We start from the raw sequence: 71,302 nt of genomic DNA on the forward strand, positions 1-71,302 counted from the left end.
ACTCCAATATTCCTGCACCTTGGTGACTGACTCCCTCAAGCACACAGGCAGGGAGGAGAGGCTAAATGGGCTGTGGGTGCCCTGCCTCCTAACCCTCTCCCTCCAGGGCACCTTCTAAGCCCTATCAAGCCCTTATCACCCTCTGCCATCTCTCCAGTTGCAAGACTGACCCTGACCAATCTTTTTTAATGGGATAGTGCTTTGTGCCAGTATCAGCCTATCAATAAGCAATGTTGTGGCTGGACCAGCCCTTGTGATTCTTAATGTGATTGCAAGACATCCTCAGCAATAACCATAGGAACAGAAAAAGACAAGGTTTATTACCTACAGGTCCTGGAAATGACATGACACACCTAGAGCCACACAGTGAGGTTGCAACGAGAGAGAGAGAGCTGGGGTTCTGCTTTTAGCCAGGTTGCAAAACTAAGATTTTGCAGGTTTACTCTTTATTGGCGAATTTTTAAAATCAGAGTGGGAATTAAGGCACAGGAAGAGAAGGTGGGAGTCATTTATCTAAATCAACTAAACCCATGTATAGTATCATGTTGTCTGGCATACAGTGACAGTTTTATCTCTTCTCTTCCTATTTGGATGCCTTTTATTTCTTTTGTTTGTCTATTTGCTGTGGCTAGGACTTCCAAAACTATATTGAATAGCAGTGATGAGAGTGGGCATCCGTGTCTTGTTCCAGATTTGAGTGAGAAGGCTTTCAATTTTTCTCCATTGAGTATTATATTTACTGTGGACAAGGGCTTAATCTCTAGAATATACAAGCAACTTATACAACTCAACAGCAAAAAAGCCAACCACCCAAAGGAAAAATGGGCAAAAGACCTGAATAGATCATTCTCCAAGAAAGATATACAGACGGCCAACAAGCACATGAAAAAAATGCTCAACATCCCTGATTATTAGAGAAATGCAAATCAAAACTACCATGAGATACCACCTCATACCAGCTAGAATGGACACCATTAATAAGTCCACAAATAACAAAGTGCTGGAGGGGGTGTGGAGAAGAGAGAACCCTCTTGCACTGTTGGTGGGAATGTAAGCTGGTACAGCCACTATGGAGAACAGTATGGAGGTACCTTAGAAATCTATACATAGAACTACCATATGACCCAACAGTCCCACTCTTGGGCATATATCCAGACAAAGCTTTCCTTAAAAAAGACACATTCACACACATGTTCATTGCAGCTCTATTCACGATAGCCAAGAGCTGGAAACAACCCAAATACCTATTGACAGACGATTGGATTAGAAGATTTGGCATATATACACAATGGAATACTACTCAGCCATAAAAAAGAATGACATAATGCCATTTGCAGCAACATGGATGGAACTCGAGACTCTCATACTGAGTGAAATGTCAGAAAGAGAAAGATAAATACCATATGATATCACTTATAACTGGAATCTAATATACAGCACAAATGAATGTTTCCACAGAAAAGAAAATTATAGCCTTGGAGAATAGACTTGTGGCTGCTGGGGGCGGGGGAGGAAGGGAGTGAAAGGGATCGGGAGCTTGGGGTTAATGGATGCAAACTATTGCTCTTGGAATGGATTTACAATGAGATCTTGCTGTGTAGCATTGAGAACTATGTCTAGATACTTATATCACAACACAACAATGGGAGGAAAAAGTATGTATACATGTATGTGTAACTTGGTCCCCATGCTGTACAACAGGGAAAAAAAATAAATTCAATCAATCAATCAATCAACTAAATCCTTAAGCAAAGAAAATATCACAGTGGGGGGCCCTGGCTCCTTATCTAGACCTTTGGCTGACAAATTCAACCTAGTCTTCTTTGAAGTGGAAGCTCTGGTGATCATGGGAGCTAGTCAGGCACTTGCATTACAAAAAAGAAAAATCAACTACCTGGGCTTACATTTCAAATAGTTCTAGAGAAATACTCCAGTAAGAATAATATGTAATCAGTTCTATTGTTGTAACTACAATTTTATAAGACATTTCTTTGGTTTGACATATTTTTCAAAATTGCCAAACTTCACATACATGTTTATTTCTTTTCCCTAATATTATCAGTAATTAAAACATTAGAATTCTACCTATATTATCATTTGTATTTTTAAATTTTGAAAAATCACAATTTTAAAATTTCTAGCAAATTGTATGTATTGACATAAACTTAAAAAATTGTAATTTAAAAAAAAATTGCATTTGAGGTTTTTCTTTTTTTTCTTTTTCTTTTTAGGGCTGCACACCTGAGCTGGGCTAGGGGTCAAATCAGGGTTGTAGCCAGGCCCACAGCAACACCAGATCCCAAGCCACATCTGTGACCTACATGGCAGCTTGTGGCAACACCAAATCCTTAACCCAATGAGTAAGGTCAGGGATTGGAACCTGCATTCTCACCAAGAGACACTATGTCAGGCTTTTAATCCCCTGAGCCACAACAGAAACTCCTGAAGTTATCATTTACATTCTTTTTTTATTTGCTTTATTAACTAATGCTAAGTAAATATTTCTGAACAACTAATGTTCACAGTAAGTACATGAGGATGGGAGAGTTCCTGGAAAGAGAACCAATCACTGCTGGACATGAAAAGCATCATCTGTTTCCAGGCAGTCAGTTTTGTAATCTGATTCAGATGAATTAAGAGCTTCGATTCAATTCAACAAGCATTCATTGATCATATACTATAATCCTAACACACCATCCTCATCAAATAACCTATTCAGTTTAGCTGACGAGCTCCCCCAAGCTATGGTGAGAGTGGATCTGGATGTGGAGGCAATCTTTCAGGTTTTTCAGTGAAAAATTGCTAAGGAATAGTTTCGCTAAGAGAGAAAGTAATGTGTTCATACACATAGGAGTTGTGGAGGCACAGATATAGACTGAAAAACAGAATAATTACCTTTGCAAGGCCCATCCGTGTCATTACCTTTATCCGTCCACAGGCCTTTGCCTCAGAGCGTGCTTGGTGACCTGACAAAGATCACTTAAAATTCTCCAAGTTTCTATATTTTTCTCTGGAAACCTCCAAAACATTATTTGTAAGAACAAATCATAGCACCTAGTCCATACAGCCATTCAAAAGCTCTGAGTTCAAATCTCCTTTGAGAACAGTGTGCTGTGCCTTCAATGGGGGTAAAGTCAAATTTAGTAGGTGGATGGGTGGAATTCATCTCTTACATGGAAGAACTCCAATCCCCATATTCAAACTTACTTCTATAAACGTAAAAGTCGGAGGACATTTGTGGTAAATTAAAACAAACCACAGATTCTGTGCCGCTCCATCCCATTAAGAAACGCAGTCTGTTAACACCAGCTCTTGACTTGAGCCAGTGCTGTGACTTGCACTGGCCAGTAAAATGTAGAGGAAGTAAGGTTTTAAGTCTAAATTTGGGCAGAAGCCCTGCCATCTCTCTCTTGTGCAAGGGAGCCTTCCAGCACCCAGTGAGGAAGCCTCAGCCAACCTATTGGATGGTGAACCCAAATGAAGAAAACCCCAGCTGTCCCAGATAAACCAAAGGACACCACAAACACGCGAGCATCTGAACACAGCCAACCTGGCCCAGATGCAACTGCCCAAAGAGTCCTAACACAACCTGTTGTCTTAGAGCAGCCTGAGAAAATACTAAAACCTTGTTTAAAGTTAGTATAGTTTGGAGTCGTTTGCTACACTAAAATGTGACTGATAATAACCCTCTTCAAAAAAATTCTATTTCATAGAGCCCTCGTATTCTTCTGTGACTCCTATGCTCCCACATACCTAGACTGCCATGGGGAGAAGGTTGGAACAGTGAGAGAAAAGCCATAGGCTGTCCCTCACCTGGGCATGGTTGGTATTTGTAATTATATAGTTGCTTTCGTATGTGAATACTTGCTATGTGCCAAGTACTGGGCTATATTTAAAACTTATCATTTATATTTATTTATTTATTTTTGTCCATATTAATTATCATGTAATAGTTTTCATCCCATTTCTATAGTGAAGTACCATAAGGCTCACGTATTTTGAATCCCTTGCCCAAGATGATTCAGCTGATAAAACTGAAAGCATTGTTGAACATTTACTCATTTGATTACAAAGTCCACCTTCTTGGAGTTCCCATCATGGCCCAGCGGTTAACAAACCTGACTAGCATCCGTGAGGACTTGGGTTCGATCCCTGGCCTCGCTCAGTGGGTTAAGGATCTGGCATTGCCATGAGCTGTGGCGTAGGTAACAGACAGGCTCAGAGCCCGCGTTACTGTGGCTGTGGCATAAGCTGGCGGCTGTAGCTTCAATTTGACCCCTAGGCTGGGTACTTCCAAATGCCATGGGTACAGCCCTAAAAAAAAAAAGAAGAAAAAAAAGTAACATAAGTTCTATGTAAATAATTTCCTAGAGGACACCAAAAGATGTAAGGTATAATGACATAGTCCATTCCACTTATGTTGACAATTTTAGGCATTAAATCAATTGCTGGAAATTAATGATTTTTAAGAAGATCATTGGACAGGCTAATATTTTAATCTGCAAATTTCATTTCACCATTAATTTATGAAAAGGATCTTTTTCTTTCAGACAAGGTTACAAATTAGCTTTTGTCGAAGTGGTACACCATTCCTCTACCTGAGTTTAATTCCCTCATAATTTTACCTTATGTTAAAATTATTACCTGAAAACAGAAGCGACCAGAACAAGGTCCATTGTGTGACAGAAGAAAAAGGAGAGACGTAGAGTCAGATTAAAGCCAGAGAGCTCGTCTTACATCTCTACGTTGGTGACACTGTCCCACTTGGACTTATCCTTCATCCCACAGGATGTGAGGTCTGAGACTGGCCCTCCAGCTTCCCATCCAAGATGCAGTTCTGGTCCTGCGTGTTTGACACCCCGCCTTCCGAATTTGAGTTAATATTTTAACTATATTAATCAATTTGTTTTACCTATATACTAATAGGTGAAATTCTGAAGCATCATCAAGAAAGATTTTTGTCCCATTTACCTTTCTACAAGATACAAAGCAGGTAAGTTCTGACCCAGGAAAAAAAGCACAGAAACATGCAACACATAAAACTGTTACAGTGTCTGGGCTTGTGTTCGATGATTTTGAGGAGGATTTAAGAAAGAGAGAATTTATTCTTAAATAGACTCTGTCAGGAATTGGGTAGTGGGGTAATTCTATAATCAAACATCTTAATAAATCTTACCTAGAAGGAAGGAAAATGACACAGAGGTTAAGCTATAATTATAAAGAAGTAGAGGTCACTCATATTATCCAGGAGGGAAGTATGCTTGATCTTTTCATGGTTTGGATATCGTTTTGTCTGTGTTGAAACGTGATTACGGAATGACCTTGTTTTCTGTTTTAATCCATCATGGTCACAGAACAGCTGTCTAATGCTCCTTATGGCATTGCTTATGTTCAGCAAGAAAATAACAAAACCTAGTTGTGAGTACAGGAAGTTCCCAGATGCCCTGGCTTTTTCTATCTCACCCTTTTTTTACAGTCTTTGTCACTGTGAGGTAAGACAGTGTTCAGAAACTGGGGGCCATCTAATAGGGACAGGAGGATTGATTCTAAGTGGAATCCCCATGAACATGTGGCTTCCACAGCACTGAGAAAGTTGATTTTTCTGGGGAAAAAAAAAAAAAGTTTCCCTCTAAAAACTGCTTTCGAGCTGTTCCCATCATGGCTCAATGATTAACAAACCCAACCAGTATCCATGAGGACACGGGTTCCATCCCTGGCCTTGCTCAGTGGGTTAAGGATCAGGCGTTGCCATGAACTGTGTTGCCAGACTCAGCTCACATCCTGTGTTGTTGCAGCTATGGTGTAGGCCAGCAGCTACAGCTCTGATTCGACGCATAGCCTGGGAACCTCCATATGCATCCCTAAAAAGACAAAAGACAAAACATTTTTAAAAATTTTTTAAGTAAAATAAAAACTGCTTTTAACTTCAGCTCAATCCCTGATCCCTCATAATTATCTGGAATTTTCATGCAGCGGGATAAATAATATTAAAATACCTAGTAGGTAAGTGGAAGTAAAACAATTTTCTAAGTCACAACAATTCCTTGGATTATGTCTTGAGCACTTGACATTCTTAAATTTAAAAATTTTTTTAATTGAAGTATAGTTGATTTACAGTGTTCTGTTAAGACATTCCATTTTCTTTTTTTTTTTTTTTTTTTTTTTTGTCTTTTGTCTTTTGTCTCCCTAGGGCTGCATCCTCGGCATATGGAGGCTCCCAGGCCAAGGGTCAAATCAGAGCTGTAGCCACCGGCCTACACCACAGCCACAGCAAGGCAGGATCCAAGCCGCCTCTGAAACCTACACCACAGCTCATGGCAACGCCGGATCCTTAACCCACTGAGTGAGGCCAGGGATCGAACCCACAACCTCATGTTTACTAGTCAGGTTCATTAACCATTGATGGGAACTCCTGTTAAGACATTCTTAAAATCAAAAAAAAAATGTTTAAGTCATAGAGCAAGCTACAGTCAGAGCTTTTTAATATAATCAATGTCCCCCAAATTCCTTTTACTTTAGATTAAAACACAGAGAAGGAAGAATACTCAAGCCAGGGAGAAAAATTCAGATGAAAGACGATGCAGTTATGTTAGGCAGCACTACATGATATTTCAAGTCCTTTTATTGCCCTGGCTGCAAATATTGGAGCTTGTGGGAGAAAGAAAACTTACTCAACTGGATTTATAAAAGGAGAAAAAGAAAAGATATTCCTTGGCTACCACCAACAGAAATTCCCTAGGTAGATGAGTCAACTCAATATTTAAAGAATTCCATGTGCATTAGAGAAGCAAAAAGAAACGCAGCAAACCCACATGTGGAGGCCAGGCAAAGGGGCTTGGGGGGGTAGTGCCTGCCAGAGGGGGGTCACCTCAGGAGTCTTCCCGGAAGCTGTAACTCAGGAAATATGGTTGGACAAATTATTAGTGTTGGTCTCATCTTATCCATGAGAGCTCAGAAATTCCCGCCCCGCTTGTCCGTGGCAGGCATACACACCTCCGAGATGATTCTCATTTCATCCCCTCCCTCCTTTCACTGAGAGTCCCCTCAGCTCTAGTCTGAGAGGAGGCGGCCTCAGAACCGGGGGATTTCCCAACCCCTTCCAGGCCTCTTCAAACAAAGTCTTCAACTGGCAACAGAGGTGTCATCATAGGGGAAGTTTCTGATTGGCCAAAACCTGACCTGGCAGCTGGGCTTTGGGTGTCTTTAGAGTTCTTTCTCAGCTCCATCCTCATCATTGCTCTACAACTCCGAAGAGCAACAGCTGAGACCACCTTGAGAAGAGCATGGTCCCAGGCCGAGTTCTGATGTGGGGGGCCCTCGCCCTGACCGCCTTGATGAGCGCCTGTGGAGGTGAAGACATTGCGGGTGAGTGCAAAGCCGAGGGACGTGGGGACTAGAGTGGGGGGAACAGGAGGCGGGGTGGGGGGCAGATAGAGTCTGGCATAAAAGTCGTAGAGACGTCCCAAAGCCTTCTCAATAGTAAGTAATAATAGTAAGTTATTTCCGGCAGGAAACCAGAGTCCCAACCCACTCTCTCTGCTACCTCTGCCATTGCAGAGTTCGCCAAGGATATTATTGTACTTCTGATACTGGAGCCTGCGACGATGTCCTGAGGGGGTTCTAGGGCATTCATCCATGATCGCTCCAAAGATTAGAGGTGTCTCCCAAGTCAATGTGATGTTGCCAAAACTTCATGAACCATTGCTCTCAAATTTCTCTGAACAACTTTTGAAGCTTTTTATATATTTTTTCTGCAGTTTTTCTTGAGGGAAATAGTTCCATGAATTATGTATACTATGTAGATATAAAGAAGGGTGTCCTTTTCTCAGTCTCAGTTTTTTGTTTGTTTGTCTTTTTGCCATTTCTTGGGCCACTCCCGAGGTATATGGAGGTTCCCAGGCTAGGGGTCGAATCAGAGCTGTAGCCACTGGCCTACACCAGAGCCACAGCAACGCAGGATCCGAGCCGCGTCTGCAACCTACACCACAACTCACAGCAGCGCCGGATCCTTAACCCACTGAGCAAGGCCAAGGATGGAACCTGCAACCTCATAGTTCCTAGTCGGATTCGTTAACCAGAGCCACGACGCGAACTCCATCAGTCTCAGATTTACATATATTTTCATTCCGGAACCTGGCACAGGTGGGGAGGGATAAGCAAGCCTTTATACCCGTCATTTTACCACATGGTCCTCACTTAATGTGTTACCTCGTATGTGGCACCTCACAAATAATCAAATAAAAGAGGTATGTAGAAATGCTTTCTGAGTCATGAAGACACATAAATTGCAATGATTATTCTTATTTTTAATTGTTATCCCAGGTTTAATTTTATAAATTTTTTTCAATGACAAAGCAGAGAGCATCTTCATTGTTATTTTAAAATGAGAACTTTATGATGAAAAATTTGGTGAATAAAATTACATCATTCTCTGAAATTTTGCCATTTGCAACAGCAGGGATGGACTTGGAAGGTGTTACGCTCAGTGAAATAAGTCAGACAGAGATAGACAAATACTGTGATATCTCTTGTATGTAGGATCTAAAAACTACAACAAACTAGTGACTATAACAAAAACGAAACAGACTCAAATATAGAGAATGAACCAGTGATTACCAGTGGTGGGGGGGGACAATATAAGAGCAGAGGATTAAGAGGTACAAACTATTATGTATAACATCAGCTACAAGGATATATTGTACAACATAGGAAATATAACCAATATTTTATAGTAATTATAAGTGGAGTATAAACTTTAAAAACTTTTAGGGCGGACATGCTATAAAATTTGGTTGTGATGATCGTTGTGCAACTATAAATGTAATAAAATTCACAGTGAATCACTATATTGTACACCAGCAGTGTATAATATTGTACATCAGCTGTACTTCAATTAAAAAATTAATTTTTAGGGATTCCCATTGTGGCTCAGTGGTTAATGAACCTGACTAGGAACCATGAGGTTGTGGGTTCAATCCCTGGCCTTGTTCAGTGGGTTAAGGATCTGGCGTTGCCGTGAGCTGTGGTGTAGCTCTCAGATGTGGTTCAGATCCTGCGTTGCTGTGGCTCTGGCGTAGGCTGGTGGCCACAGCTCCGATTCGACCCCTAGCCTGGGAGCCTCCATATGCCACGGCAGCGGCCCTAGAAATGGCAAAAAGATGAAAAAAATAATCAATTTTTTAAAAATTATATCTTTCTCAAATTGCCAGCCCAAATTCCCTTTCAGTTAATCTAATGAAGACTGGTAAGAGGGTAACTGATTAAGCACAGGGTGTTTGTGTAATCTCTTAGAATCTTTGGCCTTTGCTGTCCACCTCTTTCTTCTCTCTCTTCATACCTTCCTTTATCCTCCTTTCCTTCCAGGATCCATCCCTGGCTCATATCTCTGTTATTTTACAGACAAGAAGCATGGGTTTGTAAAAACCAAAGTGGAAAAGCCAAATGGTTCAGAGGGGACGTGAAATGAAGGTTACTCTAATCTCCAACGACTTTCTTAGCCATGGCTGCTCCCATTCTAATTTTGTTTGGTAGTAGTAAAAGTTTCACCTGCTTATCCAGAGCCCTTCTGAAATTTCCTTCTTCAGTGTCACACCAGAGTGCCCTGGTCATGCTTGACTTACATGTTAAGTACTATAGGGACAGCGCCAGGGATCTGCAATGCTTGCAGGGTCCAATAAAAAATGTTTTTTCTTTTTTAAAATTAGAAGAAAAAAGAACCATTTAGGGTAGGGGAAAATGTTATAATTTTTAATCCTACCTGAATTATATTGTCTTTGCATCAATATGGTCAAATACAATTTTTAATATTTTTATAAAAGAAGGGACTCACAAAAGCAACAATGCTTAGGGCTCACAAATCATAATGCCTCTCTGGTCACCACTGATTCTGACTTTCATATAGTTCTGCTGCCTCTGCATCTGTGATTCTTAAGACAGCAATTCCCATTCAGTACACATTTTTGAACACACAGCAAGCTAAATTTAGGAGAGGGAGTGGGATGGACTGGGAATTTGGGGTTAATTCCAAAGGCAAACTATTGCCTTATCCAGAGCCCTTCCAAGGAGTGGATAAGCCATGAGATCCTGCTGGGATAGTACTGGGAACTATATCTAGTCACTTATGATGGAGCATGATAATGTGAGAAAAAAAATGTGTATATGTGTGTGTGACTGGGTCACCATGCTGCACGGTAGAAAATTGACAGAACACTGTAAACCAGGCATGATGGAAAAAATAAAAATAAAAATACTAATATATAAAACAAATAAAATAAATAAATAAAATAAATTTAGGAGATTCAAAGGTAAAATACACAGTTTCTGACCCCTAGAGGGGGCACAGTTTAGTGGCAGAAAGAAAATGGTGCAGGAAAGCAAAAGGACCCTTGCTGAGCAGGACTAAAACTGTACAAGGGAATTTAGTTCCACTTGACCCAACAGCGTGATGTTCTTTATCAACAGTTGGCAGCCCAGGGCAAGTACCAGATGAAAAGAATAATTGCAGATATTCGTGTCTGAAAAAGGAAATCCAGACGATTCATTGTAGGAGTTCCCGTTGTGGTTCAGTGGGTTAAGAAGCCAACATAGAGTCCATGAGGATGAGGGTTCAACCCCTGGCCTCCCTCAGTGGGTGAAGGATCTGGTGTTGCCACGAGCTTCGGCATAAATTGCAGATGCTGCTGGGACCCAGTGTTGCTGTGGCTGTGGTGTAGGCTGGCAGCCACTGCTCCAACTCAACCCCTAACCCAGGGAACTTCAACATGCTGCAGGTGTAGCCCCAAAAAGAAAAAAAAAAAAGAAGAAGAAGAAGAAGGCTGATTGCAAAGATAAGGAGGCTTCGCTTCAGGGCCTTTTAACTGACTGAACAACTGCCAGCACTAAGGGGGGAGGAAGCAGGTGATGGGGATTTTATCTAGAGACTGTGCCACAGATGAAGCCCTTGATATTTGAAAGTCAAGTTCTCTTGTCACTTTGTTTAATGAGGTTCTTTTCTCTCCCTTTGTTGTCCACCTTCATGCTGACCCTGACCTAGCCGACCATGTTGCCTCCTATGGCTTAAATGTCTACCAGTCTTACGGTCCCAGCGGCTATTATACCCATGAATTTGATGGCGACGAGGAATTCTACGTGGACCTGGGGAAGAAGGAGACTGTCTGGCAGCTGCCTCTGTTTAGCAAATTTAGAAGTTTTGACCCACAGGGTGCACTGAGGAACATAGCTACGGCAAAACATAATTTGAACATCCTGATTAAACGTTCCAACAACACCGCGGCTGTCAATCGTATGTGTTCATCATTCTGCCTTTCTTTACCCGTTCACATCAGGCCCCTCTCCCTTCTTCCCTAGGGATAGAGACCCCTCACCCCTTTATAAAACTCTCTCCTTTCCAAGGAGCCTCCAGATTTTCCCATGGAGATTGCTGGACCTTCATCCTCTCCCATCTTACCCATCACGTATCTCCATATAATGCAAAGATCTCTTCTCCCACAACTCCCATATCACAATTTTTGAATCTTTCAAGGAGAGGTCCCATAGACCTCTTACCCAACAGCCAGGTCCTCAAAAAGAAGGGGACAGGGACAAAGCAGAGGCCCTGAGCAGAAGGGAAACAAGAGCTCTTGAACCATCAGACTGGGGAAACTTGGTGGGAGGGCTCCTCCAGGACACAATGCAGAACTCAGGGCAGAACCGTTCCCATAAATTTTCACATCAGTGCTGTTTTCTCACCACAGAGGTTCCTGAGGTGACTGTGTTTCCCAAGTCTCCAGTGATGCTGGGTCAGCCCAACACCCTCATCTGTCATGTGGACAACATCTTTCCTCCTGTGATCAACATCACGTGGTTGAAGAACGGGCACTCTGTCACAGAAGGTTTTTCTGAGACCAGCTTCCTCTCCAAAAATGATCATTCCTTCCTCAAGATCAGTTATCTCACCTTCCTCCCTTCTGATGATGATTTTTATGACTGCAAAGTGGAGCACTGGGGCCTGGATAAGCCACTTCTGAAACACTGGGGTATGGACGAGTTCCACCCCTTTTGGAACCTGTTTCTCTGTCAAGTCCAGAACACCCTGTCTGTTATCCCCTATCCTCAGGGCTCTAAACTTCACACTTCAAGACTTTCTAATGTTCGAACTCATTCTCCTTCCTAAGCCCTTTGCCCCAAGTCTGCAGGACCAACCCTTCCTCACCCCATCCCACTTACGTACACAGAAACGCTCTGTGTTCTGACTTCTACAACCTCACTTTTGCAGAACCTGAGATTCCAGCCCCCATGTCAGAGCTGACAGAGACAGTGGTCTGCGCCCTGGGATTGATCGTGGGCCTTGTGGGCATCGTGGTGGGCACTGTCTTCATCATTCAAGGCCTACGCTCAGGTGGTCCCTCTAGACACCAAGGGTCCTTGTGAGTCACACTCCAGAAGGGAAGGTAAGGATTCAGATTTGTCAGAACCAGAGACACAGTACAGGAGGAAGGAAAGTGGGAGGAGGCTGTACACACAAATGTTGAGAAGTTGTAGGAGAATTGGGAAACAGCATGATGGTGGCACAGAAGCCCCCAAGGACCCTCCGATCTCATGTCTATCCTATTGCAGGTGCACTGCCCGCCTACAAGAGCTGAAGAGTGGATGTGCTCAACGACCTAGAACTATTTTCTGGCCAAATTCATCATATACCTTCTCTCTTCCTACATTCTTCTTCTCACCTCTTCTCTGGAACTTAAGGTGCTGTGTCATCTCAGAATTCATATGCCCTTGGAATCCTCTTCCTGACCTTCTAGGTTTTTTTTCTTTTCTCAGTTGTTACCTGTTATGGGATCTCTGAGATATCCCACTCGGCTACCTGATCCCTCAGTGACCCTAAACTAATATGTACATGGAAACAATAAATCACTTCATGAGGTTTTTGTACTGAATTCTTTCCTGTCTTTCATCTCAAGGCTGACTAGGACCATGGTCTCTTGCACTTCAGGCCCATTTAATCTCATTTCCCAGGTTATGCTTCATGCCCAGTAACACAGGAGAAGCATGTATAGACTGACAATAAATATTTTGCTGTCTTAGCCAAGGATTGCATTTCTCTCTTCCTCTTGTTCCCATTCTTGGTCACTGTCACCCACCCCCACCCCACCCCTAGTTCAGGTATCAGTGAATGTAATATATACCCTCTGCCTTTGGTGTAGATTTGTTAGAACAAAAATACAAAACCCAAGAAGTAAATCCATTCATTTTAACATCACTTTTTAAATTATGACAGGGAAATAAGAGAAAGGAATTTTGAATTTCAAAAATACCAAAAGTCAAAATTGGCTTCTAAAAGATTTAACTTTTAAAGAATGAACAGTGATAAGAGAAACTTTCCCCCCTCTTCCCTTGAAGAGATAAGAATTACCCAGGCAGAAAAAAAAAAAAAAAAAAAAAAAGGAAAAAAGGAAAGGGGAGTTCCCATCATAGCACAGCGGAAGCAATCCGACTAGGAACCATGAGGTTTTGGGTTCAATCCCTGGCCTCGCTCAGTGGGTTAAGGATCCGGCGTTGCAATGGGCTGTGGTGTAGGTCGCAGACGTGACTCAGATCTGGCATTGCTGTGGCTGTGTTGTAGGCTGACAGCAACAGCTCCGATTCGACTCCTAGCCTGGGAACCTCCGTATGCCGCAGGTGCAGCCCTAAAAAGACAAAAGAAAAAAAGAATTATCCAGGCAAGAAAAGAAATGAAAGTTAGTTAAGAAAACATTAGAATAAGACAATAAGGTAGGTATCTGAGAAGAACCAAATACTTTGTCTTTGCTAAGTGTTAGTAACAAAAGGATGGTATAAACCACAGGCATATTCAGGAGTTCCCATCGTGGCGCAGTGGTTAACGAATCCGACTAGGAACCATGAGGTTGCGGGTTCGGTCCCTGCCCTTGCTCAGTGGGTTAACGATCCGGCGTTGCTTTGAGCTATGGTGTAGGTCACAGATGCAGCTCGGATTCTGCGTTGCTGTGGCTCTGGTGTAGGCCGGCGGCTACAGCTCCAACTGGACTCCTAGCCTGGGAACTTCCATATGCCACGGGAGCGGCCCAAGAAAAGGCCAAAAAAAAAAGCCATATTCAGGGTCCCTGGGACACAGGTGTAGTTTGCCCCATGTCCTACCTGCATTCCTGCTAGATAACCGCATAGATTTCCCTGACATGCCATGTCAGGGACAGTAGAGTGAATATGGCTGCAGGATGTTTCCAGGCAGATAAGGCTAAGCCTGGCTCACTGAGTCCCTGTTCATCCCTATGTTCTCTGAGGTACAGCAGAAAACCTCAGTGTCCCCAGCTCCTGCCCCTCACCCCTTCTGGCTAAGGAAAGCACAAGCCTATGGGAAAGATCCCAGGAGAGATAACACAATTGAGATAATGTAGCAGTTGCTATGGGTGCCATATCCTACTCAAGACTCACTGCCTCCTAGCGGAAGGAAACCTTTGCAGAGAAAATGGATCAGCAGGTGGGATTCTTTGGCTCTCCTGAGTGTGTCCAATCGCCCTTGAAAGTAGAGTGTATGTGACTTGACTAGGAGTCCTTTTGCCCTTTTGCCCCAGTCTTTTCACTCCACAGTTACTGAGTTCATACCTTGCATCTCAGATGGTATTACGGAACAGCTATAAAATGTACAAGACTGTCCCTACCCATGCCATCTGCAACAGTGAGTTTTAAAATGTAATTGGGAAGTAAAGACACAATATGAGCACAATAGCTGGTACAGCATAGTTTGGTGCAAAGAAACCTAAATTCAAACCCAGGGCTCCGCACTTTATACCTAGTATTTTAAACTTTATAACACTGGGTAAAGTATCTGACATTTTTTAATCTTATTTTTCCCAGCCTTTTTTTGGGAACAATAACACAGATTTTGAATAATCTTGTTATGTAGGAAGTGCCTTACATACAATATATGGATTATATTACATGAAAAGAGTGAGTTATACTATATGAAAAGCACTTTTGTTTTTCTGAACCCTTTATTTTATATATGTATAATTTTTATTTTTTTCATTATAGCTGGTTCACGGTGCTCTGCCAATTTTCTACTGTACAGCATGGTGACCCAGTTATACATATATGTATACATTCTTTTTTCTCACATTATCGTGCTCCATCATAAGTGACCAGACATAGTTTCCAGTGCTACACAGCAGGATCTCATTGCTTATCCATTCCAAAGGCAATAGTCTGCATCTATTAACCCCAAATTCCCAGGCCACCCCACTCCCTCCTCCCCCTTGGCAACCAGGAGTCTGTTCTCCAAGTCCTTGATTTTCTTTTCTGTAAGGAAAGGTCATTTGTGCCGCTGAACACTTTATTGACTTAGGTGATTCAAACGTGATGCTATAGATAAATTTCTTTTCATATGTTATTGGGGGATTTTTCTCCCTCTCCAGATTGAAGGAGGCTGAGATTGGGGAAGGCTGAGAAAATACAAGGGGTTTAGTGGTCAGTGACGTATCATTGGTGAAGGGGTTGCTAAAAGAACTTTTAGAGGAGTTCCCGTCATGGCTCAGTGGTTAACAAATCCGACTAGGAACCAAGAGGTTGTGGGTTCGATCCCTGACCTCGCTCAGTGGGTTAAGGATCCAGCGTTGCGTGTGTAGGTTGCAGACGCAGCTCGGATCCCACGTTGCTGTGGCTCTGATGTAGGTCGGTGGCTACAGCTCCAATTGGACTCCTAGCCTGGGAACCTCCATTTGCCGCAGGAGCGGCCCAAGAAATGGCAAAAAGACATAAATAAATAAATGAAAAGAACTCTTAGAGAAAGTTATAATATTTGACTTTGGGCTTTACTCTCTAATTAAAGATATGTCCCCTCCTTATGGCCTACAAACTTTTAGCCAATCTAGGTTACATACAAGAGATTTTTATCCATACTTACTTTGAGGAGAAGCTGGGGAAGATTAAAAGCAACCTGTAGGTGGAAGCAAGAGAATAATTTAAAATACATACTAGGGGAGTTCCCTAGTTCGTGGCTCAGCGGTTAACAAACCTGACTAGGATCCATGAGGATGCACGTTTGATCCCTGGCCTCACTCAGTCAGTTAAGGATCCAGTGTTGCTGTGAGCTGCGGTGTAGGTTGCAGACTCGGCTCAGAATCCACAACGCTGTGGCTGTGGTGTAGGCCAGCAGCTGTAGCTCCAATTGGACCCCTAGCCTGGGAACCTCCATATGCTGTGAGTGCAGCCCTAAAAAGCAAAAAAATAAAATAAAATAAAATACAGACTAGGAATCAGTAGATGCAGGGACTTTCTACCAGAAGTGATCATGAAAATGTAGGTGATAGAGCATAGGGGATTTTTAGGGCAGTAAAAATGACACAATAATGATACTATAATAGTTGATACACGTTGTATTCATTTTCCTAAAGGTGTATAATGTACAACATCAAGAGTAAATCCTAATGTAAACTATGGATTCTGAGTGACAACAACATGTCAGTGTAGGTTGTTGTACCGACTACTGTTCCACATTATTTGGTAGGGATGTTGACAATAGAGAAGTTATGCATGGGGGGTGAGAGGCAAGGGATATGTGGGAAATCTCTGTACCTTCCATTTAATTTTGTTATAAACCTAAAACTGCTCTAAAATAAGTGTATTTAAAACCAAAAAAATAAAATATTAGTAATTATGATCCCAAATGTATAAATGTATAAAATAAAAATTTTAAGTATGGGAAAAAATGTAAGTAACCTAAAAATACACAAATGTGCTGATAATTTTTTGGCAATAGAATTTCAGAAAAATATTATATAAATTTCAATGACTCATGAGGTAAGAACCCAGAATTTCGCAGGTAGTCATGTGTATATGTGTATTTATGTATGTATGTTAAGGTTATATAGGGTTATATTGAATAGAATTATGACCTAGAAATATACAAATGTGGCCCTACTCAGATTCCTTCCCCATGAAGTACTAAGGAAAGCAAATTTCATAGTAGTTCCGTTTTATTAAAGGGATTCATTCATAAGGTCTTCATATAAATTTGAAATAGCATAATTAAAATTAATTCTAGGAGTTCCATGGTGCAACAGGATCAGCTATGTCTCTAGAATGCTGGGACACCAGATCAATCCTCAGCCAAGCACAGTGGGCTAAAGGATTCAGCATTAGTGCAGCTCTGACATAGGCTGAAACTGTGGCTGGGATCTGATCCCTGGCCCAAGAACTCCATATGCAGTGGGGTAGCCAAAAAAGAAAAAAAAGTTAAGTCTAAAAAATAACAGCAAATATTTTTAACAAGCCAAAAGTTAAAAGTGGCACCACTACATGACAATCTATAAACAAAGTTAGTAATCAGTCCTCGTGATTTAAAATGATATGATTCCTGAGCAATTATTTGAATTATTTTAATTATTTCAGATTGCATGTATAAAGTATGATTTTATAAATATTTAATACTGTAATTTTTTTGGCCACACCCACAGCATATAGAAGTTTCTGGGCCAGGGATCAAATCCAAGCTGCAGCTGTGATCTACACTGCAGCCATGGCAACATCGGATCCTTAACTCACATTGCTGGGCAGGGCACCAAATCTGTGACTCAGCAGCAAGCCACCAGAGAGAAAATGCTGGATCCTTGACCTGCTGTGCCACAGCAGGAACTCCACTATGTTAAATCTACACAATTAAAAATCACATAAAATATCTCAGGTTTGCACTTACAAACCACAGGCAAACTAAGATTTTGAAGGATTTAATATTACAAATCAAGCACTTCACACACAGCCTGTCATGTAGTAAGCAGTAAACAGATGTTAACAATTGGCAGTATTGCTATTTTCTGGAACCCAAACCACAAATCTTATAGTAAATTACATCATAGGGATATAGCCATCAATGTCCAGCATGTGGAAAGTTCTACTGGACAAACAACTTCTTCAGCAAATAATTTGAAAAGAAAAACAGAACAGAGAAACTATACATTTAAAAATATATATCAACCAAATGCCAGGCTTTATTTGGATTCATATTCAAATAAAACAACAGTTAAAAAATTTTGTGAGACAATCAGAAAATTGAACACTGAACATGTTAAAGAATTATCTAATTTTTGGTGTGGTAATGACATTATTATTGCTATATTTATAAAAAGTCGTTGTATTTATATTTAATAATAAAATACTTATGAGTGAAATATTCTAAGATTATCTTCCAAGTAATCCACTGCACATGTAAGATTAAGTAGATAGATTTTTTTATTTTACAAAATTGCCCATGAACTGATAATTGTTGAAGCTGGACTGTTGATATAGGGTACTATTCTCCCTACTACTGTATACAGAGGAAATTTTCCATAATACAAAGATTTTTTAAAAGTATTCTGGGGAAAACAAAAAAAAAGTAGGCAGAGAAACATTCCGTTTGAAGTTATGTTGGTTTTTAAAGTTTTCGTCACACTTAGGAAACTTTGAGTATACAAACGCTAGTCCCAACTACAGAAAACTCTCAGACATGTAAACCTAAAATATATGTATATTGGAGTTCCCGCTGTGGCTCAGCAGAAATGAATCTAACTAGTATCCATGAGGATGCAGGTTCAATCCCTGGCCTCATTTAGTGGGTTAAAGATCTGGCATTGCCATGAGCTGTGGTGTAGTTCGCAGACGCAGCTCAGATCCTGCATTGCTGTGGCTGTGGTGTAGACTGGCCGCTGCAGCTCTGATTCAACCCCTAGCCTGGGAACCTCCATATGCTGCATGTGCAGCCCTAAAAAGACAAAAAATAAAATAAAGTAAAATAAAATAATATAAAAGTATGCAACAAAGAATAATAGCAAAGGAAAAGTAAAGTGATGCTCCCTTCATTATTGGCTGGATTAATCCCCAAACTTTGTTAATATGATCATTAATTTGATCAATAATGCAAAAATGGTCATTGAGTACCAGTGCTGTGATACACAACATATTATGTTCTCACTATATTAAAATAACATGAAAATAGATACATTCATTGTCTTCAAAGAATCTACACTCCAGTGGAAGGAAGTATGTACTTATGAAATAATTCCACAAAGGTATAATCACAAACTCTGAAGAATTTATAATGGAAAGTAACAAGGTATTATACAGACACGAGGTATGATTTGGTAGAGTTTAGAAGAGACTTGAAAAACTGTACCTTGAGATAAAATAAGATGATGTACAGTATGTGAAGAAAACGATTAAGGGCAGAACAAATGTTTGAGAAAGTCTTGCAATATGAAAGAGAAGAGAATAAAATGAAAACTATCACAGATTTAGTAGAGAAAGTTCGTGTAGGGGAAAACAAACTTGTTTAAACAAACTTTAAAGTTTTTCTAATTAGAATTATTAGAAGGAAAAAGATTGCATTTATAGAAGTAATAATCGGGGCTAAAAGTGGAAAATTCAAGAAAATCTCCTTGAAATTAAAAAAAAAAAAATACAAAGAAATGTAATTCATGGTAAAGATAAGACAGAAAATTAAGGGGGACTATTTTACCAAAGCAAGTAATAAGGGGAAATTTTCCAGCTGTAAAGGAACTAATTCTTTTTTTTTTCTTTTCTTTTTTTTTTTTTTTTTTTTTTTTTTTCCTTTTTCAGGACAGCTCCTGCGGCATATGGAAGTTCCCAGGCTAGGGGGAAAATCTGAGACATAGCTGCTGGCCATTCCACAGCCATACCAGATCAGAGCCTCCTACACCGCAGCTGACTGCAACGCTGGATCCTTAATCCACAGAGCAAGGCCAGGGATCAAACCCGCATCCTCATGGGTACTAGTTGGGTTCATATCCTGCTGAGACACAGTGGGAACTCCTGGAACTAATTCTTTACATGGAAGAGGACTGTCAATTATTTAGCAAAATGAATGAAAAAAGACTCACTCCTAAATGTGTCATTTTAAAAATTTCAGGGAGTTCCCATTGTGGCTCAGCGGCAATGAATCTGACTAGCATCCATGAGGATGCAGGTTCAATCCCTGGCCTCGCCCAGTGGGTTAAGGATCCGGTGTTGCCGTGAGCTGTGGTGTAGGTCACAGATGTGGCTCAGATCCCACATTGCTGTGTCTGTGGCTATGGCACAGGCTGACAGCTACAGCTTAGCTCCAATTCAACCTCCAGTCTGGGAACTTTACATTTCTTATGTGACAAAGAGACCAGTCCAAAAAGTGCCTTATTACCATACAGCACTTTCATCTTACTTGCCCCAAAAACTAGTAAGCTAGATCCCATTTTCTCCCATTTCCTATAACCAGTGAAGGAAGAAGGGGGTATTATTTGTTTTGTTTTACTATTGATATTTCAGTAACGATGGAAGAGCTTGTGTAACCAAGAGGGGCTGCTTACTACCCACTGTCTATGTAATAGTCACAAAGGTGTGCTCAGCCTAACCCCCAAAGAGTTCTGAAGCTGCAAGAGCCCTTCAGAGTTCACTCAAGTTAGGGTGGGATCACAAACTTTACACCTCTGCAATGAGCGGTCACTGCAGCTGAATTCCCTTGGGAAGTGGAGTAAAACTGGGTGAGACAGCTCCCCTCACCCAAGATAATGCCAAAGGAGGGCAAACAGCTGAGGGCTCTCAGCAGGCAACATCAGCAGCTGAGGGAATAAACCCTTCATTCCTAAAGGGAGAAATCGAGGTGGATCAAGAAACACCATTCTAGTCACTGGGAATACATATATTTTCAGGTGGAAGAAAACAAACAAATATTTTTAAAAAGTCATCTTCTCTTAACTTCCATTAATTCCACTGATTCATCTTCCAACTTATGACCTCTGTTCCTTCAGCTAAACAATTCCATTGTAGTCGGGAAGGGCAAGGTTATGTTGCAGCAATATTTTAACCTGCATTAAAATTTAATCCGAGTGGCTTAGCTCACTGACAGGGATTCAATTCCACAGTCATTCAAGGGATCTAGGTTATGACTCAGGGTTACAACACTTCATACACCATCATCTCAGCAATGGCCTCCAGGCTTGCAGCAGCAGGGAAAGACAAAGCAGACAGAGCTTAAACTCACTTTTAAATTCCATCGGCTGGTACCAGTCACAGCTCCAACCTAACCTGGAGGGGAAGCTGGGAGATACTGGGTGACATGATTGAAGGTGAGACCAAATGTTCATGACAAGTGGGCTGTTCTCAGATACACCCATGTATTTTTCTCCAAGGTATATGGCTACTAAAACTTTGGGATTTTTTGTTAGCAAACTTGTTTATATGTATTTTTAATTAAATAATCAATAAAGGATTATATTACCCAATGAAATCTGGGTACAAAAAAAAAGTTGTTCCTATGAAACTGTCACTGGAAGGAAAGAAAAAAGACTCTTTCTCATTAAGAAGGAAGCTTCCAGCATGGAGCCAGTGTAACAACATTGAACTGTAAGAATGTCATTAGAATACCCTTGAACTTTCATCCCTATATTAGGTCTTAAGTCAACTAGAAAAGTCAGATCTCAATGTCTGCCTGAACTCGAGTCTGGCTCCATCTCCAGTCCTGCCTCTTGTCTTTGCAGGGTCAAAAGCAAAGATCTACCTACAGAGACCTGAGGGCTCCCTGGACACCCAGCACAAGTCCTCTTGATTTCTCCACGATGTCACTCTCTCTTTACTCCTATTGTGAATGGCAATGTCCACCCTAAGGAAGATGACAGAGTCAGCACAAAACCTCTGACCCCACTTGGCATCTTGCTCTGAGCAGACACAGACTATGACCTTGAGAAGCAGAATCTGGAGACTCCCACACTCCACAGTGTCCCTGGCTGATGACCTGCAGTACACCCTGGGATACAAGCTCTTTCTCCAAAAGAAAGCCTAGTTCTCCAATCTAACCTCATCCAGGAGAGTGAAGGACCTGCCATTGGCTCCTCAGGTCCAGTGTGTAGATGAGGGATCAGGGAAGAGAGGATGCCTGCTCCTAGAGGCACAGCAGTTTCATAACCTCAGAGAAAAGCTCTAAGCCACTCGTGTTAGTGACAAATCCAAGAGTGTGAGATGAAGACCACTTTCAGTAGAATGACTCTTCTAATGCCTGGGAAGACAGTGTCATCACAAATCGACAGGTCATTATGTTCACAGACAAGAGAATTCCAGCTCAGCAGCGCCATCAGGTGACTGTGCAGGAGGCAATGGCTGGGATGGGTGTGAGTCAGCCCCGGAGCCAATGAGGGACCCTAGAGCCAAAGGGAACTCTGCCATTTGTCTTGTGGGGTTCAGAAGAACAAACTGCCCCTTATCCACTCCACACTCAGGTGGCACTGGAGGCTGGGATGCTCCATGTGACAGATGAAGACATCTCCATGCTGGAAAGTCATTTCCAGCAGCACAAAGATCTGGGAAATCCAGTCCCTGTTCCTTATAAGGGGGGTGGCCCAATGCCAACCGTCTGCATCCCACGTACAGGATGATGTTTCTGAGAGGTGTGCATGTTACCCAGACTGGGCCGGTCAGCATCTTCCCTAAAATGATTAAAACTGTAGTATACGCTCTGGAAATATACAACAGAGACAAATTAATACAGACACACACACAGATAAGCTGTGAGGTGATGAGAAAGAAAGATATAGAAAATAGAGATGAAAAGAGAAACACAGCAAGATAAAGAGATGGCGATAAAGAGTGATAAAGACGCAAATAGAGAAAAATTGATTTTCTTTCTCCTCTGTTGACCTTTACGCAGCACACCATGATGCTTCTAATCTTCTTCAGAAACAATCCCTCTTTCTGGTCCCCAGAATATGTTTCTTCATTCTGCCACTGTTTCTTACCTCTGCCCATTTAAGGAGGGTCGGTGCACAGATAACTCATAATCATGTTTAATTATGATTTTAAAAAAAGCACTCTATAGCCAGTTAAATGGTTTCAATGTGCTTCTCTTGCACAGTCTGTTGAGGGGAAATAGGAACAGGAAAATCCCTTGTGGTCTGAGTAGACACAGCTGGCTGCACTCAGGCAGAGGCGCTGGGGTCAGTTCAGGAAGAAGCTTCACAGCCAGAGCCTTGAGGTGGGGATCACAGGAAGCGCCCTGGTGACTGCATCAGAGTCACTGTAGGATCTGACCTCAGAGAGGACAAGCTGGCAGGGGGGATGGGAATTCCAGGCAAGAACAGACAGGCATTTAAGAAGAGCAAAAACCAACCCCAAAGTATCTTCAGGATTCAGCGCACGAGCCCTGTAGAAGAGAGAGAGTGGTCAGCACACAGCTCCCTGAGGGGCACGCCCTCTCCTCTGGGGTCCCTGAGCATCAGACAGAGAGAGCTGAGGTCCGGGACATGCCATCATCGCCGCCTCTAACATCTGTGTAAAGGTGAATCAGCTAACGAGGACACAGCACTGCAGCCTGATGTACATGTGTGAGAGGCAGGGAGCAGCTATTATCCTTCTGGATGATATGATGACTTCAAACCTTTCTTAAAAATTTTATTTATTTTATTGTATTTTTTGCTTTTGAGGGCCACATCCATGGCATATGGAAGTCCCCAGGCTAGGGGTCAAATCGAAGCAGCAGCTGCCGGCCTACACCACAGCCACAGCAACGCTGGATTCTTAACCCACTGAGAAAGGCCAGGGATCGAACCTGCATCCTCATGGATAATCAGATTCATTTCTGCTGCGCCCCAACAGGAACTCCTCAATCCTTTTAGTAAATTTAATAACCCACTTTCTTTCCACCACTCATAGCCTCTTGCAATCACTTATAAATGCCCATAGGCAGTAGCTACTAACATGAGGCATCGTCCTGGTGTCTAATACCCAAGCCATAGCTCTGGCTCCAAGTTTCAGAGAAAGGTGCCACCAAAGTTATGTCCTGGTTCTAGGGAACAACCTCAGGAGCTTCCTATAGAAACTGAGCAAACTTCTCCCCTAACTCTGGATCCCACAGCAGTAAATAGGCTGTGAACGAGACCACTGTGCCCAGGTACACTCACCTCACCCCTTCCCCCCGCCTTTCCCTGTCCCCACAACCCCTGGTGAATCAGAGCAGAAACATTACCTGCCCAGGAGGTCCCACAAAATGTCTCATGGCACAGTGTATCACTCACCCCAAAGGGAAATGAGATAAGCAACTTAACTGGAAATATATTCCCTCCCTACCCACAAGGCCTTAAGTGACCTAAAATAAAATCCTCCCAAATGAAAAAAAGCCCTAGAATAAATTCCACCTGTCACCTCTGCGGTGGGGCTACCTTTCAATCAGTGAAATCAGACTCCAGTGTCACCCTAGATTGTTTTGTTTCTTCTCACCACCAGCCCAGTCTCCTTCCTTTCACGGTCAGGAGGAAAGAGCTCATCTAGAGACAAGGCTCCCTGCAGACGGTCCCAACCACAGCCCGTCTCCCCATTTCCCCAGAGCTCCTTACCCTTCTGACTCCTGTGACGGATGAAAAGGCCCAGCCCGAGGAAGATCAGCCCCAGCACGAAGCCCCCGACACCGCTCAGCATCTTGCTCTGGGCAGATTCAGACTGTGCCCCTGCGGAGCAGAGCCCAAGTGTCAGAGGTTGTCACCACACCCCACAGTGCCCCTTTAGGAGGCCTGAAGTCCAGTCTGAGGTAGAGGGGGTAGAGGTGCCAGGGGAACCCCATTATCCATTCTGACACCCCCTAGGAGAGGGACCAGCCAATAGCTCCCTGGACAGAGTGGGAGGGTAAGTGGGAAGGAAAGTGGATCCCTGCTCCTTTCATAATCTGAGACCTTAAGGCCCCAGTCACTAGTCAATCCTGCAGAGCTACTAGGGCTGGGCTCTGGGGTCATGGTATGTAGTGATCGCTCTGTATCTGGAAAGACAAGGAGATGAAGATTCTCCTGATGCCCTTGCTATGAGGCAAGAGCACTCATGTGCCCAGTGATGTCCAGCTCAGTAGTGATGTCGGGGACAAAGAATGAGATGGGATGGGCCCGGGAAGCTCTGCCTGCCCTCTGTTCTGCGGGGCCCACAGGGAAAGAAAACCAACTGCCCCTTACGCCACTCCACCAAGATGGGGTTCTGGAGGCTGGAGTGCTCCACGCGGCAGGTGTAGACATCTCCTCGCTGGAGATTCATCTCTAGCATCACGAGCACCTGGTAGGTCCAGTCTCCGTTCCTAATAAGAGGAGTGGACACAACGCCAGCTGTCTCCTCCTGGCCATTCCGGAACCACTGGACTTTCACCTGGCTTGGATAGAAATCTGTCACCGCACAGACCAGCAGGTTGTGGTGGTTTAGAGCCTCTGCCTTGGATGGGGAGATAGTCACTGTAGGTTGCACTGAGGGGAGTAACAGACAGGAAAAAACACAGTGAGATGTGCGAACACACAGCAAGTCTCCCCCCGGGGAAGAGCCCTCTCTTTGTATCCAGGTGGAAAGATCCCTGGACTCCAAGTCTTGGATTAGGATCCACACTTGGCCACTTAATTAGTTCGAATAAAAACTCTAGTCAGTTTATTTTTCACCCTCTCAAGAGATTACTGTAATCATTCTATGGAAACTATTCTGTTGATACTAATTGATAGGATAAAGCACTTTAAAATTATACTTTGCTATATTGTACAGGCCATGTTGGTAAGTCTTTAAAAAATAAAAAAACCCAGGCTTGTTTTCACCCACAGCGATTGAAGGTGACCTTCAGGGTCAGCTCTAATGACTCATGCTAGGACAGTGGCACCATTTCCCGTTAGTCAGTGCTCCAAACAGTAGAGAAAATCCAGCTATTCTGACTCCTAAGTGTTGGCCATGAGATGATTAAGACTAGTCATGGACCCAGGAATAGCAACATGGACTGAGAATTACGAAAATATAGGCATTTCTGGAGTTCCCGTCGTGGCGCGGTGGTTAACAAATCCGACTAGGAACCATGAGGTTGTGGGTTCGATCCCTGTCCTTGCTCAGTGGGTTAATGATCCAGCGTTTCCGTGAGCTGTGGTGTAGGTTGCAGATGCGGCTCGGATCTTGCATTGCTGTGGCTCTGGTGTAGGCCGGTGGCTATGGTTCCAATTCGACCCCTAGCCTGGGAATCTCCATATGCCACGGGAGCGGCCCCAGAAAAAGGCAAAAAGACAAAAAAAAAAAAAATATATATATATATATATACACATATATAGGCATATCTATGTCCAGCAAAGTAGGACCACAGTGACCATCACATCCTTCCTACAAAGTAATGTATCTCAAACAGGCTGTATCTACAATCCTGGACCCTGTAATGTGGAATTTAAGAGCAAGAGCACTTCTTCCATGTTGCCAGTCAACAAAGCATCTCTCTCAGCTTTTAGCCTAATCTGGGCTCAGAATGTCATTCTGTGGTGAGCTCCCTGAAAAACAATTATGTTATTAAATACAGAAACTTCCATTGCCACATCATAAACGCCACCTAAATTTTATTCATTTTTTGATTCGCTTATTCATCTATTCAACAAATATAAATTGACAGGCACTGGGAATCCAAAGATAAACACAGACCATGGCCCGTGCCTTTACAGAACTTGCAATCTAGTAACAGAGAACAAACCAAAAAAAAAAAGTCATTTCAAAAGTTTTTAATTTTTGAAGTAAAAGAAAGTGAATCTTCCAAACACGTAAATCTGATAAAACATCATGCTTACCCCCACACACCTCAATGCCCTTATCTTCCCAGATTGCTACTCAGGACCAAATACCGCTCACCTCCCAATCTATTTTACACATCTCATCTTTTAATCTTTTATCTCTTTAGCCACTTTACTGCATCTCCCTCATACCCTTAGTGTGAAACCATAGTAAATATTTAATGTATGTTTTATTCATTTGATAAAACATATTCTTGGAGTTCCCGTCGTGACCCAGAGGAAACGAATCCAACTAGGAACTATGAGATTGCGGGTTTGATCCCTGGCCTCGATGAGTGGGTTAAGGATCCGGTGTTGCCGTGAGCTATGGTGTAGATCGCAGATGCAGCTCGGATCCTGTGGTGCTGTGGCTCTGGTGTGGGCCCAGCGGCTACAGCTCCAATTAGACCCCTAGCCTGGGAACCTCCATATATCTCAGGTGCGGCCCTAAAAAGCAAAAATATATATATATATATATATCGCCTTTCATTTTCTTTTTTCCTCTAATTTTCTGTTAACATTCAAATGAGTTTAACTATTGGCTGCCTACCCTACTCCATCCCCTAGATGTTAGGAATAACTGCCTTGTTCTGAAATCAAACATTATCACATATGTTCTCCATAGAAAATATTCTGAGATTCTTGCAGAAGTTGGCCTGAGTTGATGAGAATGTTATGTAAACTGAAAACTGGGACTCGCTGAGGTCAACAGGCAGTCTCAGCACCCCAATTACACGGCACTCATGAGCCATCATCTGGAAGGAATCATGTTTTCAGTAGGGACTTTAACTCCTAATCAGGAATCTGACTGAAATCACAGTCAGCTAGGTGGACTTACAAAATCTGTTCATCTTAAATAGATTGGGAATAAAAAAACAAAGGGCACAAATTGAAAACTGCTAGAATAATTTTTACAAAAAAGATTGAAATAGCAAAAATGTAAGTACTTGGTGACACTAGGATGAAGAAGGAGGAGTTCCTGTTGTAGTTCCAACCCCAGCATTGTCTCTGAGGATGCAGGTTCAATCCCTGCCTTGCTCAGTAGGTTAAGGATCCAGCATTGCCACAAGCTGCAAGAAAGTTCTCAGATACAGCTTGGACCAGGCACTGGGGTGGCTGTGACATAGGCCTCAGCTGTGGCTACAATTCCACCCCTGGCCCGGGAACTTCCATATACCACAGGTGCGGCCATAAAAAGGAAAAGAAAAAGAGGGCAAGAGAACGTAAAGTAAGCTAAAAGTTATGCGAAAATGTATAAACCACCATGGCATCAGACTAGGGATTAATGTGTGAGTTTTCACTCCCTCGAATGTATCATTTCATCCCACCAACTTTGAAATAGGCAGGAACAGATTCGTTTGCTTCTTCTGGTCATGGTTGTCTTTAACAAGGTCTTGCCTCCACTAGACTCTATACACATGTAGTAAAGAACATGATGACTGCTGTGGATTCGGGGGAGGCTTCAAGAAAGTGAATAATTGTGTGTAACTATTTAAACTGTTTCTTTCATACCAATTTTAGCTAATCCCTCAGGTAGTTGTGAAATGAAGTGGCATAATATAGATGGTGTTTGGTAAGTTTATTGTCTAGAAAAAGGTCCTAGTTAAAGTATAATTTAACTATTACTATAACTTATAATTAACTCTCAAAATGCATACCCCTGAACTAGAAGGTGATGCTGGGGAAGGGTGTAGGGACAAGGAGGATAGGCAGGTTCTAGGTCAAAAGAAACCGGTTTATATTATGGCATCTATATTATGCCACTTCATTTCACACCTACCTTAGTGACTAGCCATCACCCCTTTATACATGCCAAAATTGGTATGAAATAAATAATTTTCTTCCAGTAATTTACTGATGTCCATTAATTTACCCCAAAATTTCAGCTCTTTCTATTCTGCTATTTGTTGAGCTTTTCTAAGAAATTTAAACTCTGCCTTACAACACCATTCAAGTGTCATTTTCATTTTTAGCAAACACTTTTTTCTCAGACTTTGCATTCACAAATTCTAAATTATTAAGACCCAAGTCAATAAGAGTTTGCTCTAAAGCATGAAGCAAAATAGCAAAGTCAGTTTTTAAGACTGTGATTACCCTGTGTTCTCTCTTGAGCCAATGTGGTTGGGCAAACAAATACATTTATTCATTAATTTAACAAGAGTTTATGGAGTTCATACTAGCTGCCCATGTGCCATACAGGGATAATTAAGGCAGTCCCTGGGCTGAAAGAGGTCCAAGACTAATGATATAGTGACATCCATTTAAGAAATCAGAATGAAGATGAATAATAATTTGAGACCAGGAAGTGTAAATATATTCTTTCATGACTGCGTTCTATCACAGGCACAGGCGCAGAGCAGCCCTGACTCCACCCGGCTGGGCTGTCGGCCTTCAGGAGGCAGAGGTTGAAGGCGCGGGCCGAGGACGCGCAGAATTCGTGGAAAGAAGCTCACAGGACTGGCCCACGAGAGATGGGGCACAGGGGCAGGCCCGGTTGTCTCTGCAGGGAATGTTCCCGGGGGGCCTGCTAAAGTCTTTCGCCTGCTGTGCGCTCCTCGGGGCGCCGGGCCTTGCCGTCCCCTGCCCGAGCCTGGGGACCCGCCCCGGAGGCGCCGCCCCCCTCTCTCCGCGCGGAGTCTCCGCGGGCGGCGGGCAAGCACTCACCTCGCCGCTGCAGGGTCGTGCCTTCCTCTATCTGGTAGTTGTGTTTGCACACCGTGTCCACCTCGGCCCGCTTCTGCTCCAGGACGTCCTTCTGGCCGTTCCAGTAGTCGGCGGTCGGCCGCCCCAGCGGGGTCACCGCCCGGAACTCCCCCACGTCGCTGTCGAAGCGCACGTGCTCCTCCTGGTTGTAGACCCACCTGGCCACGCCCCGCACCCGCTGCGTTCCGTTGAAGAAGTAGCACTCGAACTTAAACTGGTACACGAAATCCTCTGCGGGGAGATCCGCGTCAGTCAGGCCTCCGCCCGCCAGCCCGACGCCGCCACCGCTCGGCCAGGCGGGGAGACGTCCGCCGCCGCCAGCTGGGCCCATCCACCTGAAACCCGCCGCCCAAGCCGGGTGCCCGGCCGTGCCCGGCCCTGCGCCTCGCGCTCCAGCCCCGGATCCTCCAGGCGGCTCCTCTCTGAGGGCTTCCAGAATGGCCCTCGTGTGAGGAGGCCTGTCCCTGAGGCAGGAGGGTTCCCGGTCGAGGAAGGAGGGTTGATGCTACGGCGTCTGTGTACTTGAGTTCTCACGTGAAATCTCATTTCCCCTCAAACTCCTGGGACCCTCACAGACAAGTCCCCACATGAGCACTAGCGTCCCAGGGAATCACAAAAGAGGCGTAGAATTAAGCCGGTCCTCGTCTTGATACCCATATTCGCTGGGTCCCTAGCAAAGTGACTCTCTTCCCCGTGCCCAGGTTTTCTCTGAGTTTCTGCCACCCCCACCCAAGGGCCCAGTCCTAAAATGAACAGTTTATTCATGGAAAGAACACAGACTTTCAAAGTAGGTGAACTGGATTCCAGTTAAACCAAGACCGTTACCAGCTTGAACGCTTTGCTCAGAGTATCCATATCATGACTATAATTGTGTAAAAGGAAAGTCATTGTACCTCCACATACGGGTGCTGGGAAAATTGAGAGAGAATTTATCATTTATATAAAGATAATCCTGTGTCTGAAATGAATGGTTTCTCAATACATTTCCCGTCTTCGGTTCTCCTTTCTCCTAAAGTCAGTCCATCTTCAACTCAAGTCTCTATTTGACCATAAATCAGTGAAACTGGAGGTTCAGACTCTGTCAGGCGTCACAGAGTGAGCTTCACTCAGGTACCAAGAGTTTGCTTCTGTAAACCCTCCACTCAGAGTCAGGAATGTGAGTCCTTTTCCTCAAATTCTGAGACTACAGAGACCACTGCTGCCCTACACTTCCCCAACCCAGAACCCCACAGTATTAAGCCCCGACAAGATCTTGGGGAACCCTGAAATGACAAATCCTGCTGTGTCTTCTTTGAAGAAATTTGCGTCTTAAAAAACAAAAACAAACACAAACTCGCCTACTCTGTCACCGCACTCGAAGTAGACACACGCTTTGTCTCATCCTCCCCCCTCTCCCCCCGAAACATCCCCAGGCTTAAGCCTTAAGCCTGTCCTCCCCTTGTCCTTTGAAGGTGGAAATGAGAATGCAACATAGGTCACATTTCCAAGAGAGAAAATGTGTGATAAAGACAATATTCGACATCACGCCCCAACCCAAGGGCCCCTCAGAGCTTGGTCCCCTGAATGGTGGCTGCACTTACGTGGAGAGTCTCTGCCCTCAGCCACTGGAGCACCCAGCACCACCAGCATCACCGTCAAGGCCGCTGTCCAAAGGCCTCTGGGGAGCCGCAGAGCCACCATCCCAGACATAATTGAGGACAAACGAAGAAGTAATGGTAGTCAACACAGCTCCCACTCAGTGGTTCTCGTATCCCCCCTTCAGAGAATAAAAACCTGTGGAAGTGCCCATGTAGGGCAGGATTGGAGAGTCCCTAGGAAAGGTACCAATCAGCACTGAGGAACTCAATGACCTCATCTGTCTCTGGGTAGACATTTTTTATGAAGGTTCTCAATTTAATGCCTGGCACTGTGCTTTCATCACCCTACACTGGATGATCATTTGAGGTGAAGATTTTCTCTCAGTTATGAAAGATCTGAAAACTCAGCATCTTAGGAGTTTAAAGAACAAAAACACCTTTCAAGAGTGGACATCTCTGCAATCTTTCTTTAAAATTTATTGTTCTTGGGATTGGGGGTAGGGGAAAAATAGTGGGGATCATATTTCAGGGAGAGGAAATTATTGTCAGAGATGTTCAAGTCTATCATCTTAGATACTCTGAGGAGCCTTAAGTTGTGGTGGGGAGAGCGAGTCTTGACAGAAGGGGTTTAGAACTGCAGTTCTCCCTCTGATGTGCTTTATGAGCGTCAACAAAACAATGTACCTTTTTGCCTCAGATTTCTCTTTGTAAAATGTGACTCACATTTCACGCATTTTATATCTAGGGCTCCACACACACTAACTTAAGAGTAACATGACTTGTTTAATATCGTGAAATGCTCCTCAGCTGCCATGTGTAGCTATTGGCAATATCAGGTTAAAAAGTGGAGCAAGAAAACAGGCAAATAAAATTTGACAGCTGGTCCTGCTGGCAAGTGATCTGTCATTAACACAAGCATCTATTGTATTCATGCTCTTTGAATGAAAATATCCGGAAAGTTGAAGTTGATTTTTCTCTTTAGATCTCTTCAGCAATTCAGATCTTCCCTGAGCCATCTGGTGTCAGCAGAGGCACAATCCACAAACATTAACCACATTCAGACACAGCCATCTTTAGTTTTGAGAACAGAGAGCAAACACTGTGGAGAAGTGTTTCCTGAGGCTTGAATAGTGTTAATGAGAGAGCAGATGCTTATAGTTACAGAATGTACTGTGATAGCCCTAAACATCAAATCCCCAATGCCAGAAGTATCCATGTGTTTTTTTTTCTTTTAATAAATGTATTATTTATCAGACTCCTCTTGCCTATGACTAGGGGCAGTATTAAATGGTTATAGAGCAATTAGACAGTGTCTGGCCGACCTTAATAAACAAGACAAAAAGGTTCTTTTCCTGTGTTCTCTTCTTCCTTCCCTCTCTTCCTGTATTTTAGGTTCTTCTTTTAAAACAGAGGACAGGATCTAAAACAGACCAGAAGGAGTTCACCAGGTAAAAAGAAATAGGGAAGAGACCATGATGAGAAGTTTCTTTTAGTGGCACATGAAGACAATGAGTTATTTCAATACTCTGAATTAGGTCCATAGTCCCAGAGCACGTGAGACGGGCAAATTGTCACGGGGCTTCCACTAACAGTGATGTTCACAGGATCCGGGAAACTCCAGAGTAAGGAGGGCTTCCATGGTGGGATAGAGACATTAAAGGAGGACCATCAAATTCAGACCAGTAATAGGATGGGGGGGGCGCAACAAAGAACAGTCAGAGAAAGCTTTTGAAGGGGCTTCGGTTCCCTCAGACTCCACCTCAGGGTCCCCTGGAGTAAACAGAGGCTTTTGGCCCATCTCCTCCCTCCTGTCCTAAGGGGAAGATTCCCTCTGTTCTGTTCTGAGGCTGTGCAGTGGAGGCTGCGTCAGACCTGGGGATCCCCCCAGTCACGCAGGCCTCTTCACGGACTGTTCAACCAGCAACCAGAGCGTCAGCTTAAAATCCTTCTTCTGATTGGCTAAAACCTCAACTGCAAAGCTCCAGTGTGGGCTTCTGCTCACTGCTTCCTCCTGAGCCAGGCAGCATTCTCTACATTTTCTAGAGTTCTCTGCACTGCCCACATCCCTGCTGTATTACTCAGGGCACTCACTGCTGGCCTGGCCTGAGAGGAAGGCAATACAGACAAACATTCTGATTCCAAGGACTTACTCCAATCACCCCACTGGGCCTCTGCAAAGGCAGGGCACTTAGAATAAAGAAAGTGTGTGTTCCATGCAGCTAAACAGTGGGATCAAGAAAGAGTCATTGGATTCCTGCTGTTGCACAATGGGATCACGGGGTCTCTGTGGTGCTGGGACACAGGTTCATCCCCTGGCCCCACACAATTGCAGCAGCTGGGGCTTAGGTCATCTGGCCTGGGAACTCCATATGCTTCAGGTGCAGCCTTAGAAATAAAATTTTAAAAAAATTTTTAATAAAAAGGAACAGTCGGAGTTCCCTTCATGGCTCAGTGGTTAACGAACCCAACTAGGAACCATGAGGATGTGGGTTCGATCCCAGGCCTCGCTCAGTGGCTTAAGGATCTGGCCTTGCCATGAGCTATGGTGTAAGTGGCAGATGCAGCTTGGATCCCACGTTGCTGTGGCTGTGGTGCAGGCCGGCAGCTGTAGCTCCAATTGGACCCCCTAGCCTGGGAACTTCCACATGCCATGGGTGCAGCCCTAAAATAAAGCAAAAAAATAAAATAAAATAAAATTTTAAAAGGAACAGTCATTGATACGGGTCAGGTTTCCTGCAGGGAGATTCTCACGGTTCATTCTCTGTTCTGTACTGCAGGGAGATGAAAGTTGTGGAAAGGGGTTACTTCCTTGTGGAAATTTGGGGGGAAATCTTCTTCCCGGATCAGCATCCCCTGGAATCTGTGCTTGTTCAGTGGGGCTAACTGTGAACATAATAGTCATCTTGTCACCAGAAAGGCCATCCAGGACCCTGTTGTGCATTCAATTCAGGAAACAAAACATGGTACATTCTGAAAGGTTCCGTGACCTCCTTAATAGGATTAGTAATATAATTAGAATACTTCCCCCCGGAATATTATTTCCTTGGATAACATTTTTTTAAGTCACTATCCCGAAATTTTTTTAAATCTTTGTGAAGCTACTCAGTGTTTTAAATCAGTGTTCAGCTACTATCTGAACACTGAAGTAAGCAGGTATGTGAATTTTCCATGACACATATAAAGTGAGTCCTTTCTCTTTGCACAAAATTCTCTGGATTTAAATGTATATCAGTCAAGTTCCTTGCAAGAAAAAGAAGGCATGCTCAAATTGGTTACTTTGAAGATAGTTTAATTAAGAATCTATTTATAAATCTATGACCATCAGCAGGTAGGAGGCAAACCACAGGTACAAACTCCCAGTTATAAGAAATAAGTACTAAAGAGATGATGTGTGACATGATAAATATAATTAACACGGTTGTATGTTATATAGAAAAGTTGTTAAGCAATTAAATCCTAAGAGTTCTCATCACAAGGAAAAAATATTTTTTTCTATTTCTTTAATTTTGTATCTATCTGAGATGACAGATGTTCACTAAACTTGTAATAATCATTTAATGATGTATGTAAATTAAATAATTATGCTGTATATCTTTTTTTTTTTTTTCGCTGCACCCGAGGCAGTGGAAGTTCCTGGGCCAGAGATTCAGTCTGCACCACATTAGCGACCCGAGCCATTTCAGTGACAACACCGGATCCTTAACCCGCTGCACCTCAAGGGAACTCCCCATGCTTTATATCTTAAACTTCTCCAATGTTGTATGTCAATCATAACACAATAAAACTGATAGGAAAAAATTAATTAAAAACAAAGCTTAGTGACAAATTGGCCTGTTTACTATGATCTCAAGCCTCTGACCATTTTTCCATTTATATCTGTATCTACATTTATACCTGTGAAGGTGGAAGGAATAAAATGTCACCCAAGGATCTAGACTACAATAAAAGGGATCTTGTTTTCTCCTCTTCCTGCTTCTAACGTGGTCTGACAGATCTGTGATCGGCTTTATAAACCCAGCAGTAAAATAAAATTTGTATTGAACTATTAGTCAGAATAATATTTGGAACTCTTGAAGTAGCCCCTCTGTCTCTTCTGTCCCCTTGTTTCTCTCCACTAGGCTTGAGGTGTCTCCGACCTTCAAGGCCACCCATTAACAGCTTTCAATCTAATTTGAATTGTTAAACCCACCTCTCAATCTTTTCACATGACCTTTGACGTCAACCCTTCTCATTTCCGTCATGTGTAATTTAATACTGTAAACAAATTCATCTCCAAGAATTAAAATAATGACTTCCTATCATACACCACAAAAAAAAAATTGAGAAGAGAAATATCTCACACTTGCACATGTGGTCTAAACCTCGAAGCCATTAAAAGTCTGAGGTTGTCCAGGGGGGAAGATGGGAACGCCGACTGGGATAGGACACTCTCTTCCTCGAGAGAAGGGGGGCGTCAGAAGTACCCTCCACATGCTGCTGCACCTGCAGGCTCCGCCTCCTACAGCCACACTTGACCTTGGTGTGAGAAGACCAGCTTTCCTGACCACAAAGCGTGTCAATTCCCACATAAGATAAAGATAGTTTCAGGCTTCTGATCTGTGCAGGTTCTGTATGGAATACAATCACACATTCATGCCTATATGTGTGTGTGTTTGTCTATAAAGAATTTATTTTAATTTATTAGGCACCTACTTAATAGATACCAGGGATTACAAGTACTGAGAACATAGAAATGTCCATCCAGAACTTGCCCCTCAAGGGACCTGATGGAAAAGAGCTGAGTCAGCAACAAGAGTACACATTTCAGGCGTTCCCACTGTGGCACAGCAGAAATGAATCTGACTAGTAGCCGAGAGGGTGAGGATTCAACCCCTGGCCTCCGTTGGGGATCCGGAGTTGCCACGTGAGCTGGGGTGTAGGTCACGGATGAGGCTTGTATCCCACGTTGCTGTGGCTGTGGTGTAGGCCGGCAGCTCTAGCTCTAATTCAATTCAACACCTAGCCGGGGAACTTCCATAAACCTTGAGTTTGGCCCTAAAAGGCAAAAAAAAAAAAAAAAAAAAGACTGCCAATTTCCAGCTTCCAAGATAGTACCGGTCTTTGATATGACGTAACATGAAAGAAGTTCTGGGCAGACCATATTCAACCATCTCATCTGAATAACAGAAGTGGGTCCCCGGCTATGAAAGGCAGTGTCGCATAGTAGTTAAGCAGGTCCCTCTGGCAGCAGTTATCTTCTGCCCGTATTGAATTGGGGTCTTACAATTTTCCAGGGTTGTACCATCACACAAGCTCTTAAAATCCTCTGTGCCAGTTTCCTCATCCGTAACTGTGGATGCTCATCCTCACAGTACTTCCTCAAAGGATTGCTGTGAGGACTCCATGAGCCAGTATTCAGAACGTGCCTAAAAAGCTACATGGCATGTAAAAGGCTCAGTAATAAAAACAGACTAATATAACAGCAATACATTATTGTGTCTGGAGGGCTACTTGAAAATCTGCCTGCACCTCCTCATTGGCCTGACTGTTCTTGGATTGGAACAAGAACAATAGTTCCAAAAACATAGGACAGAGAAACTAAATAGTTTTTAATTTTTTATTCTAGTTGATTTACAATGTTCTGTCGATTTCTGCTGCACAGCAAAGTGACCCAGTCATACATATGTGTACATTCTTTTTCTCATATCATCTCTTCTATCATGTTCTATCACAGGTGATCAGATATAGTTCCCTGTGCCAAGTATCCTTTTTAATATTGGATGGGATAAAGGAAAGAAATAAGGATTGGACCCGCAATCATTTTATACTAGAGTTGTACCTCTCTCTTTGACACCTTAAAAAATGGCTTTGCTCCCAGACAATTGGGAGGCATTTGGGTACATTTCCCAAACCCTCAGCCTTATTTCCTTCTTATCCGCTAATACACCCTGGAACCTTTTGGTTGACCCAGAAGCTGTGAGGATCAGCTACTCACCAACGGATCTGGAGTCATCAATCATTTTCATTGAATAGAGCCAGGACCAGGGCCACAGCTGGGTTACAAATGATGTTTATTTGACTCTGATGTTTATTTGACCCCTTCACACAAGACCTATCCCCTGGATTTCCCAAGAGGCAAACACATTAAGCTGCTAACATTTATAGTTAATTACTTCTTGAATACCTGTTAGTGCTGAGCCACCACTGGTTTAAGATTCATGATCTAATTGTGACTCTGTCCCCTCCTCCCACTGCTGATCCTATCACCTCCCTTTGATATTAGAGCAATTGTGTCGAGGCAAGAGCAGGGTGCCCTGGAAGATGGAAGGTACGCTTACGTACTAAGTGGCTTCCTACAGCTACTTCCCTTCCCCAAAACTCTGACTTTTAATGCTGACGCTCAACTCTAACACTCAAATAAAGACAATGACGGCAAAGAGATTTTGCAGAGCTATTTTTAAGGATATAATGGTTTTCTCTCCAGCCAATGAGGAGTAGATGTGAGGCAGCATCACTTGTCTCTAGCAGACAAATCCCTAAGAAGGCCAAGAAGAAGCACAGAGCTGCAATTAGGGGGAAATACAGCATAAAATAAACATATCAAGAAATCTGTAGAATCATGAGGAATTACAAAACTTCTGTGAAGTCATATAATAAAAAAGAGTCAATGGACTTTTTTTTTGGTCTTTTGTCTTTTTAGGGCCGCACCCATGACATATGGAGGTTTCCAGGCTAAGGGTCAAACTGGAGTTACAGCTGCCAGCCTACATCACAGCTCACGGCAAACGCAGGATCCCCAAACCACTGAGCAAGACCAGGAGTTGAACACACGTACCCATGGATACTAGTTGGGTTTGTTAACCACTGAGCCACAATGGGAACTCCTGGACCCATGTTTTATTCAAAAGAAGTGTGTTTTAGTTTACAGATATCTGATTATGTGTTTATACATTGATTTCAAATTTAACTTCATTTTGGTCAGTGCCCAAACTTTGTATGATTCTAATTCTTACAAATTCATTGATCCTTAGATTACTGCTCCTCTAAAACAATCATTTGACATAATTCCGAGTCCATTCATATTAAAATCATTCAATAAAACAGGAATATATGGATATTTTCTTTGTGTGTATGTTCCATTGGCGTAAAGAGAAGGCATGAAGGGCTCCTACTTTATTAAATATATCACGACTGTTTATTTTGAACTACATGCATGTATCCTTCTGATAATTTTTTTTTCTTTTTAAGGCTGCACCTGCAGCATACGGAAGTCCCAGGGCCAGGGGTCAAATCAGAGCTGCAACTGGGGCCTATGCCACAGACACACCAACACCAGATCCAAGCCAAATCTGCAGGCTATGCCAGATCCTTAACCCACTGAGCAAGGTCAGGGATCGAACCCACATTCTCACAGAGACAACGTCTGGTCTTTAAACCTGCTGAGCTACAATGGGAACTCCTCCTTCTGATACTTTTTTTACTACTCAATGAATTTATTATATTTATAGTTGTACAATGACAATCACAATCCAGTTTTATAGGATTTCCATCCCACACCCCCAGTGATACTTTTCAAACGTATATTATAAAGTAAAATATCACTCTTACTGAAGTATCAAGAATGCATTGGACAACAGCAGAGAATAATGGAAACTCAATGTGAAAAAGGATAGTGGCTTGCACATGAGTGATGGCAGTGATGATTTTCTTTTAAAGCACACGATTTTATAGGAGCAATCTCTTACCTGCTACAACATGTAAAAAGACTGAACTCCATCTTCAGGCAAAAGCTGGCTTTACCTTCTGCTCCATTTTATGCTTCTTTGCTTCCCAAACATCCAAAACCACATCTCTGATTTCGACATATTCTGGAAATGTGAAAGGACTAGTCAGGGCAATGAGAGCTGGCCGAGCTGGTTTCCCATCCTCTAGGAAGAAATGCCACACTCCACATCTGAAAGGGAGAAGGGAAAGTTCAGGTTGCCTTGAATTTCTAAAGTGCAATGTCTCCATCTGCTGGTATACATGGCCCAATTAATACACTTGTGGTTGCCAATGTCCTAGGACGGAAAGAGGGACCTTGAACTTCCAGTGAATCAGTGTACTTTAGCAGTTTTATATCAAAAGAAAAACCAAATACAATTCTAAAATGTTTAATGTAATTTAGGTCTCCAAGGATGTGGCAGTGAGAAAATTGAATCATGCCACATAGGGCAAGGTTTTTTTCATTTATTTTTTAATTAGAGTATAGCTGATTTATAGTGTTCCGTCAATTTCTGCTGTATGTACAGCATAGTGACCCAGTCATACATATATATATATATACACATTCTTTTTCTCCTATTATCTTCCACTACGGTCTATCCCAAGAGACTAGATGCAGTTCTCTGTGCTATATACAGGACGGTCTCATTGCTTATCCAAGGGCAAGTTTTAAAATAACACCCTCGTACAACCCCTTTCCCCATTATCCACTCCTCCTGGCTTCTGCTCAGATTTGTCTCTTTCCTCCCTTTCATCTCCTCACCCAAAACCTCTCTTACACTGCCTTTCCTGCAGCACCCAATATTTACCGGTGTTTTCTGGCTCATGATATTTTAGGTAAATCCGTTTCCTGTCTGTTTCCTGTCATATATATATATACGTATATATCCTTTTATATACCAAGTAGTTAGAGAATTCAGTCATGCAAAGAGCCTTCTCAAGAGATGAAACGTGCGGCTCGCCAATCCTCTCAGTCATCCCGGCAGGGCCAACTCAGAGAAGTGATTGTCGCTAAAAGGACAGATGTGTCCTTTTAGATGTGGCTTCAGTCTGATGGAACGCATCACGAAAAATCCACAGAAGATATCCAAAGGTTTTAAGAAACTTCTCACAGAACTTGATGGAACATTGTAAATCAACTATAATAAAAAAATTTTAATAAAAATGCTTTAAAATTTTTAAAAAAGCAATGCGATTCTGCTGTATAGCACTGGGAACTATATTTGACCGCTTGCGATGGAACATGATGGAGGGTAATGTGAAAAAAAAAATGTATATGGATGTAGAGTTGGGTCACTTTGCTGTGCAGCAGAAATTGACAGAACATTGTAAATCAACTTTAATAATTTTTTTAAATAATAAAACAAACAAAAAAAAAGACATACTGCTGCCTGGATTTAAAGGAGGAAGCACAACGTGAAAGGAGGCTATCAGACTCCCCAGATTCCACTGGCAGGAAGCAGGCTGATGAAACTACTCACTGTAAGCAAGGGCTACCTCCTATGACCTCAAAAAAAAAAAAAAAAAAAAGTTGACCAATAGGGCAGGGCCAAGAATCCAGAGAGAGAGCCAAGGTACCCTAAAGACTAGTCAGAGAAATAACAGCTGGCCAGTTGCCACCTTTTAGGAACAAACATTGGCCTTTCCCACTTCAGACCTGGATTGTCCCTAGTCTCTGAAATTTAACCAAGGACTCTGGCTGGAGTTTTCTCAACTGGAATTCAGAATTGCCATGGACCAGCAACTCCTTTTTGGACAGAAATATTTATAGCAGTTACCCAACGCCTGCCTGACAACTTTAAGTTGGCTGTACTGGAGACAGATCTCCTGCCTCTTAGTTTCACAGCTCCACAAAGTTGTACCACCAGTAGCCTCCTCCTCACCGGCACCTGATTCAGATGATGAGATTCCGGACTTTCATCCGATGCTATACTGGAATGAGACTTTAAGGAAACTTGGAATGGGACGATGATTTGTTCACGTGGAAGGGACAAGGCTCATCAAAGGCCGGAGAGCAGACACATTCTAAAGTGACATCCAATGAATCAAGTCCTCGGATAATCTCTTCCTTTGAAAGTTAATGGGACCTGTGACTTGCTTCTAACCAGGATAATATGGCAAAGGTGACAGGATGTCTGTGAATAGGATATTATAGGTCAAAGGTGACGGGAGGTCTGTGAATAAGATATTATAGGTCAGAGGCGATGGGCTGTCACTCCTGATTACGTTTCTTACAAAAAACTTCATTTTAGCGTGCTGGAGAGACTCTCCTTGGCTGGCTCTAAGCCTGGGAGATTGCTATGGGGCAGGAAACTGCAGGTGACCTCTAGGAACTGAGCAGGAAATCAGGGACCTCAGAGCTCCCATCTGGAGCAGGTGAATTCTGCCAACAACCTGCATGAATTTGGACAGTAGAGCCCCCAGTAAGGAACACAACAGTCTGAACAATGCCTCAGCTGCAGCCTGAGACCCTGAAGAAGAGACTAGTTTGGGGCGGGGGGCGGGGGTTACGGCCGTACCTGGAGCATATGGAAATTCCCCAGGCAGGGATTAAATCTGAGCCCCAGCTGCAGCAACACCGGATTCTTTAACCCACTGCCATGGGCCAGGGATCAAACCCTAACCTTTGCGGCAACGCGAGCCACTGGAGTCAGATTCTTAACCCTCTGTGCCATAGCAAGAACTCCGAGGACCCAGTTTTTAGGTTATAACTGGACCTCTGACCCACAAAAACTATGAAAAAAACAAATGTGTATTGTTTTAACCTGCTGTGGCGGTCATCTGTTTTGTAGTAGGAAACCATTATAAGCACTGATACCTGTTTACCTAGTTTATTAGATTGTCATTCTCTTGATTCTCTTTATGCCTTTTTGCAATGCCTTCTTTTATCTTTTTATTTAAATATATTACCCAGGTGTAATCTAGTCTTCACTCCTAGCCCAGGAACTTCCCCAGGCATCAGGCATGACTCCCCCCCCAAAAAAGAATCCCCCTTAAACACCAAGATCAAAGTGTAGGGAACACTAGTTCCCAAAGTTGGAAGTAAGGGACAAGACGATTAGACCTCCTTAGTGTCTGGAAGATACAAAGACAGATCTCTGCATGTTTCCTCCCACGACCCCAATTTCTATGGTTCCCTCAGATCAGGGAAGGACGGACAAACTAGTGTTCTGACCAGGATGAGCATGGAGGTAGCTCAGGACCCGTCTTGAGTCAGATGGACCCCGAAAGTACAAGAAGCTGATTCTCACTCCACTCCACAGAAACGGGGCTCAGCAGGCTGGGATGATCAACAAGGCAGGTGTAGACGTCCCCAAGCTCAGGAGTCATTTCCAGCATCACCACTGTCTGAAAGGTCCAGTCTCCATTCCTGACGAGGCCAGTGGCCAGGACCCCCTCTCTCTGCTCCTGCCCGTTCCGGAACCACCTGATCTCGATGGCCCCTGGGTAGAACCCTGTCACAGAGCAAAGCAGCAGGTTGCGGAGCTGCAGGGACGGGGTCCTCTCTGGATGCACTGTCACCTCCAGTTGCACTAGGAGGGGAGAGAAAAATGAGACACCGTGAAGGAAACCTCGAAGCCAGCACAGGGCTTTCTTTAGGGACGGTCTCTGCCCCTAATCTCTTTCCCAGATGACCCGAGCAGAAACTGGAAATTTGGGGAAGACTCAGACACTGGATGTGGGAGCGCCCCCCCCCCACCATAAGGAGGCTTTAGGCTTTTTCAGACATCCCACAATTGTCCCCTAGTATTTGAGAACACACTGGTCCATAAGTCCCTGAGAACTGGGGGTCTGGGACCAAGACCACAGGGACCTGACCCATGAAGAGAGTGCGTGGTCAACTGGGGACAGAACATACACACAGATGCCCCCCTGCTCCTAACTCATTATCCTGGAGCCGGAAACTGCCGGACTATGTTTTTGGCCCCCACCCACCACTTTTCTGACAACTACCTCTTTGTCCTCTGTATCTTGGGTCAGTTTCTGTTTTGTTCTGTTCATTTGTTTCTTAAATTCCACCAACAAGTGAAATCATAGAGTATTCGTCTTCCTCTGACTTATTTCACTTAGCATAATACCCACTGAGTCCATCCATGTTGTAGTAAATGGAAGAATTTCATTCTTTTTCATGGCTGAGTAACATTCCACTGTGGTATCTTCTTTATCTGTTCTACTGACAGATACTTAGGTTGCGTCCATATCTTTGCTACTGTAAATAATGCTGTGATAAATACAGGGTTGAGTCTATCTTTATCGGTAATGTTTCTGTGTTCATTGGAAAAATATCAGACGTCAAATTGCTGGATCATAGATCAAAAGTTCTACTTTCAACCCCTCACCTCCTCACGCACTCCCTGCCCCACGCCGCCCCAGCCATGCGTTGCTATGGCTCTGGCGTAGGCCAGTGGCTACAGCTCCGATTGGACCCCTAGCCTGGGAACCTCCATATGCCACGGGTGCAGCCCTAAAAAGACAAAAAAATAAATGCAGATGGAATTTAACATCAGCCCCAATCCCCCATTACTCCAATTTGCAGCATAAAGGAAGGAGACATCCACACTCCTCCCACACAGTGTTCCTCCCACCCCACACCTGTCCAGGGACTGGTCCCTGTGACCCCTACACAGTTCTGCCTAATGAGACAGGGGACTCCTTAAAGGCAGGCGCTGTGCCCACCTCATCTTTGTAGCCCCCTGAGTGCCTCCCACGCAGCTCTCCAACATAACGATGTTTAACAAATGTCCACGAAAATTATCGAATAAAGCCCAAGATGCAGGAACTAATTATTTTTGGAACCTGGTAATTACAGGCAAGGAGCTGAATGCTCATTCTGCCTTTCTTCATCAAACTGCACCCCTGGGAACCACACAGCAGATGAGGAGACGTCTCCCTTGAGAGATGAACCCCCACTAATGAAGGAGGGAATGGCGAGGGTCACTGTTTTGCAGCCCCCAGTAATGTGACGGACCCTGAGCACTGGTGGATGGTGCCCCCACAGATGAGAGAGAGAAAGAGATCGACTCAGTGTATACACTTCTACTACCTCTATGAGACACGCGGAAATTTGACCACTGACCGATGATGCTACTGTTAACTTTTCTGGTGTGATTGTGGCTTTGTGGTTATATCTGTATAACTTTTTTTTATGTTTAAAGATACACGCAGAAATATTTACAGATGAAAGCATATCTTGGGTTTGCTTCAAAAGAATATGGGAGGAGTGATGGGGAAACAGATGAAACAAGACTGGCCTTCAGGTGATAACTGTTAAAGCGGATGGGTACATGGGGGTTCATTACATGGGGTGGGGTTTTCTGCATCTGTTTGAAATTCTCCATAGCAAACAAATTAGAGTTATTTCGTTTTTGTTTGGTTTTGTTTTTTGTATTTTAAAGAGGAACAAATAAAACCCAAGGCCCAGAAGCCAGAGGGGAAAACAGGGGGGTGGGAAAGACAGCCTGCACAGCTCCCGACTCACTTGCTTGTAGGAGCCCAGGTTCTCCCGGTAGAGCAGAAAGGACAGCAGCCCGCCCTGGGTGACGTCCCAGCCAGGACCTGCTGCAGCCCACAGCTCAGCAACAGCACCTTCATTGTCAAGTGCAGCATCTAGAGGGAGAAGAAAAGGGGACCTGAGAATCTTTCATTCCTGCCCTCCCTGCCACTAATCGGCAGGGACCCCAGGAGCAGCTGGAGGACCAGAACCCCTGCTTTCCCTCCCCCTCCCTCTCCCCCGCCCTTCCCCCAGCTTCCTCACCCTCCTTAAGAGCAGGCAGAGGGCCTGTTCCAGGTCTCCTGGCCACCACAGGTGCCAGCATCATTTGAGAGCCTCCTTATAAAAGCAGACATCTTGCTCCTAAGCCAGCAAACTGCACAGTTTGCACAGCCCACACTTCCCAGCTGAGCCCTGCAGCCCCGGACCCCAGCAGCAGCAGCACCAAGGGACTGAAGCCACTCTGCTGGGGGCACATTCAAGGTTCCTGAGACCAGAACCCTCAGGAAAACAGAGGGATCACCAGACGGGGCGGGGAGTGGGGGGGAGGGGGGGGCAGCAGTGTCCGCGCATATCCCAGCAGCCCTCCCAGCCTCAGCAGCCACCAAAGCCCTCCAAGTTGCAAGGTGCCCTCCAGCCACAGGCCTGGAAGCCCTCGGGGAAGCAGAGCCTCCAGAGGTCCCTGGAGCAGCCAGAGTAAGGCCGAGTCCGCCAGCAGTAGGGCGGCCCAGGGTCTCAGGTCAGAGAGCCGCATGGCGAGGTCTGTGGGGAGAAGGGGAGAAGTGCCAGGGGTGGAGTCCCAGTCCTTGTCACTACCCTCCCCACTCCCACTCCTCCCAATGCCCCCTGGGCTTCTCACTCGATTAACCCAACCCTACCCTGAGTACCCTGTGCTCCCTCCTAGGACCCAAGGCATTCGGCCTGACATGAGCTGGGAAGCCTAACCACCTGCAGCAGCTTCATCTTAAAAAAAAAATCCCGTGGACCCTCCCCACCAGCCCCCCGCCCCCACCCCCGCTCCCTGGCTTTGTTTCCCCGGGTCCAGAAGGAAAGGGAGTAGGGTTGCAGAGTGGGTGGAGGGTGGGCTGCGTCCTGTTAGCGCTCCAGGCTTCCACCCGCACCACTCACCAGCGGCAGCTTCTGGGCTGCAGCTCCGGGGGTCTTTCCTTTAAGTGCGGAGGGCTGAGCTCGGAAGCCCCCTCGCGCTGCCTCAACTTTGTCTCCCCTCGGTCTGCGGGCGATGCTTTGCAAGCGACGGCGTCCTGGCTCCACTTTCACTTTCTCTTCCCCAGCGCGTGCCTTGTTCTGTGCCCGGCGGCCAGCAGGGGGCGCGCGACACCGCAGACCCAGGAACAGACGCCCAAGTCCTGCTCCACTTGCCAGACACGGGGTTCAGTCTCCCAGCCTCAGCAAAGGTTATTCTGTAACGGGAAAGTATTTCAATTTAAACAATCGTCACCAACTAAAGTAAAGCTGTTTCCAGGATTGGGATGCTTTGTAACTGGAGAACCGCTGGATTTTCTTACCTCAAATTCTTACCACCTCAAGCTCTGGACCTATTTGGAGAACTGCTTCTTCCTCCAAGCCAAAGTGGAATTTGTGAAAAATAACCTAGCTAGTATTTGTACTGGATAAAGAGGAAGATACAGCACGACTAACACAAGGTCGAGGTCAAAGAGAAAGAAAACTAAGACTCTTCCTACATACAATATTAATGGACGCATCTCTGAGAGTTCCAGGTGTTCTGGGACAGCTCAATGGCAAACATCTGGCATCCTGAAGACACAGATTCTTCTCCACTGCAGGAACAAACGTGACTTCTCCTCAACCTCTCCAAGAAATGGTGAACTTTCATATGAATATAAATATGTTTTTCCAAAATAAATGAGATACTATCTTTGTCTCCACTCTGAAATATTCAAACTTGCACTACATTATGTTGAAAAATCTGAAATAATGAATGAGAGCAATAGATTGGATTTAGGAATTTGGAGGCCCCTGTTCTCTTCAATAAGGAGACTTGTACAGAATCTCTGGCGCCATTCCATAAGGTCAATGCAAATTTTGTCATTTCCAGAGGAGATTAGCAATGCTGATGAGGGGAACCTTTCAGAGGAACTAGAACTGTTATCCTGAAGCTGCCTCAATTTATAGAAAGTACTGTCACTCCCTAAAATGGACAATCACATTTCCATGAAATAAAATGGAAAAAAAAATTGTCTTAACATAAGGACACAGTTCTCTTCAGAAACTGCAAATTGTTATGATGTAACAGCTGAACTTGTGGGGTTTGGAGTCACATATAACTTGGCTCAATCAGGAGGGTACCATTGACCGGTCTTGCATCCTTGCAAAAATTGTTCATTGTCACCATTTTATTCTCTCCACCTGCAGGTACTTCAATCAATGAGATGATGGGAGGATTAAACAAAAGTGTAAGTGTTCCCACTGTGGCACAGCAGAAACAAATCTGACTAGTATCCATGAGGATGCGGATTCGATCCCTGGCTTCGCTCAGTGGGTCGGGGATCTGGTGTTGTCATGAGCTGTGGTGTAGTTTGCAAATGGCAGCTCAGATCCTGCGTTACTGTGGCTGGCTGTGGTGTAGGCCCAGTGGCTACAGCTCCAATTTGACCCCTAGCCTGGGAACCTCCATATGCCATGGGTGCAGCCCTAAAAAGCAAGAAAAAGAAAGAAAGAACTGGGTGGAGTGTGAATTAAAACAGAACTAAGAGAATCCACTCTGAATCTAAGAAACTGCATTTATATTAATACAAGGTACAATAATCTAAAAGTAGAAATATATGTTTAAATTCTGTGATTGCATCCAAGGATATAATTCATAGTTTTCTCATAGGGTTCTATTTATTGAACACTGTAAAATATATTCATGAGCAACATTTTCTTGTATCTTTCCTTAGGATAAAGCAGGAGGGGAACATAATGAGGGGACGTCTTTTGCCAATAAAATGAGGAAATCCAAGTGGGAACCGGGAGTAAGAGACAGATCATCTTTTCTCGAAAAATAGTTATTCCAAAGCAGAGTTGCCATCCCAAAGGCTTAATTGGCGTTCCTTGTCAATCTTCCAGCCCCTGTATAATGTGGTTTGGACATTGGCTCTGTCACACAGTTAGGGTCTCTAGGGGTACCCTTCATCCCAGATAGGTCACCTCCTATAAGGCCCTTTCTCTGTGTTTTTCTGGAAGTGCCACTAAACTCTGTGACAGCACCAGATGACAATCCTGAAAACTTGAGTGACCCTCACTGGCCAGCACAGAGCTGGCCCACAATAGGGCCCCCATTGAAATGTTACAAATACAACTGGATTAAACCTTTTAAGCACTACATCAAAAAAATCCTCCAAGTGAAGGAAAGCTGAGTTTCGAAAGAGGAACTTCACACCGAATCTCTGACCAGCAGCCGATGATATTATTCATATACGATACTGATTGGTTCTCCAAAACTAAGAGCACCCAATCCAGGAACCAAGAAATGATGAGTTCCTTGGTTGGCAATATTTGAGATGTGCATGGGGGAGGGCCCTAGTCCTCCCTGAGTGAGATTTTCTGCTTCCCTGCACCCTGTCCTCTGCTCTTCTCCTGCATGGTGCGTCATTGGTCCCCTGGAAGCTCCTGGACAGTATTTCTGACAGTGATACTGATGGTGCTGAGCCCTCCCCTGGCTTGGGCTGGGGACACCCGACGTAAGTGCATACCTTGTGTGGTGAGCTGCCGTGGGGTGGGGGGCGGAAGGAACTCTGCTTTGTCTCCAGGCATCCAGGCCAGGTCCCTTAAAAACGAGCCATTTTCTTCAGTGAGCACTTAGCTTTATCATATGGATCCTCAATTCCTCCTACAAACAAAACCTGCCTCTCTGTGAGACCTGTGTAAGATGCCTCTCCCTTGCTCTCTCCTTTCTCGATCTCTCTCTGTATATATATATATCCTCTGTGTGTGTGTGTGTGTGTGTATATCCTCTCTCTACATATAAATACACACCATGCATATGTATGTGTGTAGATGTATGTATACATATATATCTATATACACACACACATATATATATCCTCTATATATATGCACATACACATGTATATATGTGTGTATATGTACATATACATATAAATATATATACACATGCATAAGCTATTTATTCTTAACTCTCCTTGAATAAAACCTCGCTAGCCTTGCATCCCATTCCCTCAGGGTTTTGAGGTGATTTAGAAATGATCTAAAAATCATTCCCATCGATGGTTCCCTTTATTATACTGAGCTATGCCAGAAAATGGGAAAGTATCTTTGAAAATTACAGGGACTCCAAAGGAATTAGAAAGAGCTCCTGGGGAGTTCCTGTTGTGGCTCAGTGGTAACGAACCCAACGAGTATCCATGAGGACACCAGTTCGATCCTTGGTCTCCCTCAGTGCCTTAAGCATCCAGCGTGGCCGTGAGCTATGGTGTAGGCCGCAGATGCAGCTCGGATTGCACATTGCTGTGGCCGTGGCGTAGCCCAGCAGCTGCTGCTCCAATTCTACCCCTAGCCTGGGAACTTCCATATGCCATGTGTGGCCTTAAAAAGACAAAAAAAAAAAAAAAAAAGGTCCTTTTCTTTCTCTCTAAACCCCACTGTTTAAAAGGCCTGGGTCCCTATACTGGATGTTCTGTGACCAAAGTTGGGGTTAATTCTCTCTCTTGTCTCTCCTGGATAAAGCATCCCGGAGCTAAAGCAGGGATCTTTAGTGCTTGGAATGATGCTGTAGATAAAGAGCGTCTAAGGGCTGTTCTTAAAGAACTCATAAGATGGAGTTCCCGTTGTGGCCCAGCAGGTTAAGAATCCGACATCATGTCACTAAGGATGTGGGTTCAATCCCTGACCTCACTCAGTGCATTAAGGATCCCATGCTGCTGCAAGCTGCAGATCCACCACTGCCATTGCCATGGCTTTGGCGTAGGCTGGCAGCTGCAGCTCTGATTCAGCCCTAGCTGAGGAACTTCCCTATGCCACAGGTGTGGCCAGAAAAAGAAAAAATAAAAATAAAAAATAATTTTTTTTGTCTTTTGTCTTTTTAGGGCTGCACCCGCAGCATATGGAGGTTCCTGGGCTAGGGGTCCAATTGGAGCCACAGCTGCCAGCCTACACCACCGCCACAGCAATGCCAGATCCAAACCGCATCTGTGACCTACACCACAGCTCACAGCAATGCCAGATCCTTAACCCACTGAGTGAGGCCTGCAACTTCATGGTTCCTAGTCAGATTCATTTCCACTGCACCACAACAGGAATTCTTTTTTTTTTTTTTTTTTTCTTTTCAAAAAAGAACTCATAAGAACTGAAAACCTAACACAGGTTAGTGTTCATTATGATTCTATTTTATATACTATTAGTTTCTCTTATAACTCCCTTTTCTCTGGCCTGAACCCACAAGAAGAGATTTATAGAATATATTAAATGGAATACTATTTTTGTAAGCCAAAAATAGTCAAATATAAGCAATTCCACATGGTCAAACCACACACCCTGAGCAGGGTACAGAGATTGTGAAGGAGGTTTCCATCCCATAGGGCTGAAAGTCAGTAAGCAAGCAAGGGAGCTCCTGGCCTCTTGGAGTCTGGGGCCTAAATTTCATAGGCTGATTCATCATGCCCTCTGTTTTCTATAATTAGCCATCTGTGTTACCTCTCCTTCTGGTTTTTCCCTGTTCTTTCCCAACTATGGCATCACCAGTCCTGAAAAACCCCCAAAGTTTGAATAGACCCTCAGCACTATAACAGATCCATTGGATGAAATGAAACATAACGAAATGGTCCCTGACTCTTAAAATCACCTTTTCCTTGCCTGTGGATACTTCTTTCAAATAGTAAGAGGGGAAAGAGGAAGTTCATCTGAAGTTCTCACGGGAAGCAGAAGGGACATAATGTGTCATGATTATTTTAGAAAGTGGTGGAGCTGGAGCTCCTTCTTGCTTTCCAGGATCCCTGGCATAATCAACTCCCCAAACCATGAGTTTATTTGTTTAGACTACTTATGCTTTCCCGAGCACCTATTATACACTGGGTTCTGGTCTAGGCTTAGAGAGTTCTATTTGAATACATAGAAAACTCCCTATTACCATGGAACCTATCTAATGATGGGGGCGGGGTGAGAGGGGAGACAACAACCCAATAAACATTTAACAAGAAAAAACATTTCGAAGAGCAATAAGTCCTCTGGGGGGGGAATATGTAATATATATATATATATATATATATATATATATATATCAGGGTTATGGGACCGAGAGAATTGTATTCATTCAATTGTATTCATCTAACTTCACTGCAAGTGTCTGGGGAGCTCTCCCTGAGAAGGTGACATTCAACTGAGACCTAAATGATGAGAAGCCAGACATGTGAGGGATCTAAGGGACAAGTGCCCCAGGGAGAAGGGACAGGGGACAGGCTAACGTGTGGGAAGATGTTTGCTGTATTTAAAGAATGGAAAGAAGGCTAGAGAAGCTGAAGCAGAGCAAGCAAATTGGGGAGTGGAATAAGATGAGGTTGGAGAGGAAACACATTAGACTCTGATGGCCATGGTGAGAACTTTGACTTTTATTTACAATAACATGTGATGCTACTGAGGGGCTACAAAGAGAGTCCATTCATGTTTAAAAAATAATAATAATAATAATTGTAGCTACTACATGGAGATTGGACTGCAGTGGTTCCAAGTGGAGTCAGGGAGACCATTTAGAGTGAATTCTCCAGGGAAGATGCTCCTGTGGCTTCATTTAGTGTAAGAATAACCACAATAGTAAAGATGAAGTGAACAAATTTGGGGCAGATCCTTGTGAGACTAGTTAATAAATTACATGGTGGGAGTTGGAGGATAGGAAATCAAGCTTAAGCCTCAGAATTTTGTCTTGCATAATAATTAGGTAGAATGTAGTACTGTTTATTGAGGCAGTGAAGACTGTGAAAGGAAATAATTTGAAGCAAATGGTTAGGAAGAAAGGCTTCATTTAAGTTAAGTTTTAAATGATTTGTTTGCATTTGGATGGAGCTATCAAGAGGCCCCCTGAATGTGTAAGACAGGGTGAGGCCAGAGCTGGAAGTATATATGCCCTGAACATTCACGGGCACGCTGATAAACTCCAGAAAAGCAAAGGGAGTGGATGTAAAAAACAAGAAGAGGGCAAGAGCTAAGCCCAGAGAACCAAGAGCCAATTATAACTAAGGGGGACAAAACAAGAGCCCCAGTGATGTTGACAAAGCCCAAGAGAAATGTGATGCGTGAAAGTCAAAGAAAGTAGATTCTTCGAGGAAGGAAGGAGTGGCTACTCTGTTGAGTGTGACTAAGAAGTGCGTGAAGTGAGAACATGACAGAGAAGTGAGCACAGGGCTTGGTGGACTTCACCTTACAGGCAGTGGAACGTATAGAACAAGATCTGAATTGGACCTTTTGAAGAGAGAATGGGAGCTGCAGAAGATAGGGTGGATTATGATGGCTTTCTTGAATCATTGACCTCAAGGAAAGACTATGTCCTGGGATTGGGAAGTCAACTAAACCTAAAATATAAGAATTAAAGAGCCTGAAGACAAGCTGGGAGGACTTGAGAACCAGAGATGTTTAGTTATCAGCAAGGAACCAGAGATGTTTAGTTATCAGCAAGAGTGCAGTGGTGCTTAGCTATGCTAAAAACTATTAATTCATACAGCCAATATTTACTGGTGATCTGGAACACAGTGATTATTACCCTAGGTGATGAGGACAGAGTGACAGATCAAACTGTTCTCTATGAGCTGGAGAATCAAAACATTTTGGAGCTGCAAAGTACCAGGTCTACAAAATTCCGTATGTAATTACCATGTCTCTTCTAATACACGCAGAGCAATTAAAAACATATATATGGAACCTAAAATTCAAAAAATTTAATAATTTACCCAGCGTCACATAGTTAATGCTAAAACACAGATGGTATAGTCTAAATCTAAGTAGTATGGAGAAACCCTCTCCTCTAAATCATACTTCTTATGAGTGAGTTCATGTCCACTCTATTACACCTAAACCAATGATTAGCGTGGATTTGGCACCAGGTCAGCCCTAACTTAATATTTACAGAATGAAGGAGGTGGGTTGGTTTGAGGAAGGGGTAAAGGTCTATGGGAAGCAAAGATGAAGCATTTGGGTGTCTTTCCAGTGGAGGCTCTTAGGAGCAGGTGGTGATGGAGCATATCCTGGATGTCGGGTGCACTTGGACATGTTCAGCCAAGTGTGGAAACCACGTGGACCCCAAAAGGTTCAGAGGCAGAGAGGTCTCTTTCACCCAGCATATCTTCCCTCCACTACTGGCAAATGAAAGATGAACCCATGGAGTGCTGGTCGTCGGGGTGCTGATGGAGCCTATGGGGGGATCCTAAGGGCCTCCAGGGGCAGGACACCCTTGCATTGGTGGGTGTTGCCTCCACTCTCTTCCCAAGAGCCTGGGTGACAAGATCATTCTTGTCCCTCCAGCAGTTTTCATGATACAGGGTAAGTCCGAGTGTCATTTCTCCAACGGAAGGCAGCAGGTGCGGTTCCTGGACAGATACATCTACAACCGGGACGAGTTGGTGCGCTTCGACAGCGACGTGGGGGAGTACAGGGCGGTGACCCCAATGGGGCAGCCGGCTGCCAAGTACTGGAACAGCCAGAAGGACATCCTAAAGCGGGTGCGAGCCGCAGTGGACACGTTCTGCAGAAGCAACTATGAATTTTTTGAGAGCTGCACGGTGCAGCGACGAGGTGAGCAAGGTGGATGGGCAACCAGGGGAGGGTATGCGTGTGCGTGTGTGTGTGTGAGTCAGACAGAGAGACTGAGACAGACTGAGCCAGAGGTGAGAGCGTAGGATTGTGGACGAGCACAAGTTACAAGGTTACAAGTGAGAGCCTGTGATCAAGGAACACTGTATGATTTTGCGAGCGTGTAACTGTGGGAAGGGAGAGGGGGCGGAGGGCGGTGCCTGGGGTCTGAGAGGCGCAGGAGGGAGGAGAGGGGTGGGGGCTGGCGTCCAGGAGGGGGGCTCCGGGCATCCTTGGCGTCCCTGTGGGAGGTGAGGTAGGGGAAGGGGAGAGGGAGGAAACACTGACGGGGGTGGGGGGAGACTAGAGATGGGGGAGGAGGTTTCCAGGCTTCTGTGGTTGCGGGAAGGTCTTAGGCAGGAGAGGTGAGGAATGTGAGAGGATCCAGAGTCTGTGAAGAGAGGAGTCACCACCTGCTCTTGGCCACGCCCCCTCATTCTGACCATCCTGAAATAAGTGGCCTATGTCTGTGCAGGAGCACTTCATTGTGGAAATTTGTGGGGAAAACTAATTTCTAGAAAGCAGTGGAGAGGCACCTCTGACCCTTCTGAGGCTACTTTTTTGCTTTCTGAATGTGCATATTTTTACATGTTTGAACTGATTGTGAAGCCAGCTTTTGGATATAATTTCATTACTTGACTTTGCCATACCGATGTTACCACTTTAATAATGTCAGTAGTACTTGAGTTGTTATGTTATCCCTTTGTATAGTTGTAAATAATTCACCTCACATTTCCCATTGTAAGATTTTATGTTTAATATTGCCACTTAGTTGGAAATTTATATCTTATGCTTTTTAACTTATATTTCTTTTATTTCTAAAGTTCTATTTTGTCACATAATTATTTGCCAATTGTATTGACTGCTCTAAGCAGTATCTTTTTTTTTTTTTTTTTTTGGTTACCTCAATTTGATAATAAATAACTGTTTCAAGTTATGGGGGGAAAAAACCCACAATTTTCCTCAACATCTCCCAAACCTGATGGCCCCCTGCTTTAAGGATTAAATTCAACACTCATGACATCGACTCCGTTTAAGCCACATGGGTAGCTTGGCCTGCCCAAGGCTGCAGTCTGTCAGGAGACGTGCTCTGTCCTCCTCACTACTCCTGTCTGTTGTTTGTCTCCTAGCTGAGCCCACAGTGACGGTGTACCCTGCAAAGACCCAGCCCCTGCAGCACCACAACCTCCTGGTCTGCTCTGTGACTGGGTTCTACCCAGGCCACGTGGAGGTCAGGTGGTTCCGGAATGGCCAGGAAGAGGCGGCGGGGGTGGTCTCCACAGGCCTGATCCCTAATGGAGACTGGACCTTCCAGACCATGGTGATGCTTGAAACGGTTCCTCAGAGTGGAGAGGTCTACAGCTGCCGAGTGGAGCACCCCAGCCTGACGAGCCCCGTCACAGTGGAATGGAGTGAGAGGCTTTCTGACTCTCTAGTCCCTCAGGCACCAAGGAGGGGACGTGCTTGCCCCTGAGTGTCAGGTGTCTCCTCTCCTCTCAGCTTGTGTCCACTTGCTGCCTGTTCTCCTGTCCTTCAGCTGAGGTGACGGGGGAGCCCTGTGACGCCCTGTGCTAGAAATGCTCTGATGGGTTACAGACACCCTGTGATAGTTCCTCCAAACACCGATGCCCCCTGGGGAGGTAATTCTACCTGACAGGCAGCATGGAGGATGTCCCTGTTTTCAGCCATGTCTCAAGTCATGGTCGCCCTGTGGCCCCTGGCAGCGGTCCCCTGTGTCTGACTGGGCTCGTGCTTCTGACACTGTTGCTCTGGGTTGGTCCCTGTGATCTGAGAAGAGGCACATCCTCTACCATGTGGGGACCTGTCTGACATGAGGAGAATCCAACCCAGCTCTGTGTCTGATTGGCTCTGTCACCCTAGACAAATTTTTTAAGCTCATTCAGTCCAAGGCTCCTCACCCATCAGATACTGAGGTCACGTGGACCTGTGTCGGGGCGGTGATATTTAAATGAGTTCGATGCCTGAACCTTCTAGTACTCAGTGTTCATTTTAATCTCTTTTTCCACAAATGGCTAATTATTCTAGTTCCTCCAAGGCAGCATCCTTCCCCCTAATCTCAAAGCCCTCAATCGCAGAGTCTCAATTAATGAAGTTGGCTTGGGGGTAAAAATCACTAAAACCAGCTCCTTTTCTCAGGGGCGCAGCATGACTCTTCACAAGGCAAGATGCTGTGTGGAATCGGGGCCTCAGTTCTGGGCCTGCTCTTCCTGGGGATGGGACTGTTCATCTCCATCAGGTATTAGAAAGGTAAGGAGGAGTTCCCGTCGTGGCGCAGTGGTTAACAAATCCAACTAGGAACCATGAGGTTGCGGGTTCGGTCCCTGCCCTTGCTCAGTGGATTAACCATCCGGCGTTGCCGTGAGCCGTGGTGTAGGTTGCAGATGCGGCTCGGATCCCACGTTGCCGTGGCTCTGGTGTAGGCCAGTGGCTACAGCTCTGATTCAACCCCTAGCCTGGGAACCTCCATATGCCGCGGGAGCGGCCCAAGAAATAACAACAAAAAGACAAAAAAAAAAAAAAAAGAAAGAAAGGTAAGGAGCGTGTCAGCAGCTGAGACTCCCCACAGACTTTCTTTTTTTTTTTTTTTTTTTTGTCTTTTTGCCATTTCTCGGGCTGCTCCCGAGGTTCCCAGGCTAAGGGTCGAATCGGAGCTGTAGTCACCAGCCTACACCACAGCTCACAGCAACACCAGATCCCTAAGCCACTGAGCAAGGCCAGTGTATAAAATTTGAAGAGTTTGAGCATAAGCATACCCTTGTATTACCATCACTGGAATCAAGGCAATAAATATATTCATCACCTCCAAAATCTCCCTGTGTTCCCCCACCTTATTGTGGTAAGAATACTTTACATGAGATCTAATTTTTTTGGCCATGCCCATGGCATGTGGAACTTCCCAGACCCATGCCAGAGCAGTGACAACACCAGATCCTTAACCTGCTGAACCGCTAGGGAACTCCAACAATTTTTAATTACACAAAACATAACTTATTTTTTTCCCAGAGTGTGATACTGTGATTTATAAAATGAACTCCATATTTGGTCTTTGTTTCCATTCCTGGCACAGAGCACCTAAAACCCTTGGAAGTTTATAACTAATGAGAACAACAAAAGTATCTCTTTGTTATATTAATGAGGTGACATCTGGACCACATTTAAGGATGAGGGCTTGTTGCCAGAAGAAGCAGCCATGTGATCAGAGGGTTGGGACTTTCAGACCCACTCCCTGACCTCTGGGAAAGAGTGAGTGCTTAGAGGTTGAAACAATGGCCAATTATTTAATCAATCATGACTATGCAAGGAAGCCTCTGTAAAAACCCAAAAGGACAGGGTTTGGAGAGCTTCCAGCTGGTGAACATTTGGAGGTGCTGGGAGAATGGTGCACCTGAAGCAGACACGGAGGCTCCATGCCCCTTCCCTCATATTTTCCATGGGTCTTTGTTGGGTTGTGGTGACAGTTGCACAGATCTATAAATTTACTGTGATGTCCACAGCACAGCAAAGTGAAACACTCCCTTTTTCTGTCCCCTTTAATCTACAACCAGTAAGACATCCACAGCACGACAAAGGTGCCTCTGCCCAACACAGGAGAACGCCAGAGAATTCCACCCATCTGTACCCCTCAAGTAACACAAGACAGGAGGCAAAACCATGGCAGTGGCAGAGCAGGGACTGCCATCCCAGCCCTCAGGCTCCCACAGCTGAGCCTGCAGCCCTAGAAAATCCAGTAGCAGCAAGGAATCAGATGCATGTAACACTGGCCTCCTGGCCACCGTGGCACCCACAGCGACAGGTAACTTGGCAGCAGTGGCAATGGGGCCTGAGACCCTATTCTTACAGCTATTGAGGCACCCATGACTTCAGCCCCCTGCTGTCCTCCCCCTGGAGTGGCAGAGCCTGCTAACCCGATAAAGTAGAAGTGTCTGCAAAACCCAGTGGCCCAGAACTCTTCCCCTAACCCGAAGAGCAGCAGAACCTGTAGCTCAGAGGACCCCGGACATAGCAGAAGAGCTCTCCATCTCAGAGTCCCAGGTGGCAACAGCAGTGACATGGGCAGCAGCAAGACATCGATGACTCCAGAGGCCCAAGAAGCGATAATGAAAGCACACGAAACACCTCTGACACAACTTGAACGTTAACAAGCGGCAGCTCAGGCAAGAGAAACCAAAACCTTGTGCTATGGTGCCACCTACTGGAAAACAAAAGAAAAGCTTCTGATTTCTAAACAAATCACTAGTATCAAATAGTTTGCTACTTCAAAGGTACTGGCCAAAGAAAATTCATCAAGCACCCTGAAGAACCACAGTTAACACTACACCACAAAAGTAAATGACAATTCTCCAGAAACCAGTTGTAAAGTCAGAGTGTATTGAGATCTAACTCATACAGAATTCAAAACAGCTGTCTTAAAGAAACTCAGAGAGCTACAGGTAAACTCACAAAGGCGGTTCCAACGAGATCAGGAATAAAATTAATGAACAGAAGAAACATTTTACCAAAGATATTGAAAGTCTAAAAGGAACCAAACAGAAATTCTGGAGCTGAAGAACTCATAAACGAAATGAATTATGTATGAGAAAGCATTGGAAATAGAGGAGACATATGGAAGAGAGAATTTGTGAGCTCAAGTAGAAATGTAGGAGTTCCCGTAATAGCTCAGCGGTTAATGAACCCAACTAGCATCCATGAAAATGCAGGTTCAATCCCTGGCCTCGCTTAGTGGGTTAAGGATCCGGCATTGCCCATGAACTGTGGTGTAGGTCACAGACTCGGCTTGGATCCCACGTTGCTGTGGCTGTGTTGCAGGCCGGCAGCTACAGCTCCGATTGGACCCCCAGCCTGGGAACCTCCATATGCCACAGATGTGGCCCTAAAAAAAGACAAAATAAGGAAAAAAGAAAATAGTATCTATCTTAAAGAAACAATTCTACTTTAACCTAAAGAGACCTCTGATTGAAGGTTGGCTGCACCAGGGTTTGAAATAATAAAATCATTTCTAAATTGTAAAAGAAAAACTGATCAATTGCCCTTGGTTATAAGAATTCTGCACATTAAAAAACCATAAAATATGTTACATATCGGTGTCTGTCACTTTGGGTAGTTGGATAACCCAAGATTTCCATCCCAAGTATAAACATTCTAAATAAATTCTCATATATGTGCCCAAGATGACACATAAAAAAATGTAACTGGAGAGAAAAGACGCAGTCTTAATTTTCAGAGAGAGAACAAATGAAATGTAGTAAGACTTGCAAAGGAATAATATAGCAAGGTTTAAGTAAATGACTAGCAACACGGATAGTAAAAGAATCATAAACTACAAAAGACCCCAAATACCCAAAGCACCCCTGAGAAAGAAGAACAAAGCCAGAGGCACCACACTCCTGACTTCAAACTATAGTAAAAAGACATAGAAATAAAAACATTATAGCACTGGCATAAAAATAAACACATAGACCATTGGAACAGAATGGAGAGCCCAAAATTAAACCCCTGTATATATCGTCAATATTTGACAAGGGAGCCAAAAGTATCCCATGGGGAAAGGATAGTATCTTTGACAAATGGTTCTGTGCAAGCTGGAGAAACACATGGGAAAAAAAAAAAAGTAGAGAGGGAATAATGAAGATAAGAGAGGAAATAAATAAAATTGAAAATAGAGGGAGTTCCCACTGTGGTTCAGTTCATTAAGAACCTGACATAGTGTCCGTGAGGATGCGAGTTCAACCCCTGGCCTTGCTCAGTGAATTAAGGAACTGGTGTTGCTGCAAGCTATGGCACAGGTTGCAGATGTGGCTCAGACCTGGCATTGCTGTGGCTGCAGCGTAGGCCAGCAGCTGCAGCTCTAATTCAACCTCTAGCCCCGAAACTTCCATGTCACAGGCTTGCCCTTAAAAAAAAAAAAAAAAAAAAAAAAGATATAGAGAAAATCAATAAAACTAAAGGTTTCTTTTTCTTTGATAAACCATTTGCAAAACCAATAAGGAAGAAAAAAGAAAAACCTAAAGTACAAATTATTAACCTCTAAAATGAAAAAGATGCCATTCCTACAAATTCTACAAACATTAAAAATTTAAGATGCTAACATGTAATGAAGAATTTGTACAGGTGGATTTGACTCTTTAGAAGAAGTTCTCTCAAAAACATTTCATGATCTATTTCTGTAAAACAAATCACCCCCAAACTTAGTGGCTGAAATTGCAGCCATTTAACGATTTTTCACAGTTCTGGGAGTTGATTGAGCTCAGTGTGTGTTTTCACGAGGGTCCCTCATGTGGCCGCAGTCAGACAGTAGCTGGGCCTGGGGTCCTCCGGAGGCTCAGCTGGGACCTGAGACTCGTCTCCCTCTGTGTGACATTCCAGTGCCTCCAACGTGGCCTCTGTGGTCCCATCAGCAATGAAGACAACGTCTTACCTGATGGCTCAGGACTCCCAAGAGACGAAAGTAAAAGCTGCAACACTTCTTTGAACTTGGCCGCAGAAGGGGCCGTAGCATCATTTCCATCACATTCTAAAGGTCTAAGTGAGCACAGGACCAGCCTGATTTAAGGGGAGGGGGAAATACCACCTACCTCCCCATGAGCTGAATGGCGAATAATATGCACCCTTGTTTGATCGACCCCACGATTTACCACAACTGACTCAGAAAACTAGACACTCTGTATGGCCTTACATCTGATTAAATAAAATGTGTAAGGATAATAAAGTTACCCCTCAAAGGAAATTCAAGCCCCCGTTTGCTTCATTGTTAAATTCTGCCAAATATTTTCAATCCATCTGGATGATTTCATTACTGATTAGAGTATCACAGTGAATTTTCTCAAAGGGACATTCAAACAACCTCGTAGTGTTTATTTTAAAAAGGCCATCTTTCTCATTGCTCTGCAGTGCCACCATAGACCAGGGCACTTCATGTGGGAGGGGTTCTGATTCTAGAATTTCTGTTTTATCCTGTTGCCCTGTTTATCTACACTCGAGCTAATATCACACTGTGTTGTAATATACCACAATATGTTAACTAATACAGCCAATACCATACCATGTAAACTAATAAGGCTTTTGTTATCATGTACTTGTGTTCCTCCAGTTTTGTTCTTATTTTTGAAAATTTTCTAGGTGATTCTAAGACTATAGAATTTACATATGAATGTTAAATTTAGTTTGACAATCTTCTCCTACAACAACAACAAAAAAAAGCAGAAGAAACAAAAAATGACGGAGCAAGCAAATAAAAATCTTTACCTTGATTCTTAATGAAAATTTAATTGAATATAGATTAATTTGGAGATAACTCACACTTAACATTCTTACTCTTACTATCACTAATCTTTAGTCTCACCAATTACATAGGCTCATTGATTTCTTCCAATGGTGTTTTGTAGTTTTCAGTATAGAACTCTTGGTTGTATCTTGTTAGATTTGTCCCTAAATATTTGATATTTTGGGGTACTATGATGAATGGTATCGTTTTCTCAATTTTGATTTTTCTTCATATCTGGTAGAGCAGAATAGAACTGATTTTATGTATGTTGGTCTGTTATCCAGCAATACTGTTAAACTTACTTATTAAATATATTAGTTGTCTATTATTTTTATTTTCAAAGTACATGATCAAATTAAGAGTAGATAATGACAATTTTACCTCTGTTGCCAGCCTTATGCCTTCTTTTTATTTTTCATTCCATTCTTCATTGTCTACTATCTCCAATATTCCAGATCTCAAGAAGAAAATTTTAAATAGTTCCCCATTGAGTCTGATGTGTCCAGCACGGTAGTTATCTTTTCTTAGATTAAGAAAATTCCTGGGAACCCTCCTGCACTGCTGGTGGGAATGTAAACTGGTACAGCCACTATGGAGAACAGTTTGGAGATACCTTAGAAATCTATACATAGAACTTCCATATGACCCTGCAATCCCACTCTTGGGCATCTATCCGGACAAAGCTCTACTTAAAAGAGACACATGCACCCGCATGTTCATTGCAGCACTATTCACAATAGCCAGGACATGGAAACAATCCAAATGTCCATCGACAGATGATTGGATTCGGAAGATGTGGTATATGTACACAATGGAATACTACTCAGCCATAAAAAAGGATGACATCATGCCATTTGCAGCAACATGGATGGAACTAGAGAATCTCATACTGAGTGAAATGAGCCAGAAAGACAAAGACAAGTACCATATGATATCACTTATAACTGGAATCTAATATCCAGCACAAATGAACATCTCCTCAGAAAAGAAAATCATGGACTTAGAGATGAGACTTGTGGTTGCCTGATGGGAGGGGGAGGGAGAGGGAGGGATCGGGAGCTTGGGCTTATCAGACACAACCTAGAATAGATTTACAAGGAGATCCTGCTGAATAGCATTGAGAACTATGTCTAGATACTCATGTCGCAACAGAAGAAAGAGTGGGGGAAAAAACTGTAACTGCAATGTATACATCTAAGGATAACCTGACCCCCTTGCTGTACAGTGGGAAAATAAAAAAAATAAAATAAAATAAAATTCCCCAGCATGAAAAAAAAAATAAAAATAAAAACTCATCATACAAAAAAAGAAAAAAAAAAAAGAAAATTCCTTTTTTTTTTTTTTTTTTTTGTCTTTTTAAGGCGTACCTGGGGCGTATGGAAGTTCCCAGGCTAGGGAGTCAAATCGGAGCTACAGCTGCCAACCGACACCACAACCACAGCCATAGCCACAGCCACGCCAGATCCGAGCCGCATCTGCGACCTACACCACAGCTCACGACAATGCCAGATCCTTAACCCACTGAGCAAGGCCAGGGATAGAACCCATGTCTTCATGGATACTAGTCAAGTTCATTACCACTGAGCCACAGCAGGAACTCCGAGAAAATTCCTTTTAAATACTAGTTCTTTAATAATAGATTTTAAAAAGAAGAACAAGAAGAACAGAGGTGGAATGCTGTCAAATAATATTTTATGATTCTATCCACACGGTCATATGCCTTTTCTCCTTCATTCAGTTAACACAGTAATGGAAGTCCTAGCCAGCAAAATAAAACAAGAAAAGGAAATAAATGGCATGCTATATTGTGAGATCCGAAATCGAGGGCTGCCACGACATTTTCAAGCCTCAATGGGCCCCAAAGTCCTAACCGTGAGTCCCCTGCTTTCCCCAGATTTGTTCCTCTCCCCACCTACTTCCTCTATCAGCCTGAACAGCTGCACCCCACCTGATTCTCAGCCTAAGGTTGCAGACCCCGACCAGCTAATGAAATTCTTCAAACAAACAAATAACAGCCTCCCATGAAATCCAGGGGAACCCCATTCTCTTGTTACTAACAAGGCTGCCTCCCAAAGCCCCTGCTGCTTCACTCTGCTCCTGAGGGCAGCCCACGTGTGCTCCTACACAGAGTGCAGTGTCCTCCCTCAGGCTGTGAGAACATGTGATAAGCTGCCTTCGATCTCATCTGTCCCTCTGGATTTATGTCATATGTTCACCCTCCTCACACGACGTAGGATCGCAGACCCTCCTTTGTCTACAGGATGAAGGGAAGGTGGACAGAACACACGCAGATCAGGGGAAAAAAAGAAATACAATTACACCAGTTGTACCTGTCTTCACTTGATATGGTGATCTACATTAAAAAATCCCAAGGAATGCCCCTAAAAAAATCCCTCCTAGAGCTAATAAGGGAGTTCATCAAAATTGCAGATTTCAAAATCAATTTAAAAACCAATTTGTATTTCTACACAGAGCAATGAAGAAATAAAGCAAAAATTAAAAATACAGTATCACTCACAATAAAACAAAAAAGAAAGCAACACAAGTATAACGCTAACGGAACATGTGAAGAACTTGCAAACAGAAAGGCTGATGAAATGAAATCAAAGATCTAAATAATCAGAAAGACTTACCATCCTTATCAACTGAAAAACAGAACATGGTAAAGATATCAATTCTTTCCCAAACTGACATTCTGGCTTTATGCAATTTTAATCCTAACCCAGCAAAATCTTTACTAGTTGGAAGTTGCTCTAAAACACTTATGAAAAAATTCTATGAATTAGAATATATAAAACAAACTTGATGAAGAAAAATAACCTTGAGAGATCACCCTAACCAAATATAAAATGTTTGTATAGCTACGGTGATCAAGACTGATGGCTATTGTGGAGGGGTACGTGCTTAGATTGATGGAAAAATATAGAGGGCAGCCCTAAAAAGAAAAAAAAAAAACAAAGAATTAGAATTGGAAAAGCCATGAATGAGTTTGCTGAGTCAGTAGTCAGGAATCTAGGAAACCCCAGCTCCCTGAAATCTGAATTCTTATGCTTATTCAACCTCCAGCCCAAACCCCAGCCCCAAATCTGTACCTAGTTCACAGATTTAAACGTCGTGATGTCCCCATGTCATTGCAGTCCTCACCAGGGGCCTTTCTCTTTTTCTAATATCAGAACCGTCTCTATCATAACATCCTAAATGTGATGGCAGTAATTTCTGGTAACTTCTAGCATTAGGGGTATTTCTCCAAATATATTGCTTTTTGTTAACAGTAATTTATGAGTCTACTACTCCTAAGCCACTCCGGACTCATTTTCAAAGCTATAACTAATTGCGTCTACTCAGTTTCTGAGAGTAACCAAGCCCATAAATTTTCTGTGCCACATGTAAAGTACCATGTCATTTTTTTGTTTCCAAGTTATTTTACATTTTCTAGGCTTGGGCTTTAGAGATGAGGAGGATGAATTTTATTAAAGATGATTGCAACTAGAGAAATAAATTTAGCTGAGGAAGTTCCCTTGTGGCTCAGCAGGTTGAGGAACACATAATCAAATATAATAAGTATGCAGGTGTGTATTTTAAATAACAAAGGGAGTTCCCATCGTGGCTCAGTGGTTAACGAACCCAACTAGTATCCATGAGGACATGGGTTTGATCCCTGGCCTTGCTCAGTGGGTTAAAGATCCAGCATTGCCAGGAGCTGTGGTGTAGGTCACAGACGTGGCCTGGATCCAGCGTTGCTGTGGCTGTGGTATAGGCCAGCAGCTACAGCTCCGATTCGACCCCTAGCCTGGGAACCTCCATATGCCGCAGGAGTGGCCCAAGCAATGGAAAAAAGACCAAAAAAAAATTATCATTCTTTAGTTCCCCCCCACCCCACCTCCTTGAGCAATGGTTTATCCACTACATTTCAGTCTCCTGACCAGACCTTTGTCCTGTGTCGTGGGCATTAACAACAGTTATTGAAACCTGAGGCAAAAAAAGCAAGCCAAGGAAAACAGAAGAGACATGGAATTTTTAAAACATTTCCCAATCATGATTCATTAGGTCAACAAATATTCAGTGAGGTATCAAGCACTCCTTTCAGTGCTTGGCATAGAAAAAGTTCCCATCCATAAGAAACTCATGTTCTTACCATAAGAGATCATTTTTTAAAAACAGATTTCATAAGTAACTAAATTCTATAGTGTACTTAGAATGAGATAAATGCTATGAAAAGAGACTGAAGGATTAGAGATAATCTTAAGGATTTGAATTATTTATTCACTATTTGTTATTTAACCAATATTACTGAAGTTTGACCATGTGTCACGAACCCTACTAGGTCCTAGAGGTGAGGCAGGAAATAGGTGGGCTCCAGGATAGACATTTATAACCAGCCTCTTGTCTACACTTCTTGAGGCAGGAGACAGGTGGGCTCCAGGATAGATGTTTACGACAAGCCACCTGTCTATACTTCAGGATAGCAATGACAACAAGCACAGGCAAATAACTTGTACTTGCTCCTGTGGACAAGTTAAACAATGGTAATAGCAGGAGCAGAGAGGAGCTAAGCCCTGCCTGGGCAAAGGACGAAGAGGTCACATACTTCCCATTCTTGGGGTCAGGAGACCCCAACTACACATGCGCAGAGAGACCCCTCTGGGTCAGAAAGAGAGAGGATGCCAGACCATAATAAGCCTAGATAACCCTCCCATCATGCCTTGCTTTGGAATCCATCTCGGCTAAAAGATGTGCAGGCAAATAGGAAAGGGCCCCAGGTGTGACAGATAAAACACAATAATTGGCCAAAGGAAAACAAAGACCGGGAGGAACTGCCCCTTATAAGTGGTTTAAATTACCTCTCTGGGAATTCCCATTATGGCTCAGTGGAAACAAGTCTGTCTAGTATCCATGAGAATGAGGGTTCAATCCCTGGCCTCCCTCAGTGGGTTAAAGATCCGACTTTGCCATGAGCTTTGGAGAAGGTCCCAGACAGGGCTCAGATCTGGCGTGGCTGTGGCTTAAGCCAGCAGCTACAGCTCTGATTCAGCCCCTAGCCTGGGAACCTCCATATGCCGTGGGTGCGTCACTGAAAAATAAATAAATAAATAAATAACCTCTCTGGCATGCTCCTTATTCAGGGGATGCTCGCCCTGCACTCATCCTTTGGGTGCCCATTACTGTTTTGCTTCTGCCTTAGATAAATAGACTATTCTCAGTCTGCTCTCCCACATGGTGTACTGTGTGTCTAACAGTAACTTTATGCCTATTTTTATAGTCTTTGCCTCCTTGAAACGTTCTCGCTTTCAGCAGGGGGCAAGAATCCGGGCAGTCCTGCTTGGAGCCTCCAGCTGGTCTAGTGGCTAGGATTCCTGGTTTTCATCTAGGCTGCCCAGATTCAATTCCTGAGCAAGGAATTAAGATGTCACACCAAGCTATCCGTCACTGCTGTCTCTCCGCAATCAGGGGTCCAGAGTGAACAAGACAGAGCATCTCGATGCCTCGTGAAGTGAAAATTATCACAGGAAAGACAAATACATGAAAACAATCTTTGAGAGATAATTTTTAACTTACCTCCCAATCACCCCGAGATGGAGAAGACAGAAATGAAGACTGATATCAGACAGAGCCGAACAGGAACCGACGCTATCTGGAACACAGTTTCTTACGCTTTCTGGTTTAATAAATTCTTTCCCTTCCCTCTACATCCTACCTTCCTGTTCTTATCTTTTTGCTCTGAAATGGTTACGCATCAGCTGACCACGTGGGCACTTACAGCACAAATGCCTACCAGACATACGGTGACGTTGGCCAGTTTACGTATGAATCTGATGGAGATGAACTGGTCTATGCGGACCTCATCATCGGAGCCCAGCGCTCCCATGATGCCACCAGATGCCGCAGGGCCACATGAGTTGTGGCCTGGGACACGGGATGGTAAGAATCAGATGCTTCAGATCTGGAAAGAGGTTACCATAGGCACTGAAGGCAATGGTGGGAAACTGGCATCTAGGTTCCATGAATGGGTTTGAGGAGCTGTGAGCAAATTGGAGATGGGTCGACCCTGGGACAGGAGCCCAGGACCTATCAATCTCAAGCTGTTTGCTGTTTCAGGTATTCGGTCTTTACAAAAAAAAAAGAGGAATGGTTCTGACTCCTGTCGCCTGCCTTGGCCGTGGTGTGTGCCTTCCACCTGCTCCTTGTCTATGACATGCCTCCTTCCACACAGTCCTCCCTCCCTCCTGGAGCGGAATTTATGGATAAATTTTCCTCCAAAAATCACCGACCCTTATGAATTCCTCCAACCGAGTCTCTGGTTCAGCACCTACCTTTCACAGAGAGATCTGGACGGTTCCACCAGCCACTTACTTCTTGATCACCCTCATCCAGTATCAGTCTCTTTCTGGAGTAAATCTATTTAGAGTGTGTAATTTCTTTGTCTTTTTAGGGTGAATTCAGCACATACATAAGAATGAGAGACCTTGTGTTGGAATGTTTGCAGAAATCTCAGCTCCACTGTTTCTCGATCACATTAATACTGAACTCAAGAGAGACAGCAGGCAGTGAGTGACGGCTTGGAGCAAGATCTTAATTTTCTGCTCAGAAATTGAACCTGGGCAGCCTGGATGAAAATCAGGAGGCCTGGTTGCCTGACCAGCTAGAGGCTAGAAGCAGAATTGCCCCTGTTGAAAGCAAGAATATTTTGAGCAGGCTAAGTCTGTGGAAACAGGTCTAAAGTTTATTGTTGTCATTGCAGTGCAACCTGTGGGAGAGCTCAGAGTAGTTCATTTAAGTCAGAAGCAAGGAAGTGAGGCACGCCCAAAAGAGGAGTGCGAGTGCAGGTGTTCCCCCGAGTGAGCAGCGCCAGAGAGGTGATTTAACTCATTATATAGGACAATTCTTCTAAGTCTTTGTTTACCTCTAGCCAATTATCTTCTTCTGTTTCTCACACCTGACCAGACATACGACCCTCCCCAATGTGCATGCGCATCTTTTGGCAAAGATGGGTTCCAGAGCAAAGTGTGCCCGGCCCGTTTCAGGACTTAGTATGGCCTGGCACCCCCCCCTCCCTTTCTGACCCCTAGGCGTCTTACTGCGCATGTGTAATTGGGGCGTGTCCCTGACCCCAGGAGTGATTGAAATGGTCTTCTTATCTTTTTGCTCCAGCAGAGTTCAGCTCCTGTAATTAAGTTTTTCCTTGAAGAGTCCAAGAGAAACAAGGCCCAGTTTCCTTGGCCTACCCAGTCCCAGGTGTTCTCAGCCCAGGGACCCATCTGCCTCCTACCTCAATACCAAAGGGCCAATGATAACTGGTACATATAAACGTGGGGTTTTTTCCTCCCTGGACGTCCTTTTCGCACTCTCTCCTTACCCAGGTAGGTGACAGTGAAGATGGGGCAGACTCTCTCCCCAGTGTTTTTACATCCAAAAAAAAAAAAAAAAAAAAAAGGCAGGGTGACAACAATCAGATTTTGAATTTTAAAATAGAGGTATAAATCTGTGCAAGACATAAATTGAAATGAAGTATCTTTTTTTCCTTTTTTTTTTTCAGGGCCGCACCTGCAGCATTTGGGCTAGGGATCAAATCAGAGCTGCGGCTGCAGGTCTACACCACAGCCACAGCAATGCCAGATCCAAGCCAAGTCTGCAACCTACCCTGCAGCTTGCAGTAACACCAGATCTCTAACCTGCTAAGCAAGGCCAGGAATCAAACCTGCATCCTTGGAAGTTCCTATTGTGGCACAGTGGAAACGAATCTGAGTATTCATGAGGATGTGGGTTCAATCCCTGGCCTTGCTCGGTGGGTTGGGAATCCAGCTGTAGCACCAATTGGACCCCTAGCCTGGGAACTTCTTAAGCCATAAGTGCAGCCCTAAAAAAAAAAAAAAAAAAAAAAAAAACACAACTGCATCCTCATGGATGCTAGTCAGGTTCTTCACCGCCTAAGCCACAATGGGAACTCCTGAAATAACATCTTTAAACACAAAAATTGGATTTTGAGAACACAAAGTCAGAAGAATTTTGCCATGAACCTTGGATTTTTGAGGGATGCTGAATGATATGAGAGCTTCCCTTTCCATTTTCGTCCCCTGCCTGATAAGGTAGAAACTCTCTAGTTTGGGATGAGACAGAAATTAGAAGTGAGAACAAGAGAATGAGATAATGCTGTCTGTATCTAAGAAAGTGCCCCAAACTTTGTATTCTTTGGGGTTCATATCGATGAGAAAGGCGAGAAGGAGGTCATTGGCTACAAGTAGTCACAGCAAGGGCAGCTGGAGCTTCACTTTTCTGTAGGCACCAGCATTTGGCAATAGTATAAATATAACATAAATTCACTCCATGCTCAAGCTCATAAGTTACGGTTTTTGACAATATTTTAATTTGGCTTGTTTCTATTGTATGAGACTTTGTAAAGTAACTGAGATTTCAGTAATGTATGAATACCATAGTATTTCACATCTGCACACAATATAATCCTTCAGTAACCATAGAATGAGTTGTTGAAAGGACCCAAGAGGTGATACTGATAAAACACTTAACCTAAAGGGTGGCAAACAATAAGCCTCAAATGCATGTTACCTATGAGTATAATTCATACCATCCTGGACTCAAAACTCAAATCTCAATCAATGTCCAATCTTTGGAAATCAATTTTAGTCCATGCATTAGGCATTCTTCTCTTTCTTTTTTGTCCTCGCTCTTTCTTTCCTTCTTTTTTTTTTCCTTGTGGTAAAACAGGCAAGATGCAAAATCTCCTATTTTAACCACTTCAAGTGCTTAGTTCAGTGACCTTGAGTAGGTTCACATTGTTGTGCACCCCTCACCACCATCCATCTCCAGAACTTTTGTATCATCCCAAACTGAAACTCTGTATCCATTGAACAATAACTCTCTATTTCCATCCTCTCTCCAGCCCCTGATAATCACCATTCGACCCCTTATCTCTATAAATTCAATATACTCCATAGGGTGTAATCATACAAGAGTAGTCTTGTTGTAGCTGACTTATTTTAAAATAATTAACATAATGTCTTTAAGGTTCGCCCAGGTTACATCATGTATCATTACTCCCTTCCTTTGGAAGGTTGATAATATTCTCTTGTGTGTGTGTATAACCCATTTGGTTTATCCAGTCGTTCATCCATCAGTGTACAGTTGACTTGTTTCCACCATCAGCTATTGTGAGGAATGCTTCTGTGGACATTGCTGTTCAAGCCCTGGCTTTCAGTTCCTTGGAGATAGACATAGATATCTCCAGTTGCTAGGTTGTATGGCAATTCTGTGTTTCACTTTTTGAGGAAGCACCATACTATTTTCCACAGTGTCTGTGAAGCAAAATAATAACTCAGGTAGTCAGTGTAGGAGCATGGGATTCAATGCATTCTTTGATATGGCTACTGATTAACATTTGTGGTTTAAGGGCTCCAGAGAGTAATTCCCCACAGGCCTTTTTTATGATAGGAAGTGTACCTACACCTACATGGACCTTAATCTCTAACCCGCGCCTCAACTGATATAAAAGGAATGAGAGGAAAGGTGACTCAGTTGAAAAGAAGAGAAGGGCAAAGAAACCATAAACCTTATGGGGCATTTCCACCCCTAAAACCTCTACTGGACAAGGACTAGTGTAGGTAACTGGGCAAGGTGGAAGGGAGAAAACTACATCTTTCTGGACCCCACCACGGTAACCCCCCCATCTTTGAGGGATAAAAACCCCTATCGGACAATAGAGAGCAGGGCTATTCTCCCCGCTCCCAGCAGCCCAGGGAGCTATTTGCTTTCCTGTAATAAAGACTTTGCTTGCTTGCTGCCTGTGGGTTCAGAAATTCATTATTCATCTGCATGAACAAGAACCCGGATTCTAGTAACATCCTTCTGGCATCAGCTGCATGATTTTACATTCCTATCAGCAGTGTGCATGGGTTCCACTTTCTCCATAGCCAGGCCAACACTTGCTATTTTCTGAGTTGTTGATAATAATCAACTTAATGGGTGAGCATACAATTACACACAAAAAAATGGTGAAGCTCATGAACAAAATATTTATCAGAAGAAACAGGAGTTCCCGTCATGGCTCAGTGGTTAGCGAATCCAACTAATGACCATGAGGTTGTGGGTTCGATCCCTGGCCTCGCTCAGTGGGTTAAGGATACTGCTGTAGTGTAGGTCACAGACCCTGCTCGGATCCTGCATTGCTGTGGCTGTGGTGTAGGTTGGCAGCTGTAGCTCTGATTCGACCCCTAGCCTGGGAACCTCCATATGCCACAGGTGCGGCCCTAAAAAGACAAAAGACAAAAAAAAAAAAAAAGAAGAAGAAGAAGAAGAAACAAAACCAATAAATAAAATTATTTTGTATTTATATAAAATTCAAAGCCAGGCAAATCTGAGAAAAATAAGAAAATAATTTTCACAAATTCAGAGTAATATTTTCCTCTTACAGGGAGGATGGTAATTAGAAGGTGCTTCTGGAAGACTGGCTGTGTTCTGCTTTATAATCTGTGTGGTTAATTATTGATTAAATTCTGCACACACTTATAGACCTCTGTACAGAAGTTATACGTCACTCTAAAAGAAATGCTATTAAATTCTCAGTTATGAAAACCTCGTTCTTGGTCGTGAGCTAAAGAATCATGTATATAGCTTTCCTAGATATAAGTCCAGTTCAGGAAATATAAATACAATTAACTTTGGAAAAGGAATACTTCAAGGTAAATGATGTGTTTGTGCTTAAAAGAAGTCCAGACCTTTTAAACTAATAGAAATTTAAGACCCAATGCCCTCCAAGGATGTGGATCAGTGAGGAAAGTAATTGTTGGAAGGATCATGGTGATTCTTGCCCATCCGTCCTCGTTAAGGGACCCCCAGGCTCAATTCAAGACAAAAAGGTTATGGGAGGCATATTTTGTTTGACAGGATATAGAAAATAGTAAGCATCTTCTATTAAATGCTGGGACTCCCTCTCCGAAAAGGCCTTCTAGTAGCAAAGCCTTGAAAAGAACAATCCCAGGAGTTCCCACTGTGCTGCAGTGGGTTAAAGGATCCAGCTTTGCCGCAGCTGCAGCTCAGCTTCAGTCCCTGGCCTGGGAACTTCCATATGCCATGGGTGTGGCCATTAAAAAAAGAAGAAGAAGGACAATACCAGTGATGTTTTAGAACAAGTGAC

The 71,302-nt window shown here is 43.6% G+C and overlaps 4 protein-coding genes, 1 long non-coding RNA gene and 2 pseudogenes across 10 annotated transcripts; 3 read left to right on the forward strand and 4 right to left on the reverse strand.

The window, feature by feature from the left end:
• Positions 7,220 to 13,061, forward strand: SLA-DQA1 (MHC class II histocompatibility antigen SLA-DQA). 3 transcript variants are annotated; one of them, XM_005665844.3, is made up of 5 exons: positions 7,220 to 7,350; positions 11,033 to 11,281; positions 11,733 to 12,014; positions 12,254 to 12,428; positions 12,595 to 13,061. In XM_005665844.3, the coding sequence occupies exons 1-4, from the start codon at positions 7,284 to 7,286 to the stop codon at positions 12,406 to 12,408; spliced, it is 753 nt and encodes a 250-aa protein (XP_005665901.1). In that variant the 5' UTR covers positions 7,220 to 7,283; the 3' UTR covers positions 12,409 to 12,428; positions 12,595 to 13,061.
• SLA-DQB2 (MHC class II, DQ beta-like 2 pseudogene) lies at positions 21,585 to 22,360 on the reverse strand (annotated as a pseudogene).
• On the reverse strand, positions 22,782 to 30,986 carry SLA-DQB1 (SLA-DQ beta1 domain). The gene is given in 5 exon segments (NM_001113694.1): positions 22,782 to 23,152; positions 24,342 to 24,452; positions 24,945 to 25,226; positions 29,208 to 29,477; positions 30,827 to 30,986. Coding segments are annotated over 5 exon segments (786 nt in total). The 5' UTR covers positions 30,936 to 30,986; the 3' UTR covers positions 22,782 to 23,138.
• Positions 34,096 to 46,507, reverse strand: LOC100155975. 3 transcript variants are annotated; one of them, XR_002345631.1, is made up of 6 exons: positions 45,186 to 46,241; positions 44,322 to 44,819; positions 42,521 to 44,173; positions 41,818 to 42,099; positions 38,548 to 38,756; positions 34,096 to 37,338 (listed from the first exon to the last, which is right to left on the reverse strand). It is a non-coding gene; the product is annotated as an uncharacterized LOC100155975 (long non-coding RNA). The 3 variants fall into 3 exon arrangements; XR_002345630.1 differs by having other exon boundaries at positions 35,411 to 35,430; positions 39,952 to 42,099; positions 45,186 to 46,507; XR_002345629.1 differs by having other exon boundaries at positions 34,096 to 38,756; positions 39,952 to 42,099; positions 45,186 to 46,506.
• LOC100513097 (HLA class II histocompatibility antigen, DRB1-15 beta chain-like) lies at positions 46,687 to 53,014 on the forward strand. 2 transcript variants are annotated; one of them, XM_021098502.1, is made up of 2 exons: positions 46,687 to 47,761; positions 52,548 to 53,014. In XM_021098502.1, exons 1-2 carry the CDS (start codon positions 47,662 to 47,664, stop codon positions 52,919 to 52,921), a joined length of 474 nt encoding a protein of 157 aa, XP_020954161.1. In that variant the 5' UTR covers positions 46,687 to 47,661; the 3' UTR covers positions 52,922 to 53,014. The 2 variants fall into 2 exon arrangements, with proteins under 2 accessions (XP_020954161.1, XP_020954162.1); XM_021098503.1 differs by having other exon boundaries at positions 52,551 to 53,014.
• SLA-DRB5 (MHC class II, DR beta-like 5 pseudogene) lies at positions 47,662 to 55,613 on the reverse strand (annotated as a pseudogene).
• Positions 54,005 to 54,287, forward strand: LOC106504372 (DLA class II histocompatibility antigen, DR-1 beta chain-like; the record flags this gene model as incomplete). Its single annotated transcript, NM_001315758.1, is given in 1 exon segment — positions 54,005 to 54,287. A coding segment is annotated over 1 exon segment (283 nt), but the record flags the coding sequence as incomplete, so codon positions are not given.

Source organism: Sus scrofa, chromosome 7, assembly GCF_000003025.6.
Source record: "Sus scrofa isolate TJ Tabasco breed Duroc chromosome 7, Sscrofa11.1, whole genome shotgun sequence".
Taxonomy (NCBI): domain Eukaryota; kingdom Metazoa; phylum Chordata; class Mammalia; order Artiodactyla; family Suidae; genus Sus; species Sus scrofa.

Coding starts and splice junctions, on each gene's coding strand:
- SLA-DQA1 (XM_005665844.3), top strand. CDS start 7,284: ATGGTCCCAGGCCGAGTTCTGATGTGGGGGGCCCTCGCCCTGACCGCC. Junction 7,351..11,032: donor CTTGATGAGCGCCTGTGGAG/GTGAAGACATTG, acceptor ACCCTGACCTAG/CCGACCATGTTGCCTCCTAT. Junction 12,015..12,253: donor GCCACTTCTGAAACACTGGG/GTATGGACGAGT, acceptor TCACTTTTGCAG/AACCTGAGATTCCAGCCCCC.
- LOC100513097 (XM_021098502.1), top strand. CDS start 47,662: ATGGTGCGTCATTGGTCCCCTGGAAGCTCCTGGACAGTATTTCTGACA. Junction 47,762..52,547: donor TTGGGCTGGGGACACCCGAC/GTAAGTGCATAC, acceptor TTGTCCCTCCAG/CAGTTTTCATGATACAGGGT.